Genomic DNA, 56,548 nt, shown 5'->3' on the forward strand with positions numbered 1-56,548 from the left:
ATGGGTGACAAGAGTGAAACTCTGTCTCAAAAGAAAAAAACAAAAACATATGTTATATAAATTTGAAAGAGCTAATAAAAATCAAATGGCCACAATCTTCTTAGGAAGTAGATTGGCTTACTGAAATATCAATATTCATTAAGAATTTAAGTGAGGTTGGATGCACACGGTGGCTCACGCCTGTAATCTCAGCACTTTAGGAGTCCAAGGTGGGTGGATCACGAGGTCAGGAGTTCAAGACCAGCCTGGCCAAGATGGTGAAACCCTGTCTCTACTAAAAATACAAAAATTAGCTGGGCATGGTGGTGGGCGCCTGTAATCCCAGCTACTCAGGAGGCTGAGGCAGAGAATTGCTTGAACCCTGAGGCAGAGGTTGAAGTGAGACGAGATCGCACCACTGCGCTCCAGCCTGGGTGACAGAGCGAGACTCTGTCTCTGAAAAAAAAAAAAGAATTTAAGTGAAAATAAATACTTAAGATCAACTGTTAAACCCATTGGAGAAGCCAATTGTGTTAGTCAGGTATATCATACAATTAACAGTTTCATCCCAATAAATAAAACAAATTTTGGGATATATATTCCCTTGCCTATAACTTTTAACCTCAGTACTGGTGACTAAAGATAGAGTGTCAGAAGAGAATTTTTATTATGGCACTGAGTTTATGGGATTACATATATTCCTTATGTTAATTTGGCTTTCCATAAATTAATCTTGTAAGAACATTCACATCTAAGAAATGGTGTACATTCATGGTTTAAAACAAATTCGCAAAGCTAGAAGTTTTCACATAGTTTACCTGTTTATATAAAGTTATATGTCCCATTTATAAGTTTAAAAACTAAGATTTTAAGACTATTAGAGTTGTTAGGAATTTACTTTGTACTAGTGATTTGAAAAATAATTTTCTGGATAATGAATTTCCATACTAAAGCATCAGTCACCACCAATTCCTTATTAAGTTAATTCTCTTTAGTAACTTTGGTGCTAAAGTGGTAGCTATCTGAACCCAAAATAAATTTGTGAAGAGTAATTTATTCATTCCAAAAAGAAATTTTCTTACATTGCTGGAAAAGAACATTGTAGTATCTACTAATCTTATTCCCATACTTTATGAAGGGTGATTATTTAGAGAGTTTTATTCTTTTTTTTATTTTTATTTTTTTTGTTGAGACGGAGTCTTGCTCTGTTGCCCAGGCTGGAGGCAGTGGCCGGATCTCAGCTCACTGCAAGCTCCGCCTCCCCGGTTTACGCCATTCTCCTGCCTCAGCCTCCCGAGTAGCTGGGACTACAGGCGCCCGCCACCTCGCCCGGCTAGTTTTTTGTATTTTTAGTAGAGACGGGGTTTCACCGTGTTAGCCAGGATGGTCTCGATCTCCTGACCTCGTGATCCGCCCGTCTCGGCCTCCCAAAGTGCTGGGATTACAGGCTTGAGCCACCGCGCCCGGCCTAGAGAGTTTTAAAAGAAATTAACAGAACATTTAAAAGTGTGTTCTTTGTTGTTTATTTTTAAATAGGCAAATAAATCTAACCTGACATCTTTTTTCCCCTTGCTAGAAATATTGAGCTGAATGAATGACATTCCACAAATGTAATGAATAGTACATATTTTGAATGAAAACTCAAAATTTTCTAGTTTTTAATATCTTGTCCGGAGAGTGTATCCACTACTGAAAAATCCTGCAGTTGAATAATTGATATTTTCGCCTTTACTCGTCAAAGTAAAGCTGAAATCAGAAATTGGAATCATATTCAGCAAATGTAATTTCTGGTGGGTAATTTTTTGTTTCTTTTTAAAGCTATTCACCTGCTGTTCTGGATTTTGGTTGGCTAAAATTTGAGCATACAGAATTCCCATGTTTCCTGCCTACCCTGTTCATTTGTGGTTATGTCCACAATGGCATTATTTGTCTTTTTCTGTTTTTCTTTTTCTTTTATAAGAGAGGCCCAGGCAGATCTCAAACTCCTGGGCTCAAGCAATCCACCTGCCTCAGCCTCCCAAAGTGCTGGGATTACAGTCATGAGCCACCACTCCTGGCCTTATTCATCTTTTTTTAAATACATATTTCTGAAATTATATTCTATGGCTGATTACTGCTTTCTTTACAACTCATCTTATTTGGGTTTTCAGAAAGTTTCAAAAGATTATTTTCCCAACTAACAAGGTAAGTTGCCATGAACTAAACGTGTCCCCCTCAAAATTCATATGTTCAAATGCTAATCCCCAATGTGATGGTATTAGAAGATGGGGCCTTTGGTATACGATTAGGTCATGAAAGTGAAGCCCTCACGAATGGGATTAGTGCCCTTATAAAAGGGACCCCAGAGAGCGCTCACCCTTTTTCCATGTGAGGATACAATGAGAAGTCAATCTGCAACCTGGTTAGAGAGCCTCACCAGAACCTAACCATACTAGCACCTTGATCACGGACTTCCAGCCTCCAGAACTGTGAGAAATTTCTGTTGTTTATAAGCCACTCAGTCTATGGTACATTGTTACAGTAGCCTATATTGACTAAGATAGAGTAGATTTGTTTTGATTCTTCCTTCCATCTGTTCTCCAAACTCTTAAAATAAGTTACTCCCTTCATGCCATACCCACATCACTTGCTTGTATACCCTGCAGATATTTTATATATACCTGCCTGGCATCAGTTTGTGCTGAATTTGTAAATTTTGAATGTGTCTATTTTAGATTTTAAGCAGAACATTATGGCACAGATCTTAATAACTTCTTTATGGTTACAATATTCTGGTTAAATTCCTTAATGGCATTCATCCATTGTTGGTGAGCAACTAAGATGCTGAAGTAGAAGGACCTAACCTAGAATGACACAATGTTAGATCTGTGATGAACCTTAGAGATACAGTCTAGACTCATAAAGTAAAAAACATATAAAAATAATTGTGTCTGGGTGTGGGGGCTCACTCCTATAATCCCAGCTCTTTGGGAGGCCAAGGCAGGAGGATCGCCTGAGGCCAGCCTGGACAACATAGTGAGATCCCAACTATACAAAAATTTAAAATAAAATTAGCCAGGCATGGTGGTGTGTGCCTGTAGTCCCACCTACTTGGGAGGCTGAGGTGAGAGGATTGCTTGAGCTCAGGAGTTCAAGGCTGCAGTGAGCTATTATTGATCGTGCCACCACACTTCAGCCTGGGCAGACAGAGTGAGAGCCTGTCTCTAATAATAATAATTGTATATGGTATGTAGTTTTTACTTTCATGGTTGTAAATTCTGTGGTATAAAATTTGATTGGCACAATACTTTGATTCATGAATATTTTTACTTAGGAAAAAATTAACTTTTTTTTTTTTTTTTTTTGAGACAGAGTCTTGCTCTGTCCTCCAGGCTGGAGTGCAGTGGTGCGATCTCGGCTCACTACAAGCTCTGCCTCCCAGGTTCACGCCATTCTCCCGCCTCAGCCTCCTGAGTAGCTGGGACTACAGGTGCCCACCACCACGCCCGGCTAATTTAGGAAAAAATCAACTTTGTAAGAAAAACAAATTGCTGAAAAATATGAAGTAAATAATAATAGTCATACATGGATATGGAAAACATTGAGTAGATGATACATGAATGACTGAAATTGGAGAATATAGAATTCCAGATTAAACTTATTTATATTTGAGAAAAATGATCTTCTAACATCATTAGTCAAATGCTTTTTAAGGTAGAATGAACATGACAAACTCCCAACCACTCTTCAAAGAATTTTCTTTAAAGTTAAAATGTGCCCTGTGTTTTTCATGGAATGTTATGCCAAACACTTAGAGAAAAATAACATATTAAAAAATAAAGGACAAAAGCATATGACTCTGATTTGTAATCCCTGTTCAGTAGCTATAAATTGTGTGACTATGATCACGAACAGTAGATGTAATGTTACTAAGTTTTTCTTAAATAGTCCATGGGTTCTGCAACTCCTTAAAACAAGCTTGTCCAACCCACGGCCCAACACAAATTTGTAAACTTGCTTAAAACGTTGTGAGATTTATTTGCAATTTGTTTTGTTTTGTTTTGTTTTGAAGCTCATCAGCTATCGTTAGTGTATTTTATGTGTGACACAAGACAATACTTCTTCCAGTGTGGCCCAGGGAAGCCAAAAGATTGGATACCCCCTTCCTTAAAAAAAAAAATTTTTTTTTTGACCTTAAAAACTTATATTTTATGGGTTGGGCACGGTGGCTCATGCCTGTAATTCCAGCACTTTGGTAGGCCGAGGCAGGTGGATCACCTGAGGTCAGGAGTTCGAGACCAGCTCGGCCAACACAGTGAAACCCTGTCTCTACAAAAATAGAAAAATTAGCCAAGCATTGGTGGTGGATGCCTGTAATCCCAGCTACTCAGGAGGCGTGGTGGATGCCTGTAATCCCAGCTACTCGGGAGGCTGAGGCAGGAGAATCGCTTGAATCTGGGAGGTGAGGGTCCGAGATCACGCCATTGCACTCCAGCCTGGGCGACTGAGCGGGATTCCTCAAAAAAAAAAAAAAAAAAAAAAAACTATTTTACCATGTTTCTATTTAACCAACAGCAGCTATGGAATATCTACCAGCAAGCCAAGTGCTCAGGGATACAAAGATAAACTATGGTTCTTGACCTCAAAGAGATTTACCATATAATGCAGGAAACTGTCGCCTTTCTGAACTACAAGTCCGTTAAATATCAAATTGACTTTCATATATCTAAGTATTTGCTTTATGTATAACGCTACCTATCATACACATTTTTGTAAGTTTTTAATATACTTGTGATTCAGTACTTCCAAAATATATGCAGAATGACTAAAGTTTATACTCCCATCAGCAAGATCATGTTTCCTTACAGGCTTACCAACAATATCATAAAATTTTTAAATATCCTGTAAATCTTAAGGGTATAAAGTAGTACATTATTATTGTTTAAATTTGCATAATCTGATTACTAACAAGGTTGAGACTATTTTAATATGCTTATTAGTCATTTTCACTTTCATTTTGTGAAATGCTTCTCCCTATCCTTTGTCTGCTTTTCTGTTGGGTTTTCTGCTCTATTTTCTGAAGTTCTTTTTATTTATTTATTTATTGAGACGAGTCTTACTCTGTCGTCCAGGCTGCAGTGCAATGACACAATCTCAGCTCACTGCAAGCTCCGCCTCCCGGGTTCACGCCATTCTCCTGCCTCAGCCTCCCAAGTAGCTGGGACAATAGGCGCCCGCCACCATGCCCAGCTAATTTTTTATGTTTTTAGTGGAGACGGCGTTTCACCGTGTTAGCCAGGATGGTCTCGATATCCTGACCTTGTGATCCGCCCGCCTCGGCCTCCTAAAGTGCTGGGATTACAGGCGTGAGCCATCCTGCCTGGCCTGGAAAGCTTTTAAGCTCCAAAAGTGATATGATCTGGGTTTTTTTCTTTTTCTTTTTCTTTTTTTTTTTTTTTTTTTAATTTGGAGACAATGTCTCACTCTGTTGCCCAGGCTGGAGTGCAGTGGCACGATAAATCACAGTTCGCTGCAGCCCCAGGCCCAAACAATCCCCCCACCTCAGCCTCTGAAGTAGCTGGGACCACAGGTGTGTGCCACCACGCCTCGCTAGGTTTTTAAATTTTTTTTTTAATTTTTCATTTTTTTATTTTGTAGAGACAGGGAGGAGGAAGCGGCGGGGTGGGGCTCCCTATGTTGCCCAGGCTGGTCTCGAACTCCTGGTCTTAAGAGGTGTCCCACCCCTTCGGTCTCCCAAAGTGTCAGGATTACAGGCGTCAGCCACTGCCATCTTTGGAAGCTAGCTAAGCCTAGGCTGGGCAGAGACTTGGACACTTTGAGGGGAGAAGGCAGGGTGAGAAGTTGGAAGGGGGAACGGAAAGCCACTCTCCTGGTAGCAGTCGCTGCCCACAACAAACCTTGCCTTCTGCCCTTAAGAAAAATGGCGCCTGGCATAGATGTGCTTCCGGCCCCGGAGCCAAACAGAACAGAGGGGGCAAGAGGCCGGAAGTGACCGCCCTTTGCCACTCCCCCTGCCTCCTCTCCGCCTTTAACTTCTCGGGAAGATGAGGCAGTTTGGGATCAGTGGCCGAGTTGCTGTTGCCGGGTGATAGTTGGAGCGGAGACAGTGAGTGCCGGCTGCCTCGACAGCTAGCACGTTTGCGACGCTCGGAGTGACCTTCGAGCGACTGGGGACAGAGGGCGGGAGTCGTGCATGCAGCGTTCTGTGACGAGGCGCCGCCCGCCGCGGTCCTGTGGGAAAGGAGAGAGCTAACCGTCAGGCGAGCGGGGCTGGCGGCCGAGTCGAGCCCACGAGGCCGAGCTCGGGGGTGGGAGTGGGGGATCCGGACCTGGACGGGCGCGCGCGGGGCTGGGGTGGGCTCTGGCCCCGACCACTGCGCCCGGTGTGGGAAGGCGGGAGGCTTTTACTAAGGCAGGTGTTCACACCGGCCGGACCGGGGCGTTGCCCCCACCCGGCTTTTCCCACGCAGCTCCCTCGCGCGCTCATTTCTGGACTCTCTGGAAGGATCCGCCTTCTTTATGGCCACTGTTCCTTTCCATGTGCATACCGGGATTAGACCGTGATTGTCTGTCTTTGGTGTCTTTTTCTTGAGAAACCACCTATGCTTTCTTAGACTGATACTCCTTGAAGTTTCTGATACTTTGGCTGGAAGCGTTAATGCCCTCTTTAAGCCTTACCTCCTCATTTGTAGTGATGAACTCCGTCTTTCTAAATGTCAGCCTCACGTTGTGGTCTTAGAATTTTATTTCCTCACTCTGCATATCCACCCCCACTCACCTAGAGCTTCAGGTTGAGAAACTTAGTAACTTCGTTATTGTTTGTGAACTTGGCTTCCTTTCACTAACCCTATTCCCTGATGTACTTTATAGTCACATGCAGTGACAAACTTAGTCACAATTAGTTTCATCTACACCAAAGGGAAATTGAGTCGAAATTGCAATCAAGATTTTGACTAATAGATTTCACTTATTTTAGTGAAACATCATTCAAAAGTCATCTCTAATTGTCTGACTAGAACACTCCCAAAAAATAATTACCTAAAAACATTTTGCCAGCATAATTTATTTCATTGGGGAGTTGATGACTGTCACTGGTGTGTCATCAGTTTGCATGTCTATCATCCACTTTAGTTTGTGCTTTTCTAACTTTATCTCCCCCTAGTAGCATAATGGCAGAAACTGTTTCTCCACTGAAGCACTTTGTGCTGGCTAAGAAGGCGATTACTGCAATCTTTGACCAGTTACTGGAGTTTGTTACTGAAGGATCACATTTTGTTGAAGGTTAGTTCTTCTTAAGTTCTTAAAGTAATTACTGTTGAAAATATATAAAAGTGCGTATTCTTTCAACATTAGTTAATGAACACATATAGGGCATTGTACTGTATACTATGAGAAGTACCATAACGAGTAAAACCCATTTCTACCCTCCAGAAGGGGAAAATTAAATGGTATTAATAACAACTAAGAACTTTAGTATATTAATAGCTCATTTAATTTTCATCACCACTAGGTGATGAAATAGCTATATTAATAGTTCATTTAATTTTCATCACCACCATCTTTCATTTTAAAGGTGAAGAAACCAAATCAAAGAAAAGTTAAACAGCTTGCCCAAGGTCACACAGCTAATAAGTGCCCAGACAAAAAATCAGGCAGTCCACATTTAACCATTATACTTGTCTCCTCCCCAACTTAGCAGTTAAACCAAGACCTCAGGCATATCTCATTCTCTCAAATGAGGCTGAGTTGCAGTGGAAAGGGGCAAAAGGCGTTTCGTAACTGTTGAAACAAAGGTGATGAGGAATGTCTTACTAGGGAATACGTTTTTTTTTTTTGAGACAAGGTCTTGCTTTCTTGCCCAGGCTGGAGTGCAGTGGCGTGATCTCGGTTCACTGCAGCCTCCACCTCCTGGGTTCAAGCGATTCTTCTCCCTCAGCCTCCAGACTAAATGGGACTACAGGCACGTGCCACCATGCCCAGCTAATTTTTGTATTTTTAGTAGAGATGGGGTTTCACCATGTTGGCCAGGCTGGTCTCGAACTTCTGACCTTGTGATCCTCCCACGTTGGCCTCCCAAAGTGCTGGGATTACAGGTGTGAGCCACCGTGCCTGGCCGGGAACACTTCTTTGAAGATAACTGTTGAAATTTTTTGCTGATTCTTAAGATTATGTACCTCTAGGCCAGGCACCCTGGCTCACACCTGTCATCCCAGCACTTTGGGAGGCCAAGATGGGTGGATTACCTGAGGTTAGGAGTTCAAGACCAGGCTGAGCAACATGGTGAAACCCTGTGTCTACTAAAAATGCAAAAATTAGCTTGGCATGGTGGTGGAAGCCTGTAATCCTAGCTACACAGGAGGCTGGAGGAGGGAGAATCGTTTGAACCTGGGAGGTAGAGGTTGCAGTGAACCGAGGTTGCGCACTGCACTCAGCCTGGGCGACAGAGTGAGACTCCATCTCAAAAAAAAAAAAAGATTATGTATCTCTCAACTATACAATGGAAAGGGAGGGATTCTATAAATTTTTCCAGCAACGCTGGAAACCTTTGATAGATTGGTAGAATCAAACTTTTTTTTTCATGTCTCTCCCAACTCTCTCTTACCAGATTTTGAGCATCTTTAGGACAGGAGCCTAGGACTCATTGTATTCCTAGCACCAGACTTGACACAATTCAATGCTGAATGAGAAAAAAAAAAAAAAATAGTAGTATAGAATCTTTGTTTCCAATTAGGAAATAATTTGAGCTGGCACAGTTGACTTTTGAAAAATATTTTATTTTCTAAATAATAGGAAGTGAAAATGAAGTTAAATGTGTATTGTGCGTGTTGTAGATCATGCATTATGCTAGGCACTAGTGAAATGGCAGCTTTAGAATCTGAATTCAGTTTTACAGGTTTTAGAACCTCAGTAAAAATGTTGCAAAAAGGAGACAAAGCAAATAAATCAGGAAAAACATACAAGAGCAAAAATAAAATGAAAAGCAAAAATAAATGTAATGATACTTAAACAAGTCTGTCCATTATTCACCAAATTGCATATATCTTATTAATGCATTAAAAAAGTATGGTGAGATATGAGAAGCTTAATTGGATGTGCACTGGGTATGTTTTCAGTGGCAGTGTTTGTCTCTAATTAGGATCATTCAGATAGCCAGATGAATCTTTTTTTTTGTTTTTGTTTTTTGAGACGATGTCTCGCTCTGTTGCCCAGGTTGGCGTGCAGTGGCATGATCTCGGCTCACTGCAACCTCCGCCTCCCAGATTCAAGTGATTTCTAGCTAATTTTTGTATTTTTAGTAGAGATGGTGTTTTACCATGTTGGCCAGGCTGGTCACGAACTCCTTACTTCGAGTGATCTGCCCACTTCAGCCTCCCAAAGTGCTAGGATTATAGGTGTGAGCCCCCACGCTCACATAAATCTTCATGTCTTTACCTTCAAAAAGAGGTGATAAGAATGTAAACATCAGTTTATCTCCTATTCCTGAGTTATAAACAAAATTGAAATATTTTTCTACTTTTCAAACCCAGGCTTTTTTAACTACCTCTAGCCATAGAGGAGAGGTGAGGGCTGGGATGTGCAGTTAAACCCTAAACCTGATGAGAGTGAGACTGGGATACAATCTGATGAGATCGAGTGCATTCAGGGTGGTATGGCTGTAGACGGGACACAACCTGTAATTCTCTTTCTTCTCTGTTAAATGAGCTGTTTCACCTCATCCCTGAGGGAAGCAGATAGAACGTGGTAAAGTAGTAAGGTCTTTCCTAGCTTGGAGACCTTGAACCACATCTTAATTTCTGAGGGGCTCCTATTAAACCTCACTTTTTTCTCAGTATGTGGCTCCTCCTTCTGAGTTCAAGATCTGAAGATCCATCCTGTCAGGTTGGAACAATAATAGGTCAGTGTTAGGTTCTAGTTTCTCTGTTTAGAAATGTAGTCTTGTCTCAGGGGTAGCTTGTATGTTTGAGACCTAGAAGTACGCATTTGACTGTGCCCTTGCAACATTTAATATTCTTGAAATTCTTTCGGGTGGGATTCTTATGACCCATTGCCACAGAGTATGCACCTTTTACCAAACATTCGGATGCTGTGGGTGGCATGTTAACATAAAGCCAGAATACATACAATCTTAGGTATTCCATTATATAACTAACTTAATATTCATTTATATCACTTTTCTGATGCCATTTCAATTTCACAGCAACATACAAGAATCCAGAACTTGATCGAATAGCCACTGAGAATGATCTGGTAGAAATGCAGGGATATAAAGACAAGCTTTCCATCATTGGTGAGGTGCTATCTCGGAGACACATGAAGGTGGCGTTTTTTGGCAGGTAATTATTTATTATTACTTCTAAGGTTAGTTTCCAGAAATCAGCTTTGTGTCTGATGTTTCAGCAAGTAATATTTCTCCCATCCTCCCCTAGCCCCGCAAGTTTCTGCCTGTGTTGAACATTAAAGCTGTTAGCATGTGTAAGAATTTGTACATTTTACCTCCTGGTATAAAATGAAGCTTTATGAAAGTCAGTCATATTTTTACCTTTTCATGATTCTCATCTCTAAGAATTGGCTCTTAGCCAGTTTTAAGACTGGAAATACAGGTAAATGATAAGCATGATTTGTGATTTACTCTTTTAAGTTTACTTGAATATGTGAAAGTTTCAGAAGCTAGGATGAAATAACTTTTGTCAGACCTAGACAGGCCTAGAAGGAAAGGGGCTCTTGCTTACGTGTCTGAGATAACTATTTCCAAGGACTTTCTAGAAATTCTTTTAAATCTCCTGCTTTGATAAGACTTATCAATAAACATACTTTAGGACTGCATTAATTAAGATAAATGTTCTCAGGAGAGTTCTTGCCCAGTAATGGCATCTCCACCAATGAACTGACAATAGCTGGCATTGAACCTCTGGAACCAAAGAACTCTGTTTCTAGGCAGCTTATGTAAATCTCTTTTTGCTGATAAAAAAAACTCCTCTTACCCTCACTGAATGCACTGGTATGCTATTCCATGCATTCCAGATTATAATCCTTATTTTTGATTCCCAAGTAAACTCAGCATTTTTTTTTTTTTTCTGACATGGAGTCTCGCTCTGTCACCCAGGCTGGAATGCAATGGCACAATCTTGGCTCGCTGCAACCTCTACATCCCGGGTTCAAGCGATTCTCCTGCCTCAGCCTCCCGAGTAGCTGGGATTACAGGCGTGCGCCACCATACCTGGCTAATTTTTGTATTTTTAGTAGAGATAGGGTTTCACTGTGTTGGCCAGGCTAGTCTTGAACTCCTGACCTCAGGTGGTCCACCCGCCTTGGCCTCACAGAGTGTTGGAACTGCAGGCGTGAGCCACTGCATCCAGCCTAATTTTTTTGTTTTTTGTTTTGTTTTGTTTTGTTTTTTGAGGTAGAGTCTCACTCTTGACAGGTTGGAGTGCAGTGGCACCATCTTGGCTCACTGCAACCTCTGCCTCCCGGGTTCAAGCAGTTCTCCTGCCTCAGCCTCCCAAGTAGCTAGGACTACGGGCGCACACTGCCACGCCTGGCTAATTTTTTTTGTGTGTGTGTTTTAGTAGAGATGGGGTTTCACCATGTTGCCCAGGCTGGTCTCAAACTCCTGAGCTCAGGCTATCCACCCACCTCAGCCTCCCAAAGTGCTAGGATTACAGGCGTGAGCCACTGCGCCTGGCCCGGGCCTAATTTTTATATTTTTATTAGAGATGGGGTTTCACCATGTTGGCCAGGCTGGTCTCGAACTCCTGACCTCAGGTGAACCACTCTCCTCGGCCTCCCCAAGTGCTGGGATTACAGGTGTGAGCCACTATGCCTGGCTAATTTAGAGGTGATTTTCTTTAGTATCTTTCTTAAGGTTGACAATTATCAGGTTCACAGGTTGTAAGGATTATGGGGGGAAGAAAAGGGCAGTGATCAGGTATGTCTTCCAGAATTTTCAACTCCTTCATTCCCAGAAGGAGAGTAGGAGGCACCATTACGTTGGTGTCACTATCCAGAGTGATAGGGTGATCTCTGCCACAGCTTATATGCAAAGACAAATGAGTAGCTCCATAATTGGTCATTCAGCTATCATGTGTTGTGTACCAACAGAGGCATTTATTTACTAAACTGACTTCGTTGGCCTTCTAAGCTATTTCCCATCTTAGGGCTTTTGCCCTTGCAATTCCCTATGCCTACAACTCTCTTTTCTGTGTTCTATTTATGTCTCATGCCTTCTTATTCTTCATATTTCATCTTAAATGTTACTACCTTGGATGCCTTCTCTGACCAGTCTATCTAAATTATTCCTTCTCAGTTATTTTCTGTTAAGACACCCTGTTAATGTCTTTCAACACTTTTCACAATGCTCTTATTTTATGTTTTTATTTTCTGCTTCTCCCATTTGACCATATTCTCAGGGCCTTACACAGAGTCTGGCATGAGACAGCTCCATTTAAAAAGATCCTACTTCAGATTAGGGTGGAGTAGGAAGGAAGAGCCTCCTGGGAAGGTGATGACTCAACTGTCCTACCGAGAATGAGAAATAGGTATAGCTTTGGATGTGAAAAAGGTCCAAAAGTTCATTTCTTGCAGAAAGCTATAAATAGAAAGGGGGAGAGAGACCACAGTGTGTTTGGAGAACTCAAGTAGTTGAATTTAAGGCGTTATGAAACTAGCAAAAGAAGAGACTTTGTAAGCAAAAGTCAGATTGTAAAAGACCTTAAATTACTATATCATGCTAAGGAGTTCTGCATTCTTTTATTTTGGAAAATAGTCATGAGAGGATTGGATGTTACAATTATAACCTTAGATATAATGGGGAGAATGAATTAAATGAGAACAGGAGGTAGGAGACAGTTGTAGTATTGTTACCAGAAAGGGGTCCTGGTCCTAACCCCAAGAGAGGGTTCTTGGACCTTGTGCAAGAAAGAATTCTGGGTGGGTCCATAAAGTGAAAGCAAGTTTATTAAGAAAGTAAAGGAATAAAGAATGGCTGCTGCATAGGCAGATCAGCCCCAAGAGCTGCTGCTTTGCTATTTTTATGGTTATTTCTTGATTGTATGCCAAACAAAGGGTGGATTATTCATGAGTTTTCCAGGTAAGGGGTGGCAATTCCCAGAACTGAGAGTTGGTACCTGTCCCCCTCTGTTTCTTTTTTTGGGAGATAGTTTCGCTCTTGTCACCCAGGCTGGAGTGCAATGGCATGATCTTGGCTCACTGCAACCTCTGTCTCTCAGGTTCAAGCGATTCTCCTGCCTCAGCCTCCCTACTAGTAGCTGGGTTTACAGGAGTATGCCACCACACCCAGCTAATTTTTGTATTATTGGTAGAGATGGGTTTCACCATGTTGGCCAGCCTGGTCTCGAACTCCTGACCTCGGGCCATCCACCCACCTCGGCCTCCCAAAGTGCTGGGATTACAGGTGTGAGCCACCATGCCCGGCTGGTACCTCCCCTTTTTAGCCCATATATCCATCCATTCTGGATGTTGCCATGGCATCTAAACTGTTATGGCACTGGTGGGAGAGTCTTTTAGCGTGCTAATGTATTATAATTAGTTTAATGTATATTATATACATATTATATATATATCACAATGAGTAGTGAGGACGACCAGAGGTCACTTTCATCGCCATCTTGGTTTTGGTGGGATTTGGTCACTTCTTTTATCAGCAAGGTCTTTGTGACCTGTATATTGTGCCAACCTCCTATCTCATTCTGTGACTTAAAATGCCTAACCTACTGGGAATGCAGCCCAGTAGGTCTCACCCTCATTTTACTCAGCCCCTATTCAAGATGGAGTTGCTCTGATTCAAACACCTCTGACAAGTAGTATAGGCCATAAATTGTGTGTGTTTAATACAACTATATGTATTCAAGTGTAGTTACCAAAAAGGCAGTTGGAAATATGAGACTTGGACTAGGGAGAATTCTAGGAAATTTAGGAATTATTATTGGCTTATGTTGGTGATTGAGATCACAGGAGTTGATGAGATGATCCGGGGAGAGAGTGTAATGAAAAACACTGGGGAGAGGAAGAGGGACTATCCATGGAAATGCCAGCCAGGGACCAGGCATGGTGGCTCATGCCTGTAATCCTAACACTTTGGGAGGCCGAGGCAGGTGGATCACCTGAGGTCAGGAGTTTGAGACCAGCCTGGCCAACATGGTGAAACCCTGTCTCTACCAAAAGTAGAAAAATAACTGGGTGTGGTGGTACACTCCTGTAATCCCGGCTACTTGGGAGGCCATGGCAGGAGAATCACTTGAACCCAGGAGGCAGAGATTGCAGTGAGCTGAGATGGTGCCACTGCACTCCAGCCTGGGCCACAGAGGGAGACTCCATCTCAAACAAGAAAAAGAAATGCCAGCCAGGTAAAAGGAAGATTACAAAGCATTGGTATGGTATAAAAAGAAATATATTTGATCTTTGTCCCATTCTTGTCACAGAGCTTCTAAAACCATAGGAATTTCCTGAGTGATTGGAATATCTTGTTTTTATAATGACACCTTGTTTTTGATGACACCTGAATTTATCCCAATAAGTGGTTTAGTGTGGGGCGGTGACTAGATAACCTCAGAGGGTGACCAGTTACCTGAAAGTTTAAGTGATCAGGAGATTAGAGGATTGGAACTTTCCTTCCCACCAACCCATTTCCAGGAAGGGTAGGGGAGGACAGGCTGAAAATTAAGCTTTATGAAAACTCTTGAATAAGATTGGACTTCCAGGTAACTAAACTCATGGTTATCCTGGGAGAGTGACATGCTGAGAGGGCATGAGTGCTCAGGCATTTCATCTGTGTCACTTATAATATCCTTTATAATAAACCAGTAAATGTAAGTATAGTGCTTCCCTGAGTTCTGTAAGCTATTCTGACATTGAACCCAAGGTGGGAGAAGGTAGAAATGAATTGAATGATAGGACACCCAGTTGGTGTCTGCTGGAGAACTGCTTCATGCATGTGGAAAAATCTCCATACATCTATTTAAGAAGTGTTCTGTGTTGATTTCGATAGTAGAGGAGGAAAAGTTTCTTTTTCCACAGTTGTTTTTTTGTTTGTTTGTTTTGGGAGGCAGGATGACAGCGTATCTCACACTTTAGTATGCATAAGAATCATCTGAGAGCATCCCCAGAGTTTTGATTCTTTAGGTTCGCAGTTCGTTTGAGGGATCTGCATCATTAATGGGCTCCCCAGATGATTCTTATATGGAGTGGGGGGACCCAGACTGTAACCATAGTAGGTTCATCACCCAGTGCATGCAGCAAGTTGATATGCTGAGACACCAGGTTGCAGCAGAGAAGAGATTTAATCGTAGGGTCACCAAATGAGGAGATGGGAGGGAACCTCCATCCATCTCCCCAAGGAATTTGAGGTTAGGGTTTTTAAGGTTTTTGGAGTGCCCAAAGTATAGAGATCATTGATTGGTTGGAGCTTGCAGAGTGAAGTCATGGTAGAGGAAGATAATAAAGCTAGGCTGTATTCACATGCTGATCCATCCCATTCCTTTCTGGCGGGGGGTCTTCAAACTGGTTGCTGGATTTGGGGGCCTGAAAACATCTTAAACTATCCTTAAAAGTGTTACGATTCTAATGTCAGAGATCCTGTCTATAGGAAGAAGGAGGTGCAAATGGTCGGTATCTGGTGTTACGTGACATTTAGCAACAAGGAAGTGGGCCAAAGTGCAGCCTGATTAATGATGAGCTATAGCCATATTTCTGTCCAGAACCCGGCATGTAATTCTTGTTAACCCCATGGAGATGGTTTCAGAACTACCCTTGAGGATCACTGCAAGGCTTCATGAAATGTCCAGAAAGATAAATTTTAAGAGAGGTCCTAGGCATCCTTGCAGGATGTGGTATAGTGGCAATAGAAGCCAATATTGAGCTAATGAAGGTAAGCAGCTTCCCTGGGAAGGGAGTTGGGAATGATATCCGTAACATAAGAAAAGTTCTTTCCCTCTTTTGCTAAAGAAAAGAGGTAAAACATATGCCAAAAAGATAGGATGCTTTTGCAATGAACCAAAAGGCTCCCAGTGGTATCTGGGACTTGGGTTGACTTAATGGAAAGCAAGTCCCTGAAGTGAGTATGGGTTGTTCCTTGCATTTCAGAGCCATCAAAAGTGTTCTTTTTCCTATGACTGCATAACAGATTACCCAAAACTTAGCAACTTAACAGCCATTTTACTATGTTCACTGATTCTGTGAGTCAAGAATACAGATGGGGCACAGCGGGGATGTCTTGTCTTTGTTCCATGGACTCTGGAGCCTTAACTGAGAAGATGTGAAGATTGGGGTGGCTCAAAAACTGAGGGTTGAAATAATCTTTAATCTTCAGTTACACGTCTGGGACCTGGGCTGGAATGATTCAAATACTAGGACTGTTCAGTAGAGTACTACCCAGAGCTCTCCATTTAGCTTGACTTCCTTGTAGCACAGCAGACTTGGGGTAAGTGGACTTTTTACATGGCAAGGCTCCAAGTGCATATATTCCAGGGAACAAGATAGAAGAAGCTGCATTGTCTTTTATGACCTAGTCTTGGAAGTCACCCAGTGTCAGTCCTTTTTTTAATTTTTTTTTTATTTTGAGACACAGTCTGGCCCTGTCACCCAGGCTGGAGTGCAGTGGCACGATCTTGGATCACTGCAACCTCCACCTCCTGGGTTCAAGTGATTCTTCTGCCTCAGCCTGTGAGTAGCTGGGATTACAGGTGCCCTCCCCCAACCCCCCACACCTGGCTAATTTTTTGTAGAGATGGAGTTTCACCATGTTGGTCAGGCTGGTCTCAAACTCCTGACCTCAAGTGATCGACCCACCTTGGCTTCCCAAAGTGCCAGGATTACTGGTGTGAGCCACTGCACCTAGCCACCCAGTGTCACTTCTGATGTGCATTATTTGTTGAAGCAGTCACAAACCAGCCCAGATTTAAGGAGATGGGATATTAGACCCCATCTTGTGATAGTAGTGTTACAGAATTTTGACCTGTGATTTCAAATTGTCACAAAAAGCAAGAAAGAAAAGTTGAGGATAATACTATGAGAAAGGTCGGATTTGTTTTCTTACACTTTATTTTTCCTGAAATGTACATTGCTGATATTTGTGTAAGCCAAGTGGTCAATTTTTTTGTAAAAATGCAGTCTTAAGAAATCTTAACAAAATTTGGATTTTAAAAAAATTGATACTAGACCCAGTGAAAGAACTAATTTTTTTACTGTTACGTTTTGTTTTTCATGATTTTGTATATTCTTCAGGACAAGCAGTGGGAAGAGCTCTGTTATCAATGCAATGCTGTGGGATAAAGTTCTCCCTAGTGGGATTGGCCATATAACCAATTGCTTCCTAAGTGTTGAAGGAACTGATGGAGATAAAGCCTATCTTATGACAGAAGGATCAGATGAAAAAAAGAGTGTGAAGGTATGATCTTTAACCTTTAGCAGCATAATATACCTGAAACAATGTCCTTAACTTATTCTTTAATAACATTTTTATAGGTGTCTGCATTGCTGACATCTTATAAGAAGAACTGTTAATATTTCTTTCTTTTTTTTTTTTTTTTGAGAGTGAGTCTTGCTCTGTTGCCCAGGATAGAGTGCAATGGTGCGATCTTGGCTCACTGCAACCTCTGCCTCCCAGGTTCAAATGATTCTCCTGCCTCAACCTCCCAAGTAGCTAGGATTACAGGTGCGTGCCACCATGCCCAGCTAATTTTTGTACTTTTTTTTTTTTTTTTTTTTGATAGAAATGGGGCTTCACCATGTTGGCCAGGCTGGTCTCGATCTCCTGACATCGGGTGATCCATCCGCCTCAGTCTCGCAAAGTGCTAGGATTATAAGAAGAACTTAATATTTGTAACTTTGAAAGCCATCACTAAATATTTTAAGTACTCTAAATTTTTTTTTTACTTCATAGCTAAATTAGTGGAAGAATAAAACCTGTCCTTAATTTAAAGGTATATTAGAATTACAGGTTTTTTAAATCTCCCCTTACAGTGAGACTAACATTATTTTATTTATTTATTTGTTTTTAGACGGAGTCTTGCTCTGTCGCCCAGGCTGGAGTGCAATGGCACGATCTCAGCTAGCAACTTCTGCCTCCCAGGCTCAAGCAATTATCCTGCCTCAGCCTCCCAAGTAGCTGGGATTACAAGCATGCGCCACTACACCTGGCTAATTTTTGTATTTTCAGTAGAGACAGGGTTTCACCATGTTGCCCAGGCTGGTCTTATTTAGCCTGACCTCGGGTGATCCACCTGCCTTGGCTTCCCAAAGTGCTGGGATTACAGGTGTGAGCTACCACGCCCGGCCAAGACTGACATTATTGAAGTGTATCATTGCTGTTTAATCTCAAATTTGTCCCACCTTGGCCTCCCAAAGTGCTGTGGTTACTGGCATGTGCCACCATGCCTGGCCTCGGATTTGTCTTTTTAAAACAGAATTGCTTAAGAAATTGGGCCTTGGAATCTGTTTTTGATATGTGTCTGTGTTTTTAGAAATTGTCTTACCTCAGGAGTATGTAGTAAGTATATTCATGAAGAAATATTTTAACTTTGTCAGATGAGATCCAATGGCAATTCCCTGCCTTTCATAAATTTCTCAATTCAGTGCCACTAGACTCCTGCAGCCAAAAAAAGAATAAAAGGAAAAACAAATTAGAATGCAAGATGTTGACTCTGGACTGAAAGCAGTTAGTTAAGGCACTGTTTCTCATTGCGGTCACTTTGTCTTGAGTCTAAGGATCTCTTCCACAAACAAAAGTTCAGTGCTTGAAGATCCATGCTATTTCATTTCTTGGTAAAGTCATGGATGGTTCTTTCTTTGTGAATTTGCTCTTTGATGTAAATCAGGTGACTCAATCTGTAAGTTTTAGAATAAGCATACCCTTCAGATTAGTTACTAGAAAAGTGAGATGATGTTTATGAAAATACTATTCAAGGCCGGACACAGTGGCTCGCGCTTGCAATCCTAGCACTTGAGGTGGTCGGATTGCTTGAGACCAGCCTGAGCAATATAGTGAGACCCCATCTCTACAGAAAATACAAAAATTAGCCAAGCATGGTGGCGCATACCTGTAGTCTCAGCTACCCGAGTGGCTGAGGTGGGAGGATTGGTTGAATCTGGGAGGTTGAGGCTGTAGTGAGCTGTGATCATTCAGCCTAGGAAATGGAGCAAGACACTGTCTCAAAAAGAAAAGAAAATACTAATCAAGCTTTTAATTGATCTAAATGAAGGAATCACTATTATTTTGTAATTAAGATTTTTAGCAAATCAAAATTCAAACTTCTCCTAACTTTAGAGCCTCAAAGTATGCTGTGTTACTCTAAAGAAATCATCTCTCATTTTCCTGATCTGTGCTCTTCCAGTCCTCTTCACACTCTTTCTCCTCGTCATTTTAGATTCGGGGGTTACGTTACGGGTTTATTATGTGGATATATTGTGTGATGCATAAGTCTGGCCTTCAATTGAACCTGTCACCCAAATAGTGAATGTAGCATTCAGTAGTTTTTCAGCTCTTGTCACCTTCCACCTTTACCCCTGAAGTAGTTCCCAGTGTTATTGTTCCCATGTTTATTTCTGTGTGTACCCAGATGTTTAGCTCTCACTTTTTTGTTTGTTTGTTTGAGACAGAGTCTCACTCTGTTGCGTGATCTCAGCTCACTGCAACCTCTACCTCCTGGGTTCAAGCAATTCTCCTGTCTCCGCCTCCCGAGTAGCTGAAATTATAGGCACACACCACCACGCCCGGCTAATTTTTGTGTTTTTAGTAGAGACAGGGTTTCACGAGGTTGTCCAGGCTGGTCTCAAACTCCTGACCTCAGGTGATCCACCCACCTCAGCCTCCCAAAGTGCTGAGATTACTGGCGTGAACCACTGCGCGTGGCCTAGCTCTCACTTTTAAGTGAGAAGATGACAGTATTTGGTTTTCTGTTTCTGCGTTGATTGACTTAGGATAATGGCCAGTGGCTCCATCCATGTTCCTGCAAAAGACATGATTTCATTCCTTTCTAGGGGGTGTTAAAAGCTATTTAATTTTAACCTATTTTAATAATGACATTTCTTCCATATGACAAAGTGATACACATTTATTTCAGTAGTCGGAAGATACAAGTAGGCAAAAAGAACGAAGACTCCATAACTTACATACTTCACAAAACCAGTATCAGTATCAGGAGTTGCTTAGAATTCTGTTGCTGGAGTTCTTTTTGAGGGAACCATTTTTTTTTTGTACTTGGAAATTTAAAAATTCAGGTTCTTAAGATTGCTCAGAAGGTTTTATTTCAGAGTTTTTATATACCTGTTTGGCTAAAATAAATGTACTACAATGTTGTTAATTTTTATTGGATTTTATTACAAGTGGAGTTTATTTTTTTCTTTTCCTCCTGCTTTAGACAGTTAATCAACTGGCCCATGCCCTTCACATGGACAAAGATTTGAAAGCTGGCTGTCTTGTACATGTGTTTTGGCCAAAAGCAAAATGTGCCCTCTTGAGAGATGACCTGGTGTTAGTAGACAGGTAAAATTACATGTGGATTGCATTTTCTCTGGAAGTTTACTTAATAGTATAATACTGCTTACTTTAGCATGTGGTATAAAAAATTAAAACATTCAGTTGCCACTTTGTTCTCATTAGCTAGATTAAGGAAGAGATAAGGTATTGGTTTTATTTTATAAGTTACATAAAAACACCAGTTCATCAGTCTTATTCCATTTCAAGAAATTTTAAGGATGGCCACTTTTTTGGCTGGAGTGCAGTGCCATAGTGCCATGATCTTGGCTCACTGCAACCTTTACCTGCCGGGCACAAGCGATTCTCCCACCTCAGTCTCCTGGGTAGCTGGGATTACAGACACACACCAGCCACCTCACCTGGCTCCATTTTGTTTTTGATAATGGATTTTCCTTTTAAATGGAAATGGTGTTTCAAGTAATACATAGAAACAGAGGAGAGAGAAGATGTTCATGACACCAAAATATTTGGTTTAAATACAATGTTAACTAATTTAGCTTTATTTCATAACCAGGTTGTATCTATGACCCAGTCAGTTAAGATTGACAGTTGGATAGATACAAGAAAAAATGAAAGAGATCTAGTATTTGGTACCAAAATGGGTAACTATAGTGAATAATAATTGATTTTTATTTCTATTTTTTTGAGACAGAGTCTCGCTTTATCACCTAAGCTTGAGTACAGTGGCACAGTGTTGGCTCACTGCAACCTCCGCCTCCCAGGTTCAAGCCATTCTTGTGCCTCAGCCTCCCGAGTAGCCACCATGCCTGGCTAATTTTTGTATTTATTGGTAGAGACGGGAATTCACCATGTTGGCCAAGCTGGTCTCAAACTCCTGGCCTCAAGCAGTCCTCCCATCTCAGCCTCCCAAAGTGCTGAAATTGTAGGTGTGAGCTGCCATACCTGGCTGAATAACAATTTAATTGTACATTTAAAAATAACTCAAATAATATAATTGGATTGTTTGTAATACAAAGAATAAATGCTTGAGGTGATAGATACCTCATTTACCATGATGTGATTTTTTTTTGGAGGCAGGGTCTTGCTGTGTTGCCCAGTCTGGAGTGCAGTGATGGGATCATGGCTTACTGCAACCACCGCTTCCCATGCTTAAGCAATCCTCCCACCTCAGCCTCCAGAGTAGCAGGGGCTACAGGGGCATGCCACCAAGCCTAGCTAATTTTTTGTATTTTTTTTTTGTGGAGTCAGGGTTTTGTCATGTTGCTCAGGCTGGTGTCAATGTCCTGGACTCAAGCACTCCTGCCTTGGAATCCCAAAATGCTAGGATTATAGGAATATGCCACTGCGCTCAGCCCCAATGTGATTGTTACACATTGTATGCTTGCATCAAAATACTTCATATACATCATAAATATGTATACTTAATATGTACCCACAAACATTTAAAATGAAAAATTTTTTAATTTTTTACAAAGATTTATAGTTGGCAAATTCTTCACTGCAGGTCCTAGTGTAGTTGGTATATTAAATTTATATTTTTTTATTTGTGTTTATAAGGGCTTAAATCTTCTCTAAGCCTTACTGGATATAGCTGCTTTAATCCTTGTTGTTTAGTCTCCATTAGCCTAGTTTTATATTTCAGCCATCTAAAGCATAAAGATTAAAAAGATTGAAATATTGAGCATGTTATTTGCTTTGTCAAAGATCACTGGGTTAAAATTTCCTAGGCTTCTTATAGATGACAGGCGGAAATCCTGTTTTTTAGACTTCAAATTATACATAAAAGCTGAAAAAATTCTGTAACCCAAATTTTCTTTTTAAGAAATATAATACAATTTTTATTTCACTCTCATTAGTCCAGGCACAGATGTTACTACAGAGCTGGATAGCTGGATTGATAAGTTTTGCCTGGATGCTGATGTCTTCGTTTTGGTTGCAAACTCTGAATCAACACTAATGAATACGGTAGGATTTAATCATATTATTGTGTTTCGGTGGTAGGGAATGAAGCAGTGTCTGTTTTCATTCTGAAAAGAGAAATCCAAATCATGGATTAGAAAGAACTTCTAAAAACAGGCATGAATGAAGGGGTTTGTGTTTTCATAGAACCAGAAGGGCTGTTTCTAGTCTTTCTATAGTGTGTAGTTCCCTGGATTTCTCTAGCAATATAGGGCTTGATGACTCTAGCTTATGGTTATTTGCCAGTCTCAGGGAGAATGAGTGCCAGAAATTTTAGGATGCTTACTTAAGTCTCTTGAATAAAATATAAACCACTCCTCCTTTCTGCCATCTATCGGGCAAGGCTTTTTATATTTTCAGTATTGTTAGCTGTTTCCAGCTTCACCTGAATATACTCTAGGTTTCACCTTACCTGTGTACACTTTAAGCTGCTGTCAGACTTAGTTCTGATTATTTATCCAAATGTCTGGAGCCAGACTCATCTGAAATAAACTTTCCAGAGTTGAGATAATCTAATATTCAAAACTATAATATGATTTTTAAAAATTGTTATTCATCAGTTTTTTTCATCTTTGAAGGTTTAATGCTCATAGAGTGCTTTGGGATCCTTTGTCAGTGGTGTTAGTGTTGTCTAAATGGTTCAGACTTTCTCATTAAAATAAAATTTCAATTGTAAATGTAAATTACAGTGAATGTACTGTGGGGTTTTTTTTTTTTTTTCAGGAAAAACATTTTTTTCACAAAGTGAATGAGCGACTTTCCAAGCCTAATATTTTCATTCTCAATAATCGTTGGGATGCCTCTGCATCAGAGCCAGAATATATGGAAGACGTAAGTTATTTTATTTATTTTTTGTAGGTTTTGAAGTACAGTCACATACATTGTTATTTGAGAAAACAATATAGCTTATATAATAGAAAATTATAAGAGCTATTCCATGAAAAGAATATAGTTCAAGAAAACCTGAAGTAGGTATGTGATAAAGACCGAGGTATGAAGTTACTTTGAGGGAAAATTGTGTTATACTATCTAGTTATTTCAAGGCTTGCAGCTTCTTTTTTGTTTAAGTTTTTATTGAAATGTACATAACAGAAAAGTACATAAATCATAAGTGATCCTTCCAATTTGGCTTCCTAAAGTGCTGGCATGACAGGTGTGAGCCACCATGCCTGGCCAAATTTTACACATTTAACACACCTGTGTCAAAATCCAGGTCAAAAAGCAGACCATTCTGAACACCCTAGAACCTCTCTCTTACCTCTCTCCTTCCGACTTCCATTCTGTCCTCCTTACCAAAGAGAAATTATCCATTTATCATGACTTCTGACCCCCTAAATTAATCTTTCTGGCTGTTCAACTTTATATAACAGAATCATATAATATTTGCTTTTGCATCTGTTTTTTTCATTTAACGTGTTTGTCATATGTGTCCATATTGTGCATAGCATAGTTGTATTGCATTCTCATTGCTGTATAGTATTCCATCTGTGACTATACTACAGTTGACTTATTCACGGTGATGGGCATTTGGGTTAATTTACTATATTTAGTTATGAATTCTACTGTGCATATGCTTGTATATGTCCTTCTGGTGTGCATAGGTATGCATTCTTGTTAGGTAGTTTTCAATGTGGAGGTTGGACAGTTTTGACCCCCATGGGATATTTGGCAGCATCTGAAGATTTTTTTTTTTTTTTTTGGTCACAACTGGGGTTTTGTGCTAATGGCATCTAATGAGTAGAGGTTAGAGATGCTGTTACACATGCCCTGACACAGAACAGGCCCCCAAACAAACATGGGCCAATCCAAAATGTCAGTAATGCAGAGGTCAGTAAACCATGGGTATATGTACCTAGAGATAAAATTGCTAGATTACAAGTTAAGAATATGTTAGATTTTAGTAAACATAGCACCAGAGTTCTCCAAAGTGCTTGGTGTCAATTTGTACTCTTGCCAGCAGATTGAGTTTCATAAGATTTGCATCCTCAACTTTTTTTTTTGGCATTTTAATCACACCAATTGTAGAAACTTAAAAAGACTAAAGTGTCTGGAATTTGGACTATAAATAATGTTTATTTAATTTGCTTGAGACGATTTCTGATTTTAATGGTAGTATGAAATTATTATATGTAGAGGACAAGATAAAAATAACTTAAACTATCCCATTACTGTTCACATGTTAAATTATTTGCTTTCATTTTTCCACCACTGGAATTTTGCATAACATCATGTTTTATATCCTCCTGTCATTAACTGTTGTCTTACAGCCATGTTCTTTCAAATTGGGGCTCACATAATCATTGGAGAATTAGGAAGTATCACTCATAAATTATTTTTCCTCAAATATTTCAGCATTCCTATTTAGATTTATTTTTGCAAGTCTTAATATAGAGAACCCTTATCATAGCCATAATGCTAAAGACTAGTACTAAATCCTAACTTCTAACCCGTAATCTTCACCTCAGTGCCCAAGTGGTAATCTTGAACCCAACATTGCAATTCTAATGCCTGGTTAATGCATTCTTCCCAACCTTAGCAGGGTTTGTTTGTTTTGTTTTGGTTTTTGAGATGGAGTCTTGCTCTGTCACCCAGGCTGGAGTACAGGGGCACGATCTTGGCTCACTGCAACCTCCACCTCCCGGGCTCAAGCGATTCTCCTGCCTCAGCCTGCCCAGTAGCTGGGATTACAGGCGCCTGCCACCACACCCCGCTAATTTTTGTGTTTTTAGTAGAGACGGAGTTTCACCATGTTGGCCAGGCTGGTCTCAAACTCCTGACCTTGTGATCTGCCTGCCTCAGCCTCCCAAGGTGCTGGGATTACCGGCGTGAGCCACTGTGCCCAGCAGAATTTTAAATAAATGTTCAAAAGACAGAATCGTTAAGGGAAAGATTTTCTGTCATCAAGTATCAAACTTCATTTATTAGAATTTTTTGAATTCATTAGTTATATGGTAACTTTTGTTATATCACTGTAAATAAAAGTATTGGCCTGTAGTCATTGGTTATTATATTTGTTTAAATTATTAGAATTCTTTTAATACCCTTTTCTCTGTAGGTACGCAGACAGCACATGGAAAGATGCCTGCATTTCTTGGTGGAGGAGCTCAAAGTTGTAAATGCTTTAGAAGCACAGAATCGTATCTTCTTTGTTTCAGCAAAGGAAGTTCTTAGTGCTAGAAAGCAAAAAGCACAGGGGATGCCAGAAAGTGGTATGCGTTAATTATAGATTTCCTTTTTAAATATAAAAATATTTAAAATTGGTCGGGTGCAGTGGCTCACGCCTGTAATGCCAGCACTTTGGAAGGCTGGGGTGGGCGGATCATGAGGTCAGGAGTTCGAGACCAGCCTGGCCAACATGGTGAAACCCCCGTCTCTACTAAAAATACAAAAATTAGCCCGGCATAGTGGCGTGCACCTGTAATCCCAGCTACTGGGGAGGCTGAGGCCGGAAAATTGCTTGAATCCAGGAGGCGGAGGTTGCAGTGAGCCGACATTGCGCCGTTGCACTCCAGCTCAGAGCAAGACTCCGTCTCGGGTGGGGGGGGTGGAAAATATATATATATATATATATAATTATAAAATCAGTAGCCTACCAGAAAATATATCTTGCTATATACTAGATTTTTAAATCTTTGCCTGTACATTACAGGTGGGGCACTTGCTGAAGGATTTCAGGCAAGATTACAGGAATTTCAGAATTTTGAACAAATCTTTGAGGTAGGAATTTTATGATTTTATTGCCTAATACAAAACTCTTTCCTTGGTTGGAGAAAGCATAATCTCCTGTTTTTATCATTTGTCTTTGTCAATAACTTTTGCTGTTATTTAGTTTAGTTACTGACATAGCCAGTAAAATGTGGACAGTCTGAAGAAAGGAAGCCCCTGCAAAATGATTTGTAAGAATTGAGAATTAGAGATTGTAATTTCTTCCTTATTCGTAATTTCTTCCTTATTCTTATTTTTTATGTATTTATATATAAATAAGAAACTGTGTTTCAGTATTGCTGTGTTGTGCAATGAATGAAATTCCCTGTATTCAATAATTTGGAACAAGAGCAAACAAGCGTAATTGCTGTTGGAATGGATAATAGAGCAAAGTAAGCATTATCCTTTTTTTCTTTGTGCCGCATGACTAATAGAAGTATACAAAACATGATTAATGCCATTTGACAAAATTTTATTATATTTATATACCGTGTTACCACATGTCCATTCTCCATATGTTGTGCCAAACACTCTAAATGAATAATTGAGTAAAAAAGAGCTTCACCATTTTCAGAATCTTCTAGGAAACTACTGAAGTGCCTGAGTGGTAGACAGGGAGGGAGGCTAGTTTCTTATGTTGCAGTGTAAGTGTTTTTATTGAGAGACATTAAAACTCACCCTACATTTGACTGAATAGTTCTTTAGATGTTAACCTTCTGAACTCCTATTTTGCCCTATATAATTCATATCACCTTCCCACTTAGGAATGAACACAATGACTTCAGCATTGAAGAAACCTCAATCTGTAATTATTCTTATAAGTAGTAACTGCCTTAATAGGGAGGACATGAATGTTGAGTATACTTGGCAGGATTTTTAAAATAAACATTTTGCTTACTATTTCTCATCTTTAATTTGGTGAGAGAAAAAAGGTTATTAGATGAAGACAAACTGGAAGAAAGCAAATCCACTGCCAGCTATCTCGGTAAGATCTAATTGTTCACAGGCTACTGGATTATGGGTAGATGTCCTCTCAAGCCAAGCTATAGGATACGTGAAGTCCCAGTTACTCAAAGACCATTGCTTGTTTTTTTTTCTTTTCCTTTTGCTTTCACCAAAGGGTTGATGCTCTCCTCACCTTTTTTTTTATCTTAAAGAAATGGGATCTCCCTCTGTTACCCAGGCTGGAGTGCAGTTGGGCAATCATAGCTCATTGCAGCCTCGAACTCCTGGGCTCAAATGATCCTCCCACCTCAGCCTCCTCTCCTCACTGTTATCAGTATTTCATCTATGGGGAAAATATGTAGGGAGAGGATCTGTTTCTTTGTCTTTCCTTATTTATTGACCTTTGTATATATGTGTTTTATGTATGTTTATCATTGATTTCTTCTAAATTATACATTTATAGAGTGTATAATTGTGTAATGTTCTGTTACACATTTATATTGCTTCCATACTGGTTCATGGTATAGCTTGTGCTTCCCCAGAATATCTCCTTGAGGAGGTGGGAATGAGAAGAATAAAAGATATGCTGTCGGGCATTGGTTCACAAGCCTGGCTGATCATCAGAATCACATGATGTGCTTTACAGAACCGCAGGCTCCCAACCTATCATATCCCCAACCCCAGATCCAGGGGGTTGGAGTTGGTCTAGCAATCTATATACATACATATTCAAAGCTCCCCAAATGATTGCAATAATCAGACAGACTTAGGAACTATTCTTTTTAAATGTTTTTAGAGGAAACTTGGCAGTTTATGTTTTATTCTAATGGCCCATTTGGGATTCTAAAATTTATGTACGGAAAAAATTGCTTTTGAGCAGTAGCTTTTTTTTATATATATATATAAAGTCATGGAATGTGCAGCTTTAGAGTTTGAAAATTTTAAGTCTGAAATATCTAAAATGAGAATCAGTAAAAATTACTTGAATTTATCTAAAGAAATAATCAGCTGGGCAAAAAATATTATGTCTAAATGTATTGAAAAGAGACAAAACATTTTTTGGTGATTAATTGTGTTGAAAGTTTTAGTCAGCTTTAGTCCAAGACTGGTATTTGTTACTTCTTAAATCAGTTTTGGTAATTCCTGGTTTCTTAGAAATTGGTGTATTTCTGAAATTTTATAATTTAGTAGCATAAAATTGTTTATTTTGAGTCTCTTGTTTCTCATGTCTATATTTAAATATGAATGTAAATCTACATATACATATACACACACACAGACCCTTGATGAGTTTGCCAATGTTTTATCATCCAAAGACGCAGCCCCAGCTCTTATGTAATTTATCACTTAATAAATGTCATTTTTGGGGGTTCATTCACTAAGTTCTATGTTTTTTTTTTTTGTTTTTGAGACAGAATCTCACTCTGTTGCCAGGCTGGAGTGCAGTGGCACAATCTGGGCTCACTGCAACCTCCAGCTCCTGGGTTCAAGGGACTCTTCTGCCTCAGCTTCCCTAGTAGCTGGGACTACAGGGGCGCGTAACCACACGCGGCTAATTTTTGTGTTTTTAGTAGAGACAGGGTTTCACCATGTTGGCCAGGATGGTCTCAATCTCCTGACCTTGTGATCTGCCCGCCTTGGCCTCCCAAAATGCTGGGATTACAGGCATGAGCCACCGTGCCTGGCCTGTGTTCATCTTTAACATTGTTTACTTTGAAGATGCATTGATTTTTTGCTTATTGTTCTTGAAGAAAAGATTCAGGATTGTGAATTTGTGACTGCAGCTTTGGTCGTATCCCAAGGTTTTCAGTGCTAGTTTAGTTTTTGTTGATTTTGTTTCTAGTTATCCTTTTGGCATTTCCTTATCAATATAAGATTTTTTAAAATTCAAGTGTTGTGGTTCATTTTATCCAATTTTTGGTTACTAATTTCTTGGTTTCTTTGTGTTGTGGTCACATCATGTGGCTTTTACACACATTTCTCTTTGTTTTGGGGATTTGCTTACTTTTCTTTGTAGTCTTGCAAGATTTTTTGTGAAAAGAAAAACTATCAAGTTCATCACCTTTATCAATCTGACCTTTGCCATGGACTTCTTTAGATTCATTTGATTCAAGCGGATCTAAGTATTTTAAACATTTAGAATACTAAGTTAAACAAGGCTTGAAATTGAGTAAAAGCAATCAAGAAAATCATTATTAGCTTGGGCGTTGGTGGCTCATGCCAGTGACGCCAGTACTTCAGGAGGCCAAAGCAGGAGGATTGCTTGAGCTAAAGAGATCGAGATCAAGTTGGCAAAAACATGAAAAGACTAAATCCTATCTCTACCAGGAAAAAAAAAAAAAAGCCAGATATGGTAGCTCATGACTATAGTCACAGCTACCCCGGAGGCTGAGGTAGGAGGCCAAGGAGTTTGAGGCTATGGTGATGGTGAGCTATGGAGGTACCACTGTGCTCCAACCTGTGTGACAGAGTGAGACTCTGTCTCTTTTCTTTAAAAAGGAAGAAAGGAAAATCAATGTTAGTCTATTAATACATTTTCTTATTGTTTTAAAACTGTATTTGGAAAGTTTCAAAATGCATTTGGAATGCATTGTTCTAAAGGCAAGTTAGAAATCCAAATTTCTTTTGCACAGTTATTTCACCATTAATTCTTACTAGTTTTGGTTGTATGATGGGAGATAGACATATAAAAATAACTTATTTAAAATGTCAGTGGATTTTTTGTAATGGGCATTCCTGGATGATAGGTGAAATTTGAACATGAACTGTTTGTTAGATAATAGTATTGTCTCAATGGTAAATATTCTGAATACATTTGTTTCGTGATTGTGCAAATAAATGTTTTCTTTCTTAGAAGACAAGTGTTGATGTATTTAGTAATAAGCTTGTGATGCAGTAAAATCCTGTCAAAATGTTTGGGAAGGAAAATAATACATAAGTATATATAAAAATGTATGCCTCTTTATATATATGGGGGCATACATTTTATATATATGTTGCAAGATTATAAATATTATATATATTTATTATATATAATATATAAATATTATATATATATATGCCCTCACACAAGATAGAAAGTATGGAGCATGTGTATGGAGGGAGAGGAGAAGTAAACAAAAGGGGCTGAATGTTAGTATTGGATATATCTAGATGAAAGGTATAGTTCTTGCACTTTTCTGTTGAAAATACACCAAAATAAGTTGGCAGTGATGAATAGCATATTGTTGTGTTTGTAGGGTCTATTTTCAAGGGAAATTGACAAGTTTGTTGGTTTTATGTTTTAATTACACATATAAGTTAATATTAATGTATGATTAGAGTTCCTGATAAAATAAGTCTGGGAACTGCTGCATAGTATATATGTTCCCCATAGAGATTAATTAGCATATTAGTGTATGAAGGATGCTGAGAAATAACTTAGAAGGGGGACTTTATTTAAATTAACACTACCCATACTTATTTGGAGTAGAATGTTCTTTTTTCAAGGTACCTCTTAAATATCCTACAAATCAGTGGGAGCACCACTGTGGGATACTTTTTAATTAGAAGATTGATTATTTTCTTCTCTATGCTTACTCATCATTATATATTTTTTAATCAGAAAGAAACTTATATTGCCTAATAACTTTTGGAGATCTTTTCTGTCTCGTCTAGCTCTAACACTGTGCTGTTATCTACAAATTTGGATCTTCATTGCTGATATCTAGATCTGCTTCATCGAGGAATATCGACTTTATTTTAATATTTTTCCTTTAAAAATATTTTTGTTTTTATTATAATTTTTGCGGAAGTTAATTTGACACATTTACGAGGCATTTATTTAAAATAAAATCAATGCATTCTTTTAATTATTAAAAAATAAGTAGTTTACAAATGTTCATTATTATATAATTATTGGTGATCTTAAGAAAACATCCAGAAAAAAGCAAAACAAAAGGAAAAAAAAAAAAAGAAAACATCCAAACATCCAGGAATGTTTTATCTTTAGATGTGTACAGAACAGGAATACTATAACTTCCTACATTAATCTTTTCAAAATCAGTGAAAATGACTAATGCATAAATGAGCTTCACCATGGGCAAAAATGAAGCTAGGCAATGCAAGAAAGTAATGGCTTCAGAGTTAAATATTGACTAAATGAATTACCCTTATGTGCTCTATAGCTAAATAATCTGTTTTGTTTTCTCTACCTCAAACAAAATGCTGAAGTGGGGAGCTAAAATGGCAAAGGAGATTGTTGTCTTTCTGAATGCTCAAATAATTTCAGAGACATGAAGACTAAGCATAGGCCATAAATAGGACACTGAATATACATACAGCATCCTGATGATTTCAGGATAACAAATGTAGCACTAGAATATTAAGTAAATGCCTTTTGAAGCTTAAAAGCCATTTGTTTTAACAAAGGAAGGATAGTAATGAACTTCAGGAAGCAATTACCACGATTTGTATTAGCTAAATATATAGAGGTTCAAGAAGATGAATTCATTGGAGTGTCAGATAATTAATATATCCCTAATTTTTAAAAAATTTATCATAGAAAATAAGTCTCTTATAAAACATCTATAGTAGTTACTGTGCTGTATTTCAGTGCAGAATTTGACTTTCCATGAAGAAAAAATGAAAGACAAATTGTAATATAACAATTTTATAAACTTTAAATGATAAATCATAGTAAATGTATATTTATAGGATGAGCGTGGTGGCTCACTGTTGTAATCGCAGCACTTTGGGAGACTGAGGCAGGCAGATGACTTGAGGTCAGGAGTTGGAGACCGGTTTGGCCAACATTGCAAAACCCTGTCTCTACTAAAAATGCAAAAAGTAGCCAGGCATGGTGGTGCATGCCTGTAATTGCAGCTACTTGGGAGGCTAAAGCAGGTGAATCACTTGAACCTGGGTGGTGGAGGTTTCAGTGAGCTAAGATCATGTCGTTGCACTCCAGCCTTGGTGACAGTGCAAGACTGTCCAAAAAAATATGTGTGTATATATATATTTCTTTATATATATACATAAATTTTTGTATGTATTTCGTAGATAACAAGTATTCTATATATTAAAAATTGAAGGCCAGGCATGGTGGCTCACGCCTGTAATTCCAGCACTTTGGGAGGCCGAGGCGGGTGGATCACGAGGTCAGGAGATCAAGACCATCATGACTAACACAGTGAAACCCCGCCTGTACTAAAAATACAAAACATTAGCCGGGTGTGGTGGCGGGCGCCTGTAGTCCCAGCTACTCAGGAGGCTGAGGCAGGAGAATGGCATGAAACCAGGAGGCGGAGCTTGCAGTGAGCCGAGATCGGGCCACTGCACTCCAGCCTGGGCGACAGGGTGAGACTCCGTCTCAAAAAAAAAAAAGAAGACAAAGAAAATTGAAACAAAAATGTTGCAAAATGTATCCATTGATACATGTGATGCCTTGTGATGTATTTTTTATTTAAATAAATACTGGTTATAAAACACTGATTTATAACAACTATTAATGGATTGTTAGCTTGAAGGTAAAACAAATGAGATAGGGCATGATTCAGGCCTTTGTGTACATACTATATTCTAATGAAAGTAATTACAATTATCTTCTAAATAGCTGCAGATATTTTTTCTATAAACAATTTTAGATGTTACATTGTTAAATATTAGCTTTCAAATTCTTCACATTTTAATCCAGAGAAGTCTTTTTTAGCGAACTTACAGGAATCATTGTATCATTCAGCTATTAAATAAGGAATTGTTCTAATTCACATCTTATTTAAGAACTTTACCAGGTTATATCTATTTCAATAAGTATGAGAAGAATCTAGATAGAAGGACTAGAATTGGATTAAAGGTGATCCAGATAAAAAATAGTAATTCTAATGAGAAAATTTTTTAACATTGAAAATAGTACCCTGTTTATTTTTTTTAATGTTAGAGTCAAACCATTGCACATTACTGTGTAAAAATACACAAAGATGGTAACTTGCTGCTAAAGCCCTTTTTACTTTTGAGTCTTTGTATTTTTTTCACCTTTGTAATTTTAAGTTGTGCTTTTATCACTCATTTATTTTGTATCTTTATTTCTGTTTGGGTTAAAGTTACAAACAGCAAGTTCTTGTGTTTAAATTCCTGAAAATGTTGCGATGGAATTACAGTAATGTGTTATGGCTTGGGCCCCTCGCAGGAGTGTATCTCGCAGTCAGCAGTGAAAACAAAGTTTGAACAGCACACTATCAGAGCTAAACAGATACTAGCTACTGTGAAAAACATAATGGATTCAATAAACCTGGCAGCTGAAGAGAAAAGGTATGAGTTTTTTTCGTTGCAACATAAAAATGTTAGTTTTTTTTGTCAGACTTTTGTTCAGACTGAGGTTTTAAATTGTTGTACTATAAATACTTTTTACAGTGAAATCAGCCTTGTGGGTTTAACTGATGCCTACTTGTATTTTTTAAGTGCATATTTGAAAGTGTCAATATTTATTCTGCAACCTTGCACACATCATTTATATTCCCTGGACCTCACTATTCCTGTGTATGAATTGTGATTTTTAAAATGTTTTATGGCTATTTCTTCAAGCAGATTTTCATGAAGAAGTCCAAAACAGGTAATCCTCTTTTTGCATTCAACCCACAACCCATTTTTTAATATAGTCATACATCAGTATTTTGAAATCACTATTTTATACTAGTTGTGTTTGTTTATCGCCTGATGAACAAACAAGGTGATGCTACCTGCCAACCAGAAAGTTGATTCGGTAAGCAGTACCCTTTATGTTATACTGTATGGCATTATTTTATACTATTTGTTACCTTGTAAAGGTGGCAATGAATATATGAAAATACCAGCATTATTGATAAAAAGTATAATTCTCACAAACTTGGTATGCTTGAAACACAGAATGGAATGTTACTAGATGTGACAAAAGTAATGATGTTAAGCCTCGATAGGACCTTCAGTGGACTTAAGCCAGTTAAAGGAAACATAAAAGCATCAAAGCTTAAGTCCAAGATGTCATAACATTGGAATTTTAAATGTATTTGCTTTTGCTGGGAACAAAGACTCTCTCGTGTCCCTGTGTGTTGCTTTATAATGGTACTTTCTTAGGAATGAATTAAGTTTAAATGCAGAGAACTGCCAGCATATAAAATGCAAGGATCAGAACCGTGAGTCTGAACTCAGCCCCTGTGTAGAGCCTCTGTGTCGCCTCTGTTTGATGAGATTGTGCTGCTACAGCAGTTCCTTCTAGCTCAGTTGCTTTGGTGTAGTTCCCAAATTTTGGTCTATAAGATTGATTTAATTAGTAGTTATTTTTAAAGACATAGGACATTGAACAAAGTATAGCACAAAGAAAATGTGATTTGAGGATTGTGTAATCATAATGTCTTGGGAACTTCTTAAGTAAAAGATCTTCTTAAATGGATCTCAGACCTTTTTTTTCCTGTATCAGCCAGAGGTGAACAAACTTTTTTTTAAAAAAAGAGCCAGACAGTAAATATTCTAGGCTTTATGGGCCATAAAGTGTCTTGGAGCTACTCATTTCTACAGTTTTAGAGCAAAAGCAGCCATAGATAGATAATAGGTAAATGAATGGGTGTGGCTGCATTTCAAGGAAACTTTAACAAAAGCTGGCAGCTGGCTAGATTTGGCTTGTAAGGTGCCATATGCTGACCCCTGCTTATTACCTAAAGTCAATATTGCATTCTGTTTTGCCTGTTCATATTTATGAAGTGTTTGAAGACTTAGAATTCTTATTCATCCTTTCTGGGTTTCAGGTGCCACGTGGGCAGAGAAACGTGGTTTCTATCAAATGGTCTATATAAAATACTTTATAAGTGAAATATTACTTGAATCCTTTCAGATGTTACAAGTTTTTTTTTCTTGGGTCATGCTAATAGATGGTTCAATCCATGAATGAGTCCCTTGCTGAAATGCTTTAGGACTTCAGTCTACCCTGAACGTTGATTACTCTGTATTACTGAAATAGGCATTATTCAGTGGAAGAGAGGGAAGACCAAATTGATAGACTGGACTTTATTCGAAACCAGATGAACCTTTTAACACTGGATGTTAAGAAAAAAATCAAGGAGGTTACCGAGGAGGTGGCAAACAAAGTGGGTAACAGTAGCTTCATGATTAAAATAACCTGGATGGAAATTATTTTTGATAAAGCTAAAAATGTTATTCCTGTTACTTTAAAAGAATGTTTTAAGATTTTTCAACTTAATTTTTTTGAGTAATTGATAATCTTGTTTAATTATTTTAACTCCGAATTTTTCATATTTTCAGGTTTCATGTGCAATGACAGATGAAATTTGTCGACTGTCTGTTTTGGTTGATGAATTTTGTTCAGAGTTTCATCCTAATCCAGATGTATTAAAAATATATAAAAGTGTAAGTTAAAGTATAGATAAAATTATTCAGAGACAGTTTCTTATTATTCTATACCCTCATTTATTTCATGGTTTGGCATTTCAGTGTCTTCATGGCAATCAGTACAAAATGAAACTGTTAGATTGCCCTCTTGTAATAAATGTAAACTATCTTGTATAAAAGTAAATAGAAAATTTATACTTAGAATGAGATAAAGATCATTTTAGGACAAGGCACAGTGGCTCATGCCTGTAATCTCAATACTTTGGGAGGCCGAGGCGGGAGGATCACTTGGGCCCCGGAGTTCGAGACCAGCCTGGGCAACATAGTGAGAACTGTAATCTACAAAAAACAAAGTTAGGCTGGGCGGTAGCTCGTGCCTGTAATCCCAGCACTTTGGGAGACTGAGGCGGACGGACCACGAGGTCAGGAGTTCGAGACCAGCCTGACCAACATGGTGAAACCCTGTCTCTACTAAAAATACCAAAAAAAAATTAGCCAGTGGCAGGCGTCTGTAATCCCAGCTACTTGGGAGGCTGAGGCAGGAGAATCGCTTGAAACCGGAAGGCAGAAGTTGCAGTGAGCCAAGATCACGCCACTGCACTCCAGCCTGGGCAACAAGAGCAAAACTCCATCTAAAAAAAAAAATAACCAAGCGTGGCGACACGCTCCTATAGTCCCAGTTACTCAGGAGTCTGAGGCAGGAGGATCAGTTGAGCCCAGGAGGTCAAGGCTACAGTGAATCAAGATCAAAGCACTCCAGCCTGGGCAACAAAGCAAGACCCTGTCTCACAAAAAAAAAAAAAAAAAAAAATCAAATTAAAAAGACCATTTTGGCATTTACTGCATTTTTTATGTCTTTATAAAAACTACATGCTTTCTGGAGAAAAAATAATATGGATATTTACCATTGTTAACAGGAATTAAATAAGCACATAGAGGATGGTATGGGAAGAAATTTGGCTGATCGATGCACCGATGAAGTAAACGCCTTAGTGCTTCAGTCCCAGCAAGAAATTATTGGTAATATTTATGTCTACAAGGTCATGTCTGGTTTGTTTTTTCATTCATGACTCTGGTAAAGAGCTTAGTTTCCTTTAGGCGTTCCATTGAAGGTAAAACACTTACCATTCTTTCTTAAAATAAGTGTTGTAATTTTGTTCTTTCTAGAAAATTTGAAGCCATTACTTCCAGCTGGTATACAGGATAAACTACATACACTGATCCCTTGCCAGAAATTTGATCTCAGTTATAATCTAAATTACCACAAGTTATGTTCTGATTTTCAAGAGGATATTGTATTTCGTTTTTCCCTGGGCTGGTCTTCCCTTGTACATCGATTTTTGGGCCCTAGAAATGCTCAGAGGGTGCTCCTAGGATTATCAGAGCCTATCTTTCAGGTATGTATCTTTGAATCTGCCAATTTAGACTCTCCTTTATTATTTTGTTTATGTGATTTTTCTATAATAAAACCAGCTTTACAAAATCTGCATATTTAAAAGCTAGTATCTGTCTCTTAGAGCCATTTCTGAGGTAGATATTTAGTTTGAGCATCCCCAATCTGAAAATCCTTAAAGGTCCAAAATCAAAAACTTTTGAGTATGGTGACACCACAGGTGGAAAATTCCACACGAGACCTCATGTGAGGTCATAGTAAAACGGCAGGCACACAACACACAGTTTATTCAGTGTCCTCAGGGGAAAGACTCAGCCTCCTCTAACTGCAATATATCTTTTCCACACATGCCCAAATTCCCCCACACAAGCACACCTGTGAAGGGTACTAAAATGGCACATGTGCAGACCCAGTGCACCAACAGCAGGTTCCCCATGATGCCCCACAAGGGACCAAGACCTTTGTGCATTACCCACTATGGGCTTCTTTACTTACTCTCTTTTCTCTGGTGTAAAGATACTGTTTAAAAAAAATTTTTTTTTGAGTGGGGATGTGTTTGAGATGGAGGCTTGCTCTCTGGCTCAGGCTGGAGTGCAGTGGCACAATCTTGGCTCACTGCAAACTCCACCTCCTGGGTTCATCCTGTTCTCCTGCCTCAGCCTCCCAAGCAGCTGGGATTACAGGCACCCACCAACACGCCCGGCTAATTTTTGTATTTTTAGTAGAGATGGGGTTTCACCATGTTGGCCAGACTGATCTCAAACTCCTGATCTGAAGTGATCGACCTGCCTCAGCCTCCCAATGTGTTGGGAATACAGATGTGAGCCACAGCTTCCAGCCTGTTTAAAATGTTTAAAAGGCCTACAGATACCCTCATGGGTGATATTGATAAGAAAAAGAAGAGGCATTTATTTTATTTATAGCACAAAAATTTAAGCTGTTGGAAAAACTGGATAACAATGTGAGAAACTTCTTACAGAAGAATGATGTTGACACCATATATGACCTAAAAGAAAGAACAACTTTGCTAAAGTTGTTCTTTAGGCCTAAACTGTTGAAGTTCTGTGCTAAAAATGATGACAGAAGTTAATAAAAAAAATTTTAAAAAAAAAACACTACAGGAAGTTAAATATGAAGATCTTGATCACGTATTGAAAGTGGATCCATCAGCATTTCAGTGAACACATGCCACTTAAGGACATGCTGGTTATGAAATAAAGATCTATTAAAATGAACTGAAAATCAAAGGGAACTGTGAGTATTCAGTTGGCTGGTTAGAGAAATTTAAGGTAAGATAGCATTAACTTTTCTAAAGGTTTGTGGTGGTAAAGCATCTTGATCACAAAAACAGCAGAGAAATTCATTGATGAATATGCCAAGTTGTCTCTGATGAAAATCAACTCCAGAACAAGTCTGTAATGCTGACGAAACATCACTGTTTTGCCATTATTGACCCAGAAAGACACTGACTACAGCTGAGAAGACAGCCCCTACAAGAATTAAGGATGCAAAGAACAGAATAACTGTGCTGGGATGTGCTAATGCAGCAGGCATAAATGTGAACTTACTGTGATAGGCAAAAGCTTGCGTCCTCACTGTTTTCAAGGAATGAATTTTTTACTAGTCCGTTATTGTGCGAACAAAAAGGCATGGATCCCTAGGAACATCTTTTCTGATTGGTTTCACAAACATTTTATACCAGCAGCTTGTGTGCACTTGCAGGGAAGCTAGACCAGATGATGACTGCAAGACTTTGTTATTCCTTGACAACTATTCTGCTCATCCTCTAGCTGAAATTCTCATAAAAAATAAAGTTTCATTATTTTAACCTTGTGACCAGGGTATTCTAAGATCAATGAGGAGTAAATACAAAAACCTTTTTTGGGCAGCATGCTAGCAGCAGTCAACTGAGGCTGAGTATGGAAGGTTTTCAGAAGGAGTTTAGAATGAAAGCTGCCATATATGCTGTTGCCAGCACAAGGAGTTTAGGATGAAGGATGCCATATATGCCAGCACTTGGAAGACAGTGACTCAGTTGTGTATGCCTGCAGCCTCTGCCTGTCACTACATTTATTGATGATGAGGAGCAAGTTGGTGACTTTGAAGTATGTCAAGTGAGGAAAAAATGACGTCTGACCTCCTTATGCAAAAAAATAATATCTTCAGAGTCCATCTGTAAGCTGGAAGAAGGGTATATCAAAGAAGTGTTTAACATTGATAATGAGGCTTCAGTTGTTCATTCATTAACTGATGACAAAAGAGCTAAAATGCTTCTAAATCAAGGTGATTATGATAATGGTGATAATGAAGATGATGTCGTTGACCCTGCAGAACAAGTGCCTATAGGCAGCGTGGTGATGGGCTTCTTGAAGCACTAGAGCAGCATGTATTCATAACAGAACAAGAAATAGGTTTATAAAATCAGGGAGAGACTTCAACAAAAACCACTGTTAGAGAGGCAAGTAGGTGGTACTACAGGAAACATTTTAAAAGGCCATTCAGCAGAATGTCTTATTATGCCTAGAGGACCCACTTCTTGGTCCTCCAACTGCTTCTGATGTTTCTTCTCACCTAACAAAGTACTGTGTACAGGAACTTTTTAATCAAAACAGCATTGTAGGTAGAGACTGAAAGCCTGCCATTGTTGCTGTTTAACAGCTGATACAGGTGTTCTGTGCTGCTTAGTTTGAATACATTATTTTTCACTATTATTAATGGTGTGTCTTATATTTTTACTGTTAAGTTCCTTTGTGTAAATAGGTGTAAGAAAATGATTGCTTGTCAGTAGCATATAAATTCAGTCAAGAATGATGGTGATGCCAAACACCCACAGAGTGTTCACATGGGTGGCTGACATAGTGACACCTGTGTTTTCTGATGAGTCAGTGTATACAACCTTTGTTTCATGCACAAAATTATTTAAATATTGGATAAAATTACTTTCAGGCTATGCATATAAGGTATATGAAACATAAATGAATTTTGTGTTTGGACTTGGGTCCCATCCTCAAGATAGCTCATTATAATATCTATGAAAATATTCAAAAATCCTAAAAAATCTGAAATCTGAAACACTTCTGGTCCCAAGCATTTTGGATAGGGAACACTCAGCCTGTAGTATGCTTAAGGGAAAGCTTATCATAAAGCTTTCGTCCAGTACTGTTGCAGGTGGTGCTACATTCATTTTTGAAACTTTTCTATTTTCTTAGAAGATTTGGTTTTCACATTTCAAATAAATTAGAATAAATACAAGCTTTTTAAAAGAAAAAGTTTAAAAAATTTATCAATTCAGTAATTTTTAAGGAAATATGTGAAATTGTAAAACCATCACCACAATTGAGTTTTAGTTTTTGTCACCCCAAAGCCGTTTTACTCATTTGTAGTCAATTATGATTTCCACCTGCAGCCTCACCATGAATCTGCCTTGTATTTATGGGTTTGCCCTTTCTGGACATTTCCTGTAAATGCAATCATATAAAATATGGCCTTGTGTGACTGGTTTCTTTCACTTAGTATAATGTTTTCAAGGTTTATCATCATGGTATCAGTGTTGTAGGATGTATTAGTACTTCATTTCTTATTATGGCTGAGGAATATTCCATTATAGATATAACACTATCCATTCATCAGTTGGTGGACATTAGGGTAGTTTGTACTTTTTAGCTATTATGAATAATGCTGCTATACATATTCATCTACATGTTTTTTATGTGGACATGTGTTTTCATTTCTCTTTAGTATATACTTAGGTTCTAGTGGGTGTAGAGTAGTATTTCATTGGAGATTTGATTTGCATTTCCCTAATGACCAATGATTTTAAACATCTTTTTGTGTGCTCACTAGCCATTTGTGTATCTTCTTTTGTGAAATGTCTATTCAAAGCTTTTACCTATTTTTAAATTATTTGAGTCCTACAGAGTTGCAGGGTTTCTTTGCATATTCTGGATCAAGTTCTTTCTCACATATATGATTTCCAAATATGATTTTTATTTGATTTTTTATTTTTTGAGACAAGGACTTGCTCTGCCCAGGCTGGAGTATGGTGGCATGATCACAGTTCACTTGCAGCCCCTGCTTTCAAGGAGCTGGGACCACAGGCATGTGCCACCACACGTAGCTAATTTAAAACAATTTTATGTAGACACAAGGCCTCACTGTGGTGCGCAGGCTGGTTTCAAACTTCTGATCTCAAGCTATCCTCCTGCCATGGCCTCCCAAAGGGCTGGGACTACAGGCATAAGCCACCGCACCCACCCCCAAATATATTTCTCTTGTCTGTGGCTGTGCATTTTGAAGTTTAAGAGGCTTTTATTTTGAAGTCTTTTTTTTTTTTTTTGGTTTATCTTTTTTTGTTGTTGTTTGTTTCAAGGACTGTGCTTTTGTTGTTAGTTTTTTTAAAAACACAATTCGTTCCTCTTGAGAGTTGAAGGCCTATTGTTACATTTAGACCCCATTGTATATTATGAACATTTATTATTGTTCATGATATCATTGGTCCATATTGTAGACAAGAATTTCCAAATTATTTTTATTTTCTACGTATATTTGCTGTATACTCATCATTTAGGGTAATTTTTCCCTCATAGATTTGCTATTATAATTTTAAAGAAGTTTTATAAAGGTAACTTTAATTTATAGTTGTTTAAGTATAATAATCTTTTTTCCTTTTTCTTTTTTTTTTTTTTGGCAGCTCCCTAGATCTTTAGCTTCTACTCCCAGTGCTCCTACCACTCCAGCAACGCCAGATAATGCATCACAAGAAGAACTCATGATTACATTAGTAACAGGATTGGCTTCCCTTACATCTAGAACTTCTATGGGTATCATTATTGTTGGAGGAGTGGTAAGAAAGATTACTTTTAGTATAATTAAAATTGAAATGTTTGCAAGGCTGCCTGTTAGCTCACAGAAGAAAAGGTATATAGTATTTACTTCTGTTTATAGGATCTGTAAAATAGTATGAACATTTACAGGTTAAAGGTAGTGAATTAAATATCACAAGTCTCATCTTAAATTTTTAAAAAACATACATTTTTAGGAATGAACTGTCACCATCTAGCTGGTCTTCAATACTTCCTAAGCATTTTCACATCATAGCACCCAAAGAAATATTTGTACATTGGGGTAATAAGAAAACCCCAGGTGCCCTATCTAGCCTTCTCTGAATATCAAGGGGATCTATCTTAAGTATTAAATATTATTTTTAGTAGTAGTTATTTGTTTTTTTTAAAAAAATTATATCATTAACAGCATAGATATACTTGTTTTGGTTTTTGAAAGATCTGACCTAAAATAGTTAACGTCGTTTTATTGTTGAGATACATTGAATCAGTTTATCAAATCTGGCAGCTTATTAGCTCTCCCTTATTTGTGTGCTGATCCCTTTTAAGCCTGATTGATTTCTGGTAACTTCAGGTTTTCTCGTAGAGAAGGAATATACAAATGTATCTCTAACTCAAAGATCCATAAGGAACTAAAATGCTTTTAAATGTGCTCTCCAAAATGGTGTTTTTCCTTCTCAGACTAACCTGTGACTTTATCTTACAGATTTGGAAAACTATAGGCTGGAAACTCATATCTGTTTCATTAACTATGTATGGAGCTTTGTATCTGTATGAAAGACTGTCCTGGACAACCCATGCCAAGGAGCGAGCCTTTAAACAGCAGTTTGTAAACTATGCAACTGAAAAACTGAAGATGATTGTTACCTCCACGAGTGCGAACTGCAGTCACCAAGTAAAACAGTAAGTTGAAAGGTGCATCTTTCCTTTAAAAAAAAGTTACTGAAATACTACATACATGCAGAAAATGCACAAAATAAATGTATTGCTCAAAGAATTATCACAAAATGAACATGTTTTGTGATCGCCACAAATGAGAAAAAATAGACCAATACTAAACCTCACTGCTGCCATTTCTCCCTCCTAATCACTATTCTTCTTTCCATTCTCCTGATAGGTTAGATTTGAACATTAGAAAATTGGTAGATAGGAACTCTCAAGAACTCTGGAGGGGTTTAAAAAGATAGTTCTTAATTTTTGTTGTTTTTTTTTTTTTTTCAGAGATAAGGTCTCTGTTGCCCTGGCTGGAGGGCAGTGGCGCAATCATGGCTCACTGCAGCCTCGAATCTTGGGCTCAAGTGATCCTACTGCCTCAACCTCCTGAGTAGCTGGGACCACAGGTGTGTGCCACCACACCTGGATAATATTTTATTTTTTATTTTTTTTTTTTTTGAGGCAGGGTCTCAATATGTTGCCCAGGTTGGCCTTGACCTCCTGGGCTCAAGTGATCCTCCCTCCTCAAGCCTCCTGAGTAGCTGAGATTATAGGCATGAGTCACCATGCCCAACTCAAAAGATTTTCAGCAGACCTGTTCTAAATTTATGTACCTGGCTGGGCAAGGTGGCTCACGCCTATAATCCCAGCACATTGGGAGGCTGAGGCAGGTGGATCACTTGAGGTCGGGAGTTTGAGAACAGCCTGCCCAACAAGGTGAAACTCCATCTCTACTAAAAATACAAAAATTAGCCGGGCATGGTAGCTCATGCCTGTAATCTCAGCTAGTTGGGAGGCTGAGGCACGAAAATCGCTTGACCCTGGAAGGCAGAGGTTGTAGTGAGTTGAGATCACACCACTGAACTCCAGCCTGGGCAACAGAGTGAGAGACTATGTCTCAAAAATACATAGTTGCCCTTAAGATATTTGTGGTTTCTTTTTTTTTTTTTTGAGACAGTCTCCCTCTGTCGCCCAGGCTGGAGTGCAATGGCACAATCTCGGCTCACTGCAGCCTCCACCTCCCACATTCAAGCGAGCAGCTGGCACATGCCACCACACCCAGCTAATTTTTTTTTTTTTTTTTTTTTTTTGAGACAGAGTCTCACTCTGGAGTGCAGTGGCGCGATCTCGGCTCACTGCAACCTCTGCCTCCTGGGTTCAAGCAATTCTTCTGCCTCAGCCTCCTGAGTAGCTGGGACTACATGTGCATGCCACCACACCTGGCTAATTTTTTTTGTATTTTTAGTAGAGATGGGGTTTTCACCATGTTGGCCAGGGTGGTCTCAATGGGTCTCCTGACCTCGTGATCCATTTGCCTCGGCCTCCCAAAGTACTGGGATTATAAGCATGAGCCTCCACGCCCAGCCCCATGCCCAGCTAATTTTTTTTTTTTTTTGTATTTTTTTTTAGTAGAGCCAGGGTTTCACCGTGTTGGCCAGGCTGATCTCAAACTCCTGACCTCAAGTGATCCACCTGCCTTGGGCTCCCGAAGTGTTGGGATTACAGGCGTGAGCCACTGCGCCCAGCCAGATCTTTGTGGTTTCTTAATTAAGAAAACTGAATGAGTAGAGAGGTAGCCTGGCCAAGCAGTCTAAGAAAGCTGAATGAATTCTTAGCATTTAACAAATGAACTTAATGGTAGGCAGACTCCTGATTTCATGGTGAGTGTAATGTATTTTTGCTCTCGCATTTCAAATTTATAAGTTAAATGCTATTTTATTTTTAGATCTCAGGAGAATTTTATTATAACGTATACCTAAGTCGACCCGATTTCTGCTTTTATGCAACTTAAATATTTGTTTCATTCATGTGGTAAAAATATATAGAACTCCAGTCAAGTCAGGGTACAATATTCTGTATTTGGATGCCTCTTGAGAGCAGAATTTAAAAATTCTTTGAGTTCAAGATAACTTCAGTTTAATGGGAGAAACTAACATTTACATAATTATAATACAAAGTAAGAGTGATAAGAAATATAAGAAGAAGATAAACTATTATCATAAGACAAGGCTGTACAAGTTACTTAAATCATGAAGGATAGTAGATCAATAAAGATTTCCTAGAGGAGATGTGTAGCATATGAGATTTGAACACGCTGTATCAGGAGATGAGATGGAGACAACAACCCAAATCAAAAGCAAGAAGGTAAGGGGAAAGGAATGCAATCAAGGACATGAAGAGAAAAATTTCAGTGTGGCACGTGTATATAAGCTGTGTACATACATTCAGTTACAGACTTCATGGCAGGATGTGGCCTTGTCTGTATGTGTAGATTGGGGTTTGGATAATTAGGAATTCTGAGAGTGATGTCACCAACACTCAGCTCTAAAACAAATAACTTTGCAGTAGTATATGAAATTGTTCAGACTCAGGAGACAAGAATTGCAGGAACGGTAAACTGTTTCAGATACAAAATCAAAGCCTGAAGTAACAGTTAATAATTGCAGAGAATGGTTACCAGGAGACCTCAAATTTGAGGAATTTGTTCATTTATTCATTCATTCATTGACCAAGTTTTTTGAGCCTCTATTTTATCTGATAGTTGTAATTTATATTAAGAATGAGTTGGCCGGGCGCGGTGGCTCAAGCCTGTAATCCCAGCACTTTGGGAGGCCGAGACGGGTGGATCACGAGGTCAGGAGATCGAGACCATCCTGGCTAACACGGTGAAACCCCGTCTCTACTAAAAAAATACAAAAAAATTAGCCGGGCGAGATGGCGGGCGCCTGTAGTCCCAGCTACTCGGGAGGCTGAGGCAGGAGAATGGCATAAACCCGGGAGGCGGAGCTTGCAGTGAGCCGAGATCGCGCCACTGCACTCCAGCCTGGGTGACAGAGCGAGACTCCATCTCAAAAAAAAAAAAAAAAAAAAAAAAAAAAAAAAAAGAATGAGTTTTCATCTAATTAACATATTTGGACATCCAAAGAAATCAGCTGAAATTCATATAAATAAAAATAAAGTTAATGTAGCTTTCCATGCATTGATTATCAAACATTTATTAATTGGCTCCCATGTAGCAATTCATGCTAGGGGTTATGGGAAATAAAAACTTGACTTGATCCTCTTTCTTAGAAGACTTGGCACATTAATGGAGGCAACCTCAAATAATATCTCAATTAAAATAAACTAAGTAAATATTTAATATTTAAGAAAATATTAAAAGAATGACACATGCTTCATGTCTAATACTAGATTTGGTGGAATGGGAAGAGGTATGCTCCCATTTAAAAATACAATGTTTGCCAAAGTTGCTATATTAATTTAAGCTCTCAAATATAACCCTTTGATTCTAGAAATATTGTTAAATTTTGCTATAGTAAGGTATTTTTGCCTATGTCACGAAAGTTTGTGGAATTTTTTTTCTGTTCTTGATAATTTCTTTCTTTGATTGGGCAAGGTCCCAAGCATGAGTAAGGTTTATTGTGCTTCTGAAGAAACAGACCTGTCTTTTGTCTTTATGTAGCTTGTTCTTATTCACAGCCATATAGCAGAGGTAATATCGTCTCTTGAGCCAGGATAAAATTCAGCCCACTAGTGCCATACCTTCCCTCTTAGCATTCTTAGTGTTCTGATTCCCTATAGTTTAGAAGTTTTTTAAAACTTGTGTTCTCCTTTTTATGTGAGCTTTAAATTAAAGCTTATTCATTTTTGAAGACATTTATGACTGCTTCTAAATTTTTATTTTAAGAAAAATGGCTACCACTTTTGCTCGCCTGTGCCAACAAGTTGATATTACTCAAAAACAACTGGAAGAAGAAATTGCTAGATTACCGAAAGAAATAGATCAGTTGGAGAAAATACAAAACAATTCAAAGCTCTTAAGGTATGTAAACCTTTCTTCTCAATAATTTGAACATTTACTCGTCTCATTACAAAATATGTAAAATTATTAATGAATTTGTATTCATACCTAATAGCTCTTTGTGTTGGTTTGAATGAAAATCTTCCATATTGAATTCCATGTGTTTTGCAGTTTCACCGAAGGCTAATTTCAACAAGAAAACAAATCTGAATTGAAAGAAACTTTATAGATCCAAATTTACTCTTCATTAGGCTATATTTGTCCCTTTCAGAACAGAAATTGTATAATTAAAAGTGGTTTTTAGTTGTATGTGTTCAAGACTCATAACTTCTCTTTTCATGGGAGACTATTGATTGTGTATACTTAAATCATAACAAAAGTAAGATTTCCTGATAAAATGTGGATTTCTGGTTTGATATGATTCATTATATATTATTTAGGGTCTAATGAAATTTGCTTTTGGGGACAAGACTGAAAGTGTCACCATTCGGTCTGTAGTTGGGAATTCTTACTCAGTGCTTGAGAATTTAACTTTCAGCTTTCTTACTTATGCTTACCCATTAGGCTCGCTTGTCAGAATGTCTTGGAAGAACGATTAAACCTCATTTAGTCCCTGCTGTTATTTCTAGGACACATACTACACAAAATTGCCCGTGTAAGAATAGCTTAGTAGTCAATGTTTACAAATTGGAGGGACTGTCTTTGTGACCTGGATTTTTGGATGTGCTTAAAACACCCATAGTAGTGATTATCCATAGTGTCTTCATCTGACCAACACACGTGTTCATTGCACCTTAGTTTCAAAATCTCTGGAAAAGATGACTGCCTGTCACTTAGATATTTCCACCCTCACCCACCCATGTGAATTGTATGTATTCGATTGCTCCTATTTTAAGTCAGCTCATCCCAAATATACCTTTCAAATTTGGTGAAACTGCAGTAGAAATTGGTTTTTTGTCTTAACCTTAAACTTAACCCTGTAAGTTTTTGTGGTTAATTTTGGTTTTGATTTATTCAGCTTTTGATAGAGAAATACCTAGGTAAGTTTTTAAGTAGTATTTCTTTTTGTTATAATAAAACAAATGATAAAATAGATTATTGTCATTAGTCATGTAGCTTTCTGATTTGGGAAAGACTGGCTTGAATAAGTATGAATATTTTTGGTCTGCTAATTAATCATTTTTCTAATAGAAAAAAGTTTTAAAAAATCAAATACCATAATATTTAGAATCTCCATTTTATACTAGATTAGGCTCAGCCATTTGAATAGAATTTAGTGTGCTAACGCTGCAGGAGAGCTACCTCAAGAAATATATACAGTAGAGTTCAGAGCTGATGTACACTTCACTTGTGTGACCTGAAGCATATGCACGCAGGAATAAAGTAAAACAAGACCCCTCCCTGCTCCATAATGGAGAGAGAGAGCCCATGCAATGAATATGTGCCCTGGCATAGTATGAGAATGGGAAACAAATCTGGTTTTCTGACAGTTTTAGTTCCAATTTTCCTCTCTTGTGGGCATTTGGCTGCATCAAGGATGAATCTAGTGTTTAAAGGAAATATTTTTGGTATGCCATTGCCGCTGTAACATCTGCTAGTTTCCTTATATGTCCGTAAGAAACACTCTGTACTCTGTGCATTATTTAAAGGGAATTTGCAAGCATAATCATGACTCTAAGTCACTTAGGATATAACTCCCGTGTAAGATGTGATTCCACTGTTTGTTATGCTCTTCGTTGTTTATTATCAAAGTTTTTGTCTTTTAATAATGGATGGAATGCACTTTTCTCCTTGACTTTTATGGTAATTAGATTGTTGTTTTATTTTTTTTAATTAGAAATAAAGCTGTTCAACTTGAAAATGAGCTGGAGAATTTTGCTAAGCAGTTTCTACCTTCAAGCAATGAAGAATCCTAACAATAGAGATTGCTTTGGTGACCATGATGGGAGGAAATGAAACTTGTAAGATTGGGACAGTTGTTATTTTTATGAAATGACGTTAAATATGAATTGTACTAACTGTACCTAAATAGCAAAGCCCTGTGTAGATTCTGGTAATGATCTATCTCAGGGTATGTGTATTTTTGAAGAGTGTTATGTCCTTAGTTTTAATTTTGGGTAAAGAAAGGGCTAAAATCATGAATTAGTTACAAGCAACAGTACCAACTTATGTGACCCCTGAGGGGTGGGGCTGTGAGCTCTTAATTTGTTTTTGATTCTGAAAAACTCTGCTTCCTGGCATCCAGGAGTTAGAGATTGAGCCTTTCATCTTCTTTCTCAAAACTAGTTTTTGATGCTTTCTTTCATGGGAATAGTCACTTTTTAATTTTATTTAATAAATTGCATTGCTGGAACCACCAAGGAGTGTGGAATGTCCTTGAGTGTATTATTTATGCAAGTTACAGTCACTTTGCCATCATGGCAGCTATGTGAACCACTAATAAATGTGCTATTTTTACTTTTTATTCCCATTAAAACTGACGTGAAACAGGATAAAAGCTTGTTATGGTCACTTATAAGTATCTGAGTCTAAGTAATTTCCTTAGATGTTTCTAAAGACACATTTTCAGCTTTGCTCCAATTATGATTACAATAAGGAAAGCTTTCCTAGCACAATTTTAGGAGTAAAGTTTGAAGAGATAAAAATAGCCAAAGATAGGAGAGGTCTGAATTTTGAATGATAACAGTGATGTTTTAAAAAAGCTGTTCTTCAGGAGGCATTTGTCTAGGATATTGCTGGATTCTACCCCATTGGAGGCTTTTAATTTTATTTGTATCAATTTTCCAGGGTTTCATTAAAAATTATTACTGTATTTTTTACCTTAATGAAAGATTTTGGGTTCAAATATCTTTCTATATTAAAAGCTGATTGAGTCTGTACACATGTAAATTATGCCTAGTGGAGGTTCTGTTGACTTTCTTCCCCACTGTGGAAGAGGCCAGTTTTGCCTCCATTTGCACATTCATTTCAGTATTTCTGATCAATACATGTAACGTTTACAAAATTCTCCCTTGAGCTGGTGGAAATACCTCACCAGTTTCCTCTTTAATGAATCAAATAAAATCTTTGAAGTTAAAAAAAATTGATTGAAACTCAGATGGAATGGAAATGTACAAAAATGACACCATTCTAGGAATTTGCTAGACAAAATATAGGACTACCAGATCAATATCTCCTAGACACTTGTTAGAAATGCACAATCCCAGGGAACACAGTACATTTGGCCACGTGTAGTTTATGCTTCCTTTTCATGGGAGGGATAAAATTTAAGGCTTTTTTTCTTTGAATACATAGTCCTTCCTTTTCTATGCCTTTTAAGGCTTGTAGATGCTACTCAGCCTTTTTACAGCAGGTGCAACTCTATTTTTCAAGATATCTTAGAAGATAACACTAGGCCATTGAAGCCTTTCAAAAATATATTTTTATGCAAATTAACACTAGAATGCAGTATGCTAATGCAAATTAATTTTGGTGTTTAGCTTTTATTGCTGATTTATAACCCAAGAAATGGTACAGGTCACAGAAAGTGGGATTAGGTAACAACTACAACATGGAAAAACAATGTCTAAGATCATGACGTACTGCTAATTTAGGTTACAAAGCTCAAGGCCGTAACCTTTATATGAAAGTACTTAAACTTGAAAACTCATAATGATTTGGTATCACCTCATTAGTATAATACAGTGGTTCTCAAAGTTTGGTCCTGGATCATCGACATTACTTCTTTTTCTTTTTCTGAGACAGGGTCTCAGTCTGTCACCCAGGATGGAGTGCAGTGGCGTGATCATGTCTCACTGCAGCCTCAACCTCTCAGGTTCAGGTGATCCTCCCACGTCAACCTTCTGGGTGGCTGGGACTGCAGGCACACACCACCATGCCTGGCTAGTTTTTGTAGAGACGAGGTTTCCCCATGTTGTGCAGGCTGGTCTTGAACTCACAGGCTCAAGTGATCCTTTTACCTCTGCCTCCCAAAGTGTTGGGATTACAGGCATGAGCCACCACGCACAGCTATAATCACCTTCAAACTTACAAGAAGTGTGGATTCTTGGGTCTGAACCCAGACCTATGGAGTCAAACAGTAGGTTTGGGGTCCAGCAATCTATGGTTTAACAAGCCATCCAGGTGTTTCTGATGCACAGTAAAGTTGGGGGCCACTGGTGTAGTAGGTTTGGTATGGCAACTTTTCCATCACTTGTTTTATGTAGTTCTATCTGATCAATGGTGAAAAGATAATGAATGTTGGAAATGGAGCAGTAAAATAATGAAAGCCAACTCTTATGCCTGGAAATATGTGCACCTATGACCAAGTCCATGAATTATACAGAAATTATGTGATTATGAGTGATGTACTTCAATGTTATTGCACATACACTTGTTTACTTTGTATGTTTGCAGGATTAAACTTTGTATAATCTTTAAAAAATTTTTTTTTCAGTATACAAGGTTGCAAGATGAAAATAAAACCTGTTTGCCTGATAGTTGACAAATGTAGCATTTATACTAGTAGTAAGTGAGGTTTAATCTTTCATTCTTAATTACTTTTGTGGTAGATAATGTAAGTTATCTTGAGGAGACCTCTTTTGACTGCATTACTGTTCTTCTGGGCAAATTGGCACTAGAATGCAGTATACTAATGAAAGTTAATTTTGGTGTTTAGCTTTTATTGCTGATTTATAACCCAAGAAATGGTACAGGCCACAGAAAGTGGGATTAGGTAACAAGTACAACATGGAAAAACAATGTCTAAGATCACGCACTGCTAATTTAGGTTACAAAGCTTAAGGCCGTAACTTTTTTTTTTTTTTTTGAGATGGAGTCTCGCTCTGTCGCCCGGGCTGGAGTGCAGTGGCCGGATCTCAGCTCACTGCAAGCTCCGCCTCCCGGGTTTACACCATTCTCCTGCCTCAGCCTCCCGAGTAGCTGGGACTACAGGCGCCCACCACCTCGCCCGGCTATTTTTTTTTTTTTTTTTGTTTTTTTTAATAGAGACGGGGTTTCACCATGTTAGCCAGGATGGTCTCGATCTCCTGACCTCGTGATCTGCCCATCTCGGCCTCCCAAAGTGCTGGGATTACAGGCTTGAGCCACCGTGCCCGGCCAAGGCTGTAACCTTTATATGAAAGTACTTAAACTTGAAAACTTATAATGGTTTGGTATCACCTCATTAGTATAATACAGTAAAAGAGTAAGTCAAAGTTACATACACGAGTTATACAATAGTGAGAGGGGGCAACATGCTAGCAGCCATCGCTCTCGGCGCCTCCTCGGTCTCAGAGTCCACTCTGACCGCACTTGAGGAGTCCTTCAGCCTGCCACTGCACTGTGGGAGCCCCTCTCTGGGCTGGCCGAGGCTGGAACTGGCTCCTTCTGCTTGCAGGGAGGTGTGGAGGGAGAGGCGTGGGCAGGAACCGGAGCTACATGAAGCACTCACGGGCCAGCGCATTCTGGGTGGGCATGGGCTTGGTGGGCCCCGCACTTGGAGTGGGTGGCCAGTACTGCTTTCCCTGGGCAGTGAGGGGCTTAGCACCTGGGCCAGCAGCTGCAGAGGGTGCACTGGGTCCCTCAGCAGTGCTGGCCTGCCAGTGCTACGCTCGAATTCTCGCTGGCCCTCAGCTGCCTCCCCATGGGGCAGGGCTGCAGACCTGCAGCCCACCATACCCGAGCATCCCCCACCCGCTGTGGGCTCCTGCACGGCCGGAGCCTCCCTGATGAGCGCCGCCCAGTGCTATGGCGCCATCCCATTGACCGCCCAGGGGCGGTCCAGTGTGGGTGCATGGAGCGGGACTGGCAGGCAGCTCCACCTGCAGCCCCAGTGTGGGATCCACTAGGTGAAGCTACCTGGGCTCCTGAGTCTAGTGGGGACTTGGAGAACCTTTATGTCTAGCTAAGGGATGTAAATACACCAATCGGCACCCTGTGTCTAGCTCAAGGTTTGTAAAGACACCAATCAGTACTCTGTATCTAGCTAACCTAGTGGGGATGTGGAGAACTTTTCTGTCTAGCACTCTGTGTCTAGCTAAAGGATTGTAAATGCACCAATCAGCACTCTGTGTCTAGCTCAGGGATGGTAAACACACCAATCAGCACTCTGTCAAAATGGACCAATCAGCTCTCTGTAAAACGGACCAATCAGCACTCTGTAAAATAGACCAATCAGCTCTCTGTAAAATGACCAGTCAGCAGGATGTGGGTGGGGTTAGATAAGGGAATAAAAGCAGGCTGCCTGAGCCAGCAGTGCAACCCATTGGGGTCCCCTTCCACACGGTGGAAGCTTTGTTCTTTCGCTTTGTACGATAAATCTTGCTGCTGTTCACTCTTTGGGTCCATGCTACCTTTATGAGCTGTAACGCTCACCGTGAAGGTCTGTAGCTTCACTCCTGAAGCCAGCAAGACCATGAACCCACCGGGAAGAATGAACAACTGCAGACGTGCCACCTTTAAGAGCTGTAACACTCACCGTGAAGGTCTGCAGCTTCACTCCTGAAGTCAGTGAGACCACCAACCCACCAGAAGGAAGGGTCCGCACCAGAAACTGCGGACACATCTGAACACCTGTAGGAACAAACTCTGGACTACCATCTTTAAGAACTGCGGCTTCATTCTTGAAGTCAGCGAGACCAAGAACCCACCAATTCCGGACACATTTTGGTGACCCAGATGGGACTTTCACCTATCACCACGCGGTGAGAATTTTGCCTATCGCCAAGCAGTGGGACATCGACTATCGCTGATCGGTGAGCACCAATGGACCCCTTTTGCTTCCTATTCTGTCCTATTTTTTCTTAGAATTTGGGGGCTAAATACTGGGCACCTGTCAGCCAGTTAAAAGCGACTAGCGTGGCTGCCAGACTAAAGACATGGGTGTCAGGCTTTCTGGGAAAGGGTTCTCTGACAACCCTTGACTCTTCGGAGTTGGGAGCATTGGTTTGCCTAGAACCAGCTTCCGCTTTTCCTGTACTTCTGGGCTGAGCCGAGGGTCGACAGGGAGGAAAGCCATGCAGCTCCGGGTTCCTGACAAGAAGTTGGTTGACCCTGCAGCCATGAGCGGAACTCTCAAAGGCATGTCGCCCAAGCGAGACTCACCTATCTATTCTATCTATCCTGACCCTTGTCCCTTGGGTCCTAATGCCTGCCGGACAAATTTCCTCTCACCTCTCTTCTCCGAGGCTAGTCCCGCTTCTAAAAATCACTCCCTGTCTCTTGCTTTTCTAGTTTCTCCTGTAAGAATGACTTCTAGTATAAACTCCAAGACTCTGTTGCCTTCCTTAGGCACCCTGGCTCACCAATCAGAAGACATAATTTTTGCCCAAAGCCCCGTCGTGGAGGGGACTACCTGGAATTTTAGGATCCCTCCTCAGACTAGCTGGCCTAACAAAAGCTATTCCTGAAGCTAGGCTATGAGGAGCCTCAGAAATTGTATCTTTCCTGTTCACGTAAGGACAAAAGGTGTCACTCTTCCAACCCTGGAGATCCCTTCCCTCCCTCAGGGTATGGCCCTCCACTTCATTTTTGGGGCATAACATCTTCATAGGATAGGGGTAAAGTCCCAATACTAATAGGACCAATACTAATAGGAGAATGCTTAAGACTTAACAGATTTTCGAGAATGCGTTGGTAAGGGCCACTAAATCCGATTTTTCTCGGTCCTCCTTGTGGTCTAGGAGGATAGGCAAGGGTGCAGGTTTTCAAGAATGCCTCAGTAAGGGCCACTAAATCCGACCTTCCTTGGTCCTCCATGTGGTCTGGGAGGAAAGCTAGTGTTTCTGCTGCTGCGTTGGTGAGTGCAACTATTCTGATCAGCAGGATCCAGGGACCGTTGGGCAGGGAGAGAAACAAACCAAAACCGCGGACGGTTTTGTCTTTCAGATGGGAAACACTCAGGCATCAACAGGCTCACCCTTAAAATGCATTGTAAGCCATTGGGACCAATTTGACCCACAAACCCTGAAAAAGAGGCGGCTCATTTTTTTTTGCACTACCGCTTGGCCCCAATATATTCTCTCTCTGATGGGGAAAAATGGCCACCTGAGGGAAGTACAAATTACAATACTATCCTGCAGCTTGACCTTTTTTGTAAGAGGGAAGGCAAATGGAGTGAAATACCTTATGTCCAAGCTTTCTTTTCATTGAGGGAGAATACACAACTATGCAAAGCTTGCAATTTACGTCCCACAGGAGGACCTCTTAGCCCCATATCCTAGCTTCCCTGTAGCTCCTCTTCCTATTAATAATAATCCTCCTCTAATCTCTCCTGCCCAGAAGGAAATACGCAAAGAAATCTCCAAAGGACCACAAAAACTCTCAGGCTATCAGTTATGTCCCCTTCAAGCTGTAGGGGGAGGGGAATTCGGCCCAACCAGGGTACATGTCCCCTTCTCCCTCTCTGACTTAAGGTAGATCAAGGCAGACCTGGGGAAGTTTTCAGATGATCCTGATAGGTACATAGATGTCCTACAGGGTCTACGGCAAACCTTCAACCTCACTTGGAGAGATGTCATGCTATTGTTAGACCAAACTCTGGCCTTTAATGAAAAGAATGCAGCTTTAGCTGCAGCCCGAGAGTTTGGAGATATCTGGTATCTTAGTCAAGTAAATGATAGAATGACAGCCAAAGAAAGGGACAAATTCCCTACCAGTCAGCAAGCCATCCCCGTATGGATCCCCACTGGGACCTTGACTAAGATCATGGGGACTGGAGTCATAAACATCTGTTGACCTGTGTTCTAGAAGGACTAAGGAGAATTAGAAAAAAGCCAATGAATTATTCAATGATGTCCACCATAACTCAGGGAAAGGAAGAAAATCTTGCCTTCCTTGAGTGGCTACGGGAGCCTTAAGAAAATGTACTCCTCTGTCACCTGAATCACTGGAGGGTCAGTTGATTCTAAAATGTAAGTTTATTACCCAATCAGCCACAGATATCAGGAGAAAGCTCCAAAAACAAGCCCTGGGCCCTGAACAAAATTTGGAGGCATTATTAAACCTGGCAACCTCGGTGTTCTATAATAGGGACCAAGAGGAACAGGCCCAATAGGAAAAGCAAGACCAGAGAAAGGCCGTAGCCTTAGTTACGGCCCTCAGACAAACAAACCTTGGAGGTTCAGAGAGGACAGAAAATGGAGCAGGCCAATCACCCGGTAGGCTTTGTTATCAGTGTGGTTTACTAGGACACTTTAAAAAAGATTGTTCAATGAGAAACAAGCTGCCCCACGTCCATGCAATCACTGGAAGGTGTACTGCCCCAGAGGATGAAAGTTCTCTGGGTCAGAAGCACCCAACCAGATGATCCAACAACAGGACTGAGGGTGCCAGGGGCAAGCGCCAGCTCATGTCATCACCCTCGCTGAGCCCCCGGTACATTTAACCATTGAGGGCCAGAAAATTGACTTCCTCCTGGACACTGGCGTGACCTTCTCAGCAGGACGACTGTCCTCAAGGTCCATTACCATCTGAGGAATCCTGGGACAGCCTGTAACCAGGTATTTTTCCTGCCTCCTCAGTTGCAATTGGGAGACTTTGCTCTTTTCACATGGCTTTCTTGTTTTGCCTGAAAGTCCCACACCCTTATTAAAGGAGGGATATATTAGCCAAGGCTGGAGCTATTATCTACATGAATATGGGGAACAAGTTACTCATTTGTTGTACCCTACTTGAGGAGGGAATCAACCCTGAAGTCTGGGCATTGGAAGGACAATTTGGAAGGGCTAAAAATGCCCGCCCAGTCCAAATCAGGTTAAAAGATCCCAACACTTTTTCTTATCAAAGGCAATATCCCTTAAGGCCTGGAGCTCATAAAGGATTACAGAATATTGTTAAGCATTTAAGAGCTCAAGGCTTAGTAAGGAAATGCAGCAGTCCCTGCAACACCCCAATTCTAGGAGTACAAAAACCGAACGGTCAGTGGAGACTAGTGCAAGATCTTAGGCTCATCAGTGAGGCAGTAATTCCTCTATATCCAGTTGTACCCAACCCCTATACCCTGCTCTCTCAAATACCAGAGGAAGCAGAATGGTTCACAGTTCTTGACTTCAAGGATGCCTTCTTCTATATTCCCCTGCACTCTGACTCCCAGTTTCTCTTTACCTTTGAGGATCCCACAGACCACACGTCCCAACTTACATGGACAATCTTACCCCAAGGGTTTAGGGATAGCCCTCATCTGTTTGTTCAGGCACTGGCCC

General features: G+C 39.5%; 1 protein-coding gene across 2 annotated transcripts; it reads left to right on the forward strand.

Moving 5' to 3' along the window:
* Nucleotides 1-5,963: 5,963 nt before the first annotated feature.
* MFN1 (mitofusin 1) lies at nucleotides 5,964-49,453 on the forward strand. Of its 2 annotated transcripts, none has more exons than XM_033211763.1 (18): nucleotides 5,964-6,085; nucleotides 7,145-7,260; nucleotides 10,178-10,313; nucleotides 17,218-17,380; nucleotides 20,352-20,476; nucleotides 22,288-22,396; nucleotides 23,114-23,221; nucleotides 25,446-25,599; nucleotides 26,040-26,107; nucleotides 33,207-33,328; nucleotides 35,010-35,136; nucleotides 35,312-35,416; nucleotides 36,316-36,418; nucleotides 36,566-36,795; nucleotides 41,482-41,634; nucleotides 42,339-42,535; nucleotides 46,254-46,388; nucleotides 48,205-49,453. In XM_033211763.1, exons 2-18 carry the CDS (start codon nucleotides 7,149-7,151, stop codon nucleotides 48,281-48,283), a joined length of 2,226 nt encoding a protein of 741 aa, XP_033067654.1. In that variant the 5' UTR covers nucleotides 5,964-6,085; nucleotides 7,145-7,148; the 3' UTR covers nucleotides 48,284-49,453. The 2 variants fall into 2 exon arrangements, with proteins under 2 accessions (XP_033067654.1, XP_033067653.1); XM_033211762.1 differs by having other exon boundaries at nucleotides 5,966-6,085; nucleotides 7,142-7,260.
* The last annotated feature ends 7,095 nt before the right edge of the window (nucleotides 49,454-56,548 follow it).

The sequence above is a fragment of the Trachypithecus francoisi genome, unplaced genomic scaffold (assembly GCF_009764315.1).
Source record: "Trachypithecus francoisi isolate TF-2019V2 unplaced genomic scaffold, Tfra_2.0 Lachesis_group0, whole genome shotgun sequence".
Classification (NCBI taxonomy): Eukaryota; Metazoa; Chordata; class Mammalia; order Primates; family Cercopithecidae; genus Trachypithecus; species Trachypithecus francoisi.

Excerpts from the sequence above, each read along its gene's own strand:
- MFN1 (XM_033211763.1), top strand. The coding sequence starts at position 7,149 with ATGGCAGAAACTGTTTCTCCACTGAAGCACTTTGTGCTGGCTAAGAAG. Across the intron at positions 10,314-17,217 it reads AAGGTGGCGTTTTTTGGCAG|GACAAGCAGTGGGAAGAGCT; the intron begins GTAATTATTTAT and ends TATATTCTTCAG. Across the intron at positions 35,417-36,315 it reads TATTAAAAATATATAAAAGT|GAATTAAATAAGCACATAGA; the intron begins GTAAGTTAAAGT and ends CATTGTTAACAG.